The 72089-nt window shown below is 39.3% G+C and overlaps 1 protein-coding gene across 1 annotated transcript; it reads left to right on the forward strand.

The window, feature by feature from the left end:
• The first annotated feature begins 10323 nt into the window (after positions 1–10323).
• LOC309388540 (cryptic protein-like) lies at positions 10324–26810 on the forward strand. The gene is made up of 7 exons (XM_081945951.1): positions 10324–10465; positions 20580–20714; positions 21253–21302; positions 21392–21571; positions 23048–23162; positions 23255–23361; positions 25621–26810. The coding sequence occupies exons 2-7, from the start codon at positions 20692–20694 to the stop codon at positions 25752–25754; spliced, it is 609 nt and encodes a 202-aa protein (XP_081802077.1). The 5' UTR covers positions 10324–10465; positions 20580–20691; the 3' UTR covers positions 25755–26810.
• The last annotated feature ends 45279 nt before the right edge of the window (positions 26811–72089 follow it).

Raw genomic sequence — 72089 nt, forward strand, 5'->3', positions numbered from 1 at the left:
AGATAAAAGGGTACCATCTCCCCTCACCAGGGAGGCATTTGTAAACATGGTGCATTGCAGAAACAGACGTATAAACTGCAAGGCAAGTCCTAGGACAATTGTGCCCAATTAGGACAATATCTATATAGCGCTTCTGCACAAGTCCTCGGGTAATAAATAGAACAAAAACAGTAAAAAAAAATTAATGTAAGGTCCCTTGTTGCAGAATGCATCCAAAACTATAAGCTTTAACCTGGCTTAAACTGACTTTCTGAAAGACAGATACACTTTCAAACGACCAATAAACCCATATTTATAGTAAGCCCAAATAAGATCTGATAAGTATTATGGAAAATACTGATTAGGCATTACAGCATGTGGACAGATGGCCCTGTAAAAACCTAGGTTTCCACTATCTCATGCAGCCTCGGAGAAAATATTCACAGACAGAATCGCCCAGAAATTGGGGAAGGGTAGGTGGGATGTACAGTGATCTTATGGACTTCTGACAAAAATCTGAGGTTTATCCACACTGCAACTCATTTCGTGAATTGAGCAGAATAGGTTGAACCTGAAAGCAATTAGAAAAGGAAGAAGATGCGATAAATTTAGAGGATGTGGGGGGTGGGTCAAAGGGATGGATTTGGCTCTTTCAAATGCAGAATCTTTTTGAACTTCATACTTTGTTAATGGCCCCACTAGATTTACCCTCTCTTACTGATCTTGAGAAGATTAGCAAGGCTAAAAACTAATAAAGGATGCTACCACTTCTTCAATCACTCTATTTTGGAAACTTCACACTTGCTATACTTCTAAGAATTGCCATAATGTATCCAGGTTTTTCTTCTTTGCTGTAAAACCACAGTTAATCCATATTTTTCCTCTTGCTAGCGCTTCTTACCTTTGCATTTCAATATTTAAAATACATTTCAAAACCATCCTATAGTTCTCAAACAGTCTGAATGGGGTCATCAAAAACGAGAGACAGCTATAAACAAAATTCTGGAGTGGGGGAACTATGATGTCAACACATTTTGGAGGGGAAAAATCATGTAACTTTGTATACATCTCTTTTTCAAAATGAAGATAGGAACACAAACAGATGTCTCAGAATGCATTTCCCTGCCTAAAAAAAAGTTTGTATTTTAAAAAATTACCTTTTTCTAAATGGCAAGTTCATTCTTTGTTAATGTTAAAGAAAGGACATGGTTTGAGGTTTATTTCCTCTTAGACAGCTGCAATATTTCCTTTAGGGGTTTGTTTCTGTTCTATAGCCAAAGAAGAAACTCTAGCAATATTTTTTACTAGAAACACTGAACTAGTTTAGCAAAACATCTGCTAGTTCCTTTCATAGGATAATAAGAAGACGCTTATTAGATTAGACAAAAGGCCTCACTAACTAATCAAGAATTTCTGTATCTCAATGCCAAACTGATAAATCTAGAAAACTCACAAAGCAAAAGAAGAAACAACTTCCACTATTGTTTCTCTGTTATAAGGCCATCAAGATTTATAGTCATGAAGTTGTCCAGTTCTTTCTTTTTAAAATTATGAATATAAATTGATAATTACAACTTATGGTAGTGAATTCTACAACATAATTAACACTCAGTAAGAGATGTTATTTCTAACTACTTTCTGGCACTCAAAATGCCCATTCTTCCTCAACTAAATAAAATTAAATTGCCCTAAATCAGTAATAAGGATACTAACATTGAACAAAGAGTTCCAGGTAGGATTGTGGGAGGATATGTGAATATCACACAGAAGTCGGGATATGCCACAAAGGATTCTAGGGAATATCAGTGAGTATTTGGGGACTGTAGGAAGGCCGGCAAGGCATATAGACAGATTCTAGGGAGTATGGACTGGTAAACTGAGTGCAATGAACTAGCATCTCATACTCTGAAATGGAGTCCTAAGGAGAATAATGGGTGGAAGCGACTGAAGGAGGCAACTTCCCTGCAGGTTTCCTTATTGATTTTGTTTATGAGAAGCCAGCAGGAAAGGTCACAAATGTCAATCATGTGACCACAAGATGCTGCAACTATTATGTGAGCCAGTTTATGTGACGTGACCATGGGGTGCTTCATTAGCCAGAATTTTGAGGAGCACTTGTACTGTAAGTACCACTTGTAACTTTGAACATTGGCTAACAGGTGGTCCTAACTTGAGGACTTCTGTTTGATCTTGCTCCAGGATGTATCTCAGCTCAGCATAGATTAAAAACTGGGGATTAAATGATCTATATCAATCCAGATCATATATAATTTGTTTCCTCAATGGGGATTTTGCTAGTACTTGTTTTGACGTTAAGCAACATATGCCTATGAATTTATGGAAGCTGAAATGTGGGAAATGAATAAATAAATTTTTAGCTTACAATAAGTTTGTAAACTAAAAAAAAAAGTCCAAAATCACTGCATAATTGAATTGGACCCTTCAGATTCATTGCTGGGTGGACACAAACATCATTTTCATTCTTCCATCCATTTGAAAGGCAATGCCCTGTAAAATATGACCTGGAAATTGTATCCTTAAAACTGCCTTGTTGCCAGCCTTAAGCTGTCTCTTGCCTGCTTCTGTGAAATAATGTGACCTACCCCTGGGAGCCACTGATTATCTGCCAAGGGCTGGATCCTCTAAGCAGGAGAACTTGCATGAAACAGTTCTGTTATTAAGTGGAAAGCTGAATTTACTGCCTAGCATTTCTTCCTTGAAGAAAACTATTGACACAAAGTTGATTCCAAACAGCACAGGTTTAGGAAAGCTGATTAATTAAGGGTTGCAATGTAATTGCTTATAGCACTAGACATGAAGAGTCAAGATACTACTACCATAATCTGCATAGATTTTATTTACATCTACTTTTCATTTAGGTTTTTTAAAGCATTTGTATATCCATCTAGTCCAAAAGACTCTGGATAGGTTACAACAAATCAAAATGATAATACAACAGTAAATAGATCAGCAATAAATAACATCTTCTTGGAAGATAGGGTTAGCTTAGCTAAGGTTGAAAGTCTGATAAAATGAAACTGTTTTAAAGATTGCCAAGGTACTGAGGATTTAATAGCTGCCAGCTGATGAAAGGTTGTAAGCTGTAATCAGTAAACTGATGCAATGTAAGGCAAGGCTGATGCAAAGAGGCTGATTCATTGCATCTATGGTATCATCTCTTTTAAGACTCTGATGGGAGGTACACAGAAGTCTATATATGGCAATTAGAGGGTATTTCTCTCTCTCAGCATGTATTCTCTCCTTGTGCTGTAGTGAATGGTAGGGGATTTTTTTATCTCTGCATGTTTATTTCTGTATATATATATATATATAAACCACTGTTAATTGTCTTAAGGCTCTGTGTGCTGTGTTATTGCTCCTGGGTTTATCACATTGTAGAAAATTATCACCCAGCTCTCTCCCAGAAAAATGAAATATCCTAGGAAATACAGAAAAGGCAGAATATTACATTTCACTTAACTCTTGCGAAATCAGAAAGGAATAAGACAAGGATGGCCTTTGTCTCCTTTGCTGTTTATTCTAGTGTTGGAAGTTTTGAATAGAAATATCAGGCAAGATGAGAAAATAAGAGGTATAAATATTAAAAAGGAAGTTTAGCTGAGGGTTTTTTGCTGATGACTTGGTGATATTTCTGCAAACAATATATAATATTTGAACAGGAAATTAAACGGTCCTTAGCAGGTTTTAAAATAAATAAACAGAAAAACATCAATGCTGATTAAGAATATGATCACACATGATGGGGATATATTGAGTAAAAAGTCTGATTTTAGAATTGAGAAAAAGGTGAAATAATTGAGGCTTACGTTAACAAACACAAATACAAAAATGTTCCAAAACAATTATGTACCTCTATGGAATGACATCAAAAAAGACTTACTAAGATGGGATAAATTGCAGTTATCACTATTGGATAGAATCTCTGTAATTAAAATGAATGTCTTACCAAAGATGCTTTTTTTGTTTCAGACACTACCAATACTTGCAATTGATATTCCATTTGAACCAGTGGTGGGTTCCTAACCAGTTTACTATCGGTTGGCTCTGGGGGGGCAAAAATCAGCCCTACGGACAAACCAGAAGCCACCATTCCTGAACTTCCGGGCTCCCCGTAGGTCCATTTTTCACCCTCTGGAGGCTTCAGTGAAGCTCTTGAGGCCTCTAGAGGGTGCCAGTGGGGGAGGCAGGGAGGCTGTTTTCACCCTCCCCAGGCTCCTAGAAAGCCTCTGGAGCCTGGGGAGGGTGAAAAAACCTCACCAAAAGCGGGGGTCACTGGTCGCGCATGCATGCGCAGGGGGGGCATGCATAACATTATGGGTATGGCACTTATTGTCTGTTTAAATTATTTTACCTGTTCATTTCTTTCCTGAAGTATGTGAATCCAGACCCCATTTCTCATCTGTGATATCCCCATAATGTTACCAGTTTATCTGTTTAGTAAATGGTTTTATTTTTCAAACTCTGCCTGCAAGATGTCTACCCCCCCACACCCCTCCCTTACCTCTAATCCTCCAACAATGTCTTTTCTGTGGGGGAGGAGACCTTGTTCTCATGTCTTTCAGCCCTGCACAGATGAGCAGAGCACATGGATCCAGATGCCTCTAGAGAAGACCCTCCATCCATTTGAGCCAGGAATAGGGTTTGGATCTAGTCCCCCACTGAATGTCCAGCAACCAGAGTGAAGCCTAACTCACCAGCCTTACCACCAAACCGAGCATGCCACCCTAGCAGACATGAAAGAACCCTGAAGGAGATGAAGAAGAAAAGACCAAAAGACTCTCCAATTCCAGGAAGACAGCAGTAAAGACTATGGGGGAGGGTGAAAATTGATTGTAAAGTTTTCTTTCTTTGCCTCCTTCACAAAAAAATCATTGTAAGGTTTTCTTTCCTGTCTCATTTATATTGTAATCAGTTTAATGTATTCATATAAGAATTGTATTTGAGAGTGGCTGGCACAGCAAGATCTGAACACCTTAGGAGGGAAATTTATCCAAAATATCTGTATTTTCTGTATTGTAGAAGCAGCTACACACACACACGAGAGAGAGAGAGAGAGAGAGAGAGACAGAGAGACAGAGAGAGAGAGGGGGGGGCTTTCAGAATGAGATTGAAACTATCTCCTTGACTTAACTCCACACAAAGCTTTTCCTAGGTTGATTTTTGCCCTTGCACAAAAGCCTACGCAGTGATGTCTCCCCTTTAATCCCATGGGGGAGGGTCAATTCCCCTCAGGCAATTCCCCCACTTGAAGAGTAGCAGAAAGGATCTTCAAAACTCAAACCCTGACTGTGACTCAAAGAAAATGATGCTGCCCAGTAAAGCAGGACATGTTGTACTGGTGGTCTTTGATAGGAGTCCCTGGGCTCATTGTGTGTAATTTTTTTTAAAAAAATAGTAAATAGCTTGTATTGCACACTAGCTAAACTCAATTCGGCCTCACTAAAATAAGAGCTAGGACAGGTTCAAGAACCATCCCTTTGAAATGGGCAGCCTGTAACTTAAAGGAAAAGCATGGCTGTGAAGAATTTTGGAGTTTCTGCTTGCTTGTAACCTGTCTGGAAGCTCACAGAAAGTGATATCAAACATCTGAAAATAATTGGCATGGGAAATTGGATATTGTAAATTTCTTTCCAGAAATTGTGCCCTGGTTGCTAGACCATCATGGTTGAAAGCTCTCTGGGAGCCACTGAAGGGATCCTTCTGCTGTCTCTTTCAATGCCTTTCCATCAGAAAAATTAAGTTTCCCTGATATGACCAATTTTTATCTTTTGTCAAGAACATGTGTGTTCCACTCACATGTTTTGGAAAAAAAAAAGGAGGGATTGTAGGAAGTTATCACCTAGCCGTCTCCCAGAAAAATAAAACATCCTAGGAAATATTGAAAAGGCAGAATATTATATTTTCCTGGATGTGAAAAAGGGAGAAACACATTTTAAACACAAAGTAATTTCCTGCAGCTTCCTGCCCATCCCCACTTTGTCAATGGGCCATTAAGAAGGCCAAGCTAGTCCACTTTACATAATAAAGAGTTCTCCCCTTCAGCTCCAGGGGGATGGGATTAAGGCAGAGTGATGGGATTTACTCAATTGATCACATGGCATCTGAGAACTCAACCAAACCTGGATTCAAAACTCAGCCTAGAGGGTTGCCCTTGCACGGGCCCATGGGAGTCTGGCAACCAATCAGAATACATTTCTTACACAGGAACAGGAAACAGATAGGTGGGGCCGAACAGATTATAAAAAGCCCTGCAAGCTCTTCTCCTCCACTCTGCTCTTCTCTTCCCTTCTCTTCTCTTCTCCATCAACATTGAAGCATGTGATCACCTTTTCTGTTCAGGACTCAAGCCATGTGGTCCTGTCCACCATTAAAACCATCTTTCCAAGCAGCCTCCATGTCTTCAGTGTCTTTTTCCCCACTTGGAGCCAAACCCAGAAGGACATTCTTCCAACAGCACACCCACATATGATTCCCCTGTGCTCCCCCCGCTTTTGGCACAGGAGCCAAAAAAAGGTTCACCATCACTGTCCTATATCTTAGGAATGAAATCTTGTATGGTGTATTTGTTTGTGTGCATGTATGTATATTATTTAATAATAATAATATAATTTAACATTTAATGATTGCTCCATATATACATTGTATATGTGTGCGTGTGTGCGCACATGCGTATCAAAGTAGATGGGCTATCATTAAATGGAATGATAATAAAAATAAAAAATGAATAAATAAAAATTTGACATGATAGTAAGCAATTCTTTTCTAGGTCAATGCAGAAAAAGTGAATAAAAATGATGTTACAAACCAAGGCTGATATGCACTTGATATCTTGGGAGCTGTGAATGTAAAGAATTTAAAATTGAAATTCTCCAAATTGAAGTCCTTTAAATTTGTTTGTTTAAAATAGAGGTGTGGAATTTCTAGAGTGAATGAGACTCTTGTCATACTCTCTTTGTTTAATCCTTAGAACCAACTGAGAAGTTCCATAGGGGCCTTCTTCCTAAAGAGTCAACCCTTCAGCCTTTACCCAATGTGAAGACTTATTATTTTTTTAATATTCTTCTTCCTTCTGCCTATGGAAGAAAAAGGAGCCACCTTCCTCCTCTCAAAAGAAGGCTGGGACCTTTAAAAGGAAAGGGTAGACATACACATTTGTAAGGGCATATTGCTAATATATAGCACCAAAGGCAGAAAAAGCTTGTTGCATGTTAGGCAAGCTGTTGAAGGAAATTCCCTGCTTTGAGTGTTGTTTGCCTGAAAAGTTATCTGTCCAAATCAGCTTAAAGAAAAAAATACCACAAAGAGGAAGAGTGGGAAATTTGGTGAAATATTTCCTACTTCTGCTAATGAATAAATGACTACCCTAAATAGATCACTTGGAAAACTCTAATGCAGGGGTGTCCAAACTTGGGAACTTTAAGACTTGTGGACTTCAACTCCCAGAATTCCCCAGCCAGCCATGCTGGCTGGGAAATTCTGGGAGTTGAAGTCCACAAGCCTTAAAGTTCCCAAGTTTGGACACCCCTGCTCTAATGTTCCATAGGTTGCCAGATATAATTTAGTCCAGCCTGATTCAGTTTACTGTTTTTCCAAATGTATCTGAATTGCAGTTCTCAGAATTTTTAGCCCAGGTGGCCAAAAAGAGAACTAGAAGGTACCAGTTGTGGAGTGGTAATTTGGACTATCACACGGGCAATGCAGTAGCCAATCTTCACAATCCACTAGATTGTGTAGGTACACGATTAGAAGTTTAGAGAGGAAGTCTTCAGCTTAAAGCCTCATGTTTTAGAAACATCCTTGGCAATATGACTTTCGGTAGCAGCAAGGTTATATTTCACATGCGTGCTGGATATTGTTGTCTTGTCTGTCTAGCCTCTACAGTAAGAAACAGGAGCTTTAATTTAATTTTTGACATTTTCATTAAATTAAATTTTCATTAAATTCATAAACATATACAAATAGCATAAACACCTAACTGAAAATGATAAGTAATGACATTTCTGGGGTTTGTTTTTCTTTTTTAAAGTGGGGGGAAACCATGTTAGAAAAGCAATTTTGCAACAACAATGAAAACTATGTTTTAATTCATAAAACCCTACTGTGAAAGAGACAGATGACACTCCCATTTCATAACTAATATTTTTTTAAACATCACCTCTCTGCTTTCTCACAGCAACTTTCAGCTTCTATTGTTTGTCTTCCAAAGCAAGTTGAAAGGGCTTTTATTCTCTAGAATGATGTTTCCAAAAATATCCTGAGAAACCTGAACAATTCACATTACTGGTTTCTGTTTCTATTCCTATTCTGCCTCAGAATTTACAGTGGGAACATAAGTCCTCACTTCCCAGAATTATAGGACTGTGGAGACACATGGTCTTATTTTAAAAGCCTATAGGTCATCATCAGGTACCTACAGTTAGTAATACAGGGGGAAAGGTTTAGACATATCCCTGTAGGGTTAAGCAGGCTATCTATATGCACCAGAAGAGTATTTGCTTGTTAAAAGTTAATAGCATTTTTAAAAGCAGAGAGAAAGGGGGACAAGTCAGGAATGTTATGACCCTCAGCATGGGGAAAAAAGTTAGCTGCAGAATCCCAAATACAGTTTAATACAACATTATTTTCTTTGGCAGAGCATAGCAGAATTAACACAAACACATCAAACATGTTGGACATTCCTGAAGAAAGCAATCTTATATGCTTAATATATTAGATTATAAATGTGATTGTGATAGGAGGCTGAAGCAGAAGTCAAAAATAATCTCAAAGACTTTGAAAATGGGATTCTATTGTGGCTGTGAGTAGGTATCTACCTATGTGTGTGTGTGGGGGGGGGGGGTGCTCCTAGCATTGCAGATCACAATGCAGATCATTAAAGGTAATGCTTCCACTAGCTTGTGACCCTTAAAAAAAAACTAGGTGCAGATTAGATTGGGTGCTGTAGAACAGAATACGTCAGTTCCTGCTTAATGATCTTAACTGGGATTGGATTTGCCAAGTTAATCCAATTAACTTTGAAACATTGCATACCCATTTAGCAATTTTGTATGAGTTGCAGTTGTTAGGCAAGGACTTCACACTTTTCCTGGTCTGCCAAGTCCACCTCTACTTCAACAACCCCCCCCCCCCAATATTCATCTGTCTTCTCCCCCACACCTGGCATCTTTGCTGTTTTGGCTGCTCTGTGCTCCACAGCCACTGCCTATCTCTCCCACCCACTCCATCTGACCTTCCTCATCTTCTTCCTGCTGGTGACATGGTGTGCCCAACTGAGACACAAGGGGCAGGGGCAGCAGACTAGCAGGGCAGCGTCCCAGGAGGGAGTACAAGACAGCCAAACTGGCAGAGATGAGGGCAATTAGCAGGTGGAGAAAGTTGGAGCATATATTGTAATCATAAATGTGGACACACTATCAAGTGCTCAAATTTTGATCATGTGACTATGGGGCAGTGCAATGGTTGAAATTTGAAGGCAAATAATATTAGTTATTATTTTGAATGAACTTCCATTCATTCAGGGCTTTCATAACTTCAGCCATTGAACAAACACAGGGCTGGTGCTATCTTTATATCAGTGTTTCTCAACCTTAGCGACTTTAAGATGTGTGGACTTCAATTCCCAGAATTCCCCTGCAGAGAGAGAGAGAGAGAGAGAGAGAGAGAGAGGGAGGGAGGGAGGGAGGGAGGGAGGGAGGGAGAGAGAGAGAGAGAGAGAGAGAGAGAGAGAGAGAGAGAGAGAGAGAGAGAGAGAGAGAGAGAGAGAGAGAGAGAGAGAGAGAGAGAGAGAGAGAAATATACAGTTTGATGTTGGCTGAGAGAAGACAGCAAAATGTTCCTGATAAACACTTTGTTTCTGTCACTCTGAAAACAGCCGCAGGGGAAAAAATCATTTTCTTACAAAAATCCCCTTTTCTTTTCTACTCCTAGAAAAAAAAGGAAAGGTTGCTTTTTAAAGGGATCGCTCCTCCCCTCCCCCAAGGACTGGCTTTGGCTGTAGGGCTTTACTGAACAATGTAGAAATCCTGTGAATGTCTGCCTGTTGGCAAATATGCTGATAATTTGCAAATAACTTTACAAACTTTCCCTGTTTAAGATGGAAGTGAGAGTGGAGAGGGTGGAATGGAATCTCAAAGTTATTGTACACAATAGCTTGTCTTGGTTGTTTCTTGCAAACATATGTTAAGTTAAATGCCTTAAAACCTGGACAGCTTTGGCCTTGTGAATTGAAGGGACCGCAAAAGTTGGAATAAAAAAGCCCATTATCTGAAAACTCCACCCTAGTTAAAAATCAGAGGCAGCATAGTTTGTGGTCAAGTTATTGAATTAACATGAGGTAGACCCAGATTCAAGTCCCCTATTAGGCATGGGAATTCAATGTTGCTTTTTCACAATCCAATCTTTCTTACAGGACACTGTTGTTTTTGTTATGAGGATCAAAGGAAGACAATCACAACACCTGTAAAAGGTACTTTGAACTCTTGGGGGGAAAGTTAGATATGAGTTAGATATCACATGGCTTGACCTCCTGAACAGAAGAGGGGGATCACATGCTTCCAAATGTTGGGTGAAGAAGAAAAGAGAAAGAAGGGCTTGCTGAGAGTTCCTGAATTTTTTATACTCTCTATTCGGCCCCGCCTCTATGTTTCCTGTTCCTGTGTAAGAAATGTATTCTGATTGGTTTGACTCCCAGGGGCAGCAGGGAGGGGAGGGGGTCTTAGCTAACTTTGCTGTGTGCCTTTTGAGTCCCAAGCTTGGTTGAGTTCCCAGATGCCATGTGATGAGTTTATGTAGAAGACTAATCCTACCTTTGTTATGTAGACTAGCTCAGGGTTTTTTAATGGCCTATTGACAAAGGTGGGGGCTATTAAGAGTGGTCTGTTTCCAGCCTAAAGCATGTTTCTCCATTTCTTATCCAGGGAAATATAATATTCTGCATTTTCAATATTTCCCAGGATTTTTCATTTTTCTAGGAGAGGGGTGGGTGCTAACTTACTACGGTAAAATGTGTGGACTTCAACTCCCAGAATTCCCAAGTCATTTCCAGTCCTGGATTGTTAAAACTATAGTTCCTGCCATTTGGCACCCAAGGATGGTGATATCAACATGATCAGTCAGAGAATGCTGGGAGTGGTAGTTCAAGGCATCTGGAGGATATCAGTCTTAGGAAGATTAAGATTCTATTACTTTCCGGTAAATTTATTTACCTATATTACCTGAAGCTATTATCTTTGCCCATGATGAAAGGCAATCAATAACCTGGTGGGTTCAAGGTTGATATAGAACAAGAGAAACACATTTTCTGTAAGATCAGTATTAGAAATCACTCTGGTATTTACTTTGACTAATACAGTAGCTGAGGCCCAAGGCCAACCAAAAGATAATGGAGGAAGTTCATGAGCGATATCTCTTGTGTTATGATGTAATTATGAGATTGTCCTGACTCGATAACTACACTGATATTGCCAATCTGGAGAAATGGGGATTTAATCCTTCTATGATATTTTCTTTCTTGTTTAATCTTATCTGATTAATGGTTTGGGGAATTCTTCAAATTAGTGACAGGAGAATATCAGCAGAAGGAAAGTTGCTGGGTGGGTATGCTACCATGAATGTCCATTGCAACTGTAGATCTCATCAAGATGATAATACATGCATCATAATTCATTTCCATCCTCCAGTCACAATCATTGCACCATCATTTAAAGACAGTTCAATAATAAATTTGCATGAAATCAAAATGCAAACATTGTTGGTTAATTGAATTCTTGAACCTGTGTTTTTCTTTGACAGCAGTATCCACCTTCTTTCCAGCTGGCTATGTTTCCCAAATCCAGCTGATGTGGTCATTAAAATAAACTCCTTTGCTATCATTTAATAAGTACAATTAAAATCTGGTAAGGTGATACCAATCACTTTCTCTTAAGGGCACTAGCCTTCAGGCAGTTCCTTTATTCTGAAAGACGAAAAGCAATTTTAAGAGCTAATTCTCAAGTAAACTTTAACTTGTTCTTTAGCAGTTTTCTCTGGTTCTTTTTGAATAGACTCTTACCAAATTCTTTTGTTGCTCCTGTATATATCACCTCTAATCTTGTTTTCAAATTTACAACTTTCATCAAACTGAAAAGACTTAGGCTGGCTGAAACAATTCCATTTATCTGCAGCCTTCATCCTTATTTGAGTGCAGTAAATAGCTAAATAGGCTTTTTTTTTTAAGGTTTTGATTTAGTTTCCTTCCCTTGCCTCCTTTCTTGCCCTTCATTCATCCCACTGGGAAAATTAACATTCTTAGGCTCTGTTTAAGGCCCATTGAAATCATGGAATCTTCCATGGCATGTTATTTTATTGGTGAAAAACAACAACAAGGAATTTCAAACCACACCAAATTTTAAAATATTTATTCTACTTGTAATTTTTTTGAAGCTTCTGAATTCTATAGTCCTGTACCATATAATGGTATTGTGACTTATGACCACAATTGAACCCAATTTTGCAACATCACAAGCCCTCATCACTGATTATGCTGGGTAGGACTACTGACAATTATTATGTCTGGAGGATCATCATTTTCCTATGCCTGATGAAAGCCCAGACAAGCTGACATGGGAGATTTCTTTTAGGTAATAATTGAACTACAGATCAACATTAATGGTCTTCAAAGATTAATTCAACAAATATAAATTCTACCTTTAAATATTTTCATCTATTAATTTATTGCCAAAGGAGAATGACATTTTCCCTTGTTAAGTGTTGCCATGGTCTTCTGTTGAAAGCAGAATGACATTTCTAGGGTCAGTTCTGAGTTGAGATTCCAATCTTATCTTGTTTAGGAGGACTGATAAAAGTGAAGGATGAGGAAGGGGCATATCATTACTCTGCCGGGCAGCTTTGGGTCCTGTAGAATTGTTTCCTGATGGACTTTTCTTGACATCAAACATGTCAAGGCTGTTCAATATTTCTAATGACAAAACTCCTTCCAGGTCAGAGAAAGAAAATAGAAGTTTAACAGATCTGTAGCCATATTGCCTATTCCTTCTTCCGGGCAGAAGCAGAGGAAGATACATGACAAGAGGGTGAGAAATATTTCTCAGTTGATTTACAGTGGCTTGAACCATTAGATCTTTCACTTAAGGCAAACTTCTGATCTTAAGCAAATGGCATGAGGTGTGATATGTCATTCTTATTTCTAATATTGCCTCTTGCTGCTGCTGCTGACATAGAACTGAGGTCTGCATTAGAAATATATCCATTTCAGAAATGGCATTTAAAGAAAGATTACATTTTCTGAAAACGAATAAGTATTCTGACTCGGCATTTGCTTTGCCTCTTCAATTTTATGATGAAGGGCAAATGCATATCTTGAATGTTGAAGAGAGTTCGGTTCTTATATTTCTTAAGATGATAGGTAGCAAAATAACAGAAACTGTCTACAGGCATTAAGAAGCAGGGATACATGGACCTAGCCAAACTTCCCTCAACAATCCTCAGATTATATTCTTCTTAAACTTTCAGAATCTGTGTAATTGCCTCTCAATGAGATACGTTGATTATCCTCCTTTCAAATGATCAGTGATGGAAAAGGATGATCAACATACCTCAATGAGCGGCAATTACACCGATTGTGAAAATTTAAGCAGACTGTAATCTTAGAATTGTGCACTAATCGTATACATGTTTATTCATGAATTTATTTTTCTACTTTATATAAATTATACATGCCAACCCTATGAATGCCTTAGATACTTGACCCACAATTTAAAAGGATTCATTCCCAAAATAATGTACATTAGAATATATTAATTCTTTTCTTAAATCCCTTTTAATAACTTCCACAGTATTGTATTCTATAAGCGATGTCAACAGACATGGTGGAAAACAGAATGCATTTGTAATTATTTAAAGAAATGTGCTATTACGATTTTGTTATTATTACATCCCTACATTATAAGGAAAACATATTGCGGAATAGAATGCAGAAAAATAGAGTTGGAAGGGACCTAGGAGGCCTAGAACTCCTATCCAATTTCAGACAAGTGACTTCCAATCTCTTCTTAAACGCTTCCAGTGATGAAGCACCCACAACTTCTGAAAGCAAGTTATTCCACTGATTAATTGTTCTCACTGTTAGGAAGTTTCCCCTTAGTTGTCTTAGTGCGTCTTGCCTTCTGGTGCTTTGGAAAATATTACTAATATATAGTTATTTCAAAGTCAGTTCACTTAGGCTCAGTAGGCTTTCTTACAGGTAGAATTACATAAACTGCCTTTCTATAAAACTTCTAACAATTTAAAAAATACCTGCCTTTTGACCTTCAAAGATTAAAATAAAAATATAATTGCATATTTTTTAAAAGGGTAAGCAATGATGTCAAATTCAGTCCATGACTCCTCAACATTTAAAAAATAGTCCTTTGTCAGTTATATACTGTTTATCTAACTAATGGTCATAATGATATCATCATGTATCTTGCAAGATTTGACAGTTTAAAAACATGTTGGTCATTTTTAATATTCTTAGTTTGTTTTTGTGTTTTTTAAACTAATATTGTGGTCTTGTAATTGACAACTGAGGAGTTGTCAAATACTGTACCTCGGGGTGTCAAACTCAACTTCATTGAAGGCCGCATCAAGGTTGTGTTTGACCTTGGGGTGGGGGGACCAAGGTGAGCATGGCCAGATTGACATCACTCATGTCAGGGCACCTGTGGTGGCCCAAGAGCTCTGCCAGCAAAAAATAGACTCCTGAGCTCCATTTTCAGCTGCAACAACCTCTTGCACTCCGTTTTTGTTAGCAAAGGGCTGTAGAGCACCATCACAGCCAAAAATGGGCCCTGGGAGGGTTCTGCGCGCCCTTCCCAAGCTCTGTTTTCACTGACAGAGGCATCGCGGACCAGCCCTTCGCTGTTCCTGTGTAGTCCCCAGGCCAGATCTAAGCACCCCGTGGGCCAGATCCAGCCCACGGGCCTTGAGTTATTTTTTTTTTGAACAAAATTTTATTGTTTTTTTAAAAAAAATAAAAAGGAAAGGGGTGGTGGAATGAGTTACAAATTTTGGCAGTTACAATATGTAGAAGGTGTCCCCACCCCTCGTACTCATAGTATTCATTTAAATATAAAATTTGATACTAAATAACAATATTTTGTCAGCATGTAAATTCAAATAATAATTTCAATCAATTTATAACAAGCAGGTTTTCTTGTTCATTTTTGTGATCTGAGTTTTCTTGGTATTGCCCCTTCTCCCCCCGCCATCAGAGCTCTGGCCCCTCCCGTGTCCTGTAGATCTGGTGTAGAATCGTTGGATTTATCTAGGAGTACTTTATTTTTTTCCATAAAGGCCTGAGCCTCTGTGGTTGTGTTAATTCTAACTCTTGTGTCCTCCCAGAATATTAAGATGCCTTCAGGCGTCAGCCATCTGAACCACACCCCCTTCTGGTATAACTTCTTCGCTAATTGCGAATAGTTTTTTCTTTTCTCTCTCACTTTCTTAGGGATCTGTTTCAGAATCGTTATTTCTCTATCTTGGTATTTAAAAGCTTGCCCCCTTTGTGCACTCAGAATCTCATCTCTTGTAGTCTTTCTGAGAAATTTAATGTGTACCTCCCTGGGAACATTGTGTGTTCTAGCATATGCTGAGTTTACTCTATAAACCAGGTCCAGTTCCCACCCCATCTGTTGTTTTTCTTTTTGAATGTATTCAGCCAAGATGTTTGTCATGATGTCCCTTAAATCCTCATCATCTGCCTCAACCACATTTTGGAACCTAAGGAAAAAGGACATTCTTTCAAATTCTGTTTTCATCTGGTGGGTCTCAAGCTCTTGGTTCCCCTTCTGCACCCCTTTCACCTCCCCCCTCATCTCAGTCGTCCCCTCCTCCAAAAGATCCAGTCTCTGTGAGTTTTTACTCATCTGGTCTTGGTTCTCTTTAAACTGCTCTTTCATCTCCTTTAGTTCACTTTTAATATCCTCCTGTCCCTTTAAAATTTGTTGAAACATCTGTTGAAAATCCGTCTCTGAAGGCTTAGGCTGCATCAGGGAGGTTAAAGTCTGTTGTCCACTGGGACTGGATACTGTAGATGTCGGGGCGGAGACAGCAAAGCCCGGCTTCCCCGGGGGTGGTCTTTTAGGTGGCATTATATTGAGCAGAAAAAGTTCAAAGTCAATACAGAGAGGAAACAATTAGGGAGGGAAACTGCCAAGAGAGATCAGGAGGCAAGGAGTCCAAGCAGAAGGGAATTTTTTGTGATTACAGCTCCTGGCAATAGAATGGTAAAATCCTTTGTTCCAAGGGAGTCCAATACAACAAGAGATTTATCTGAGTGTCACGGAGACAAAGACAGGAAGCCTGAAGTTCTATGGGTGGAGTCAAATTTCAATGTTTATAAAGACAACGGAAGCATGCCATCTTGCCCTGCCAGCTTCGGAGTTAAGGGGCATAACAGAAAGTTTTCAAAGTTTCCAAAGTTTTCATATCATCACCTCATTTGTAGAATTACAATCCAAAATCTGCCTTCGTTATGAGCGTGAGATCATTGCATGGCTCTCTCCCTTCCTCCTCCTCTAGGGCCGAGAGCAAAACCGTTTATAGCCGCCTGTCCGAGGGGGGAGGAATCCCCCTTCCTCCAGTCACGCTTCTCCGAGCCGAGTTGAAAGCAACTCTAAAAGCAGCTGGCAGTTTTTCTTTTTTTTTTAAAACAAGCAAGGGAACGGGGGGAAGTTTCCACCTCACCACACAGCAACCGTGTCCTTCAGATAGTGTGTTCTTCCAGCTGCCTCCTCACGAAGACGCCGTAGCGCCTCCCCATCATGCCTCCCAGTGCCTAGGGCGATGCGGGGCCCGCCCGGCTGCCGCCGACTCAGGGGATCCCCCGCTACGCTGCCCCTTCGGCAGGAGCCTCTATGGGGTGTCCTGTGCCCCCCAAGCGGTGAGGGACCCACCAGAAGAGCGCGGGGCGAGCAGAGCCTGCCCGTCGCGATCAGCAGCCGGAACCGGAAGCCACGGGCCTTGAGTTATGATGCTGTACATCATAACAGCACTTCTAAACTCCAAATTAACATCAACTGGTTTATGTGGTGCTCCTCACAAGTTTTCAGTAACATTAGAGTGGTCCTTGAAATGGAAAAAGCTAGGAATCATTAGACTATAGCCCGTTTCATTAGTTCATGATTTGGCTGATTAACTGGCAGATGCATGTAGCTAGGAAAATATGGACATTCAAATGATCATTATTTCCAAAATGTTAGTACTGTCTCCTAGATACAATAGGCTACTTTATGCATTCCATTGCCATCTGATCCCACTAGTGATTGTTATTCCACTTACTGCATAGTTAGTTGCCAATTGAGCATAAAATTCTTCTGGAAAATGAGAAAACTCATGGGAATACACAGTATGTCATATTCATTAACCTTCAAACTGATTTTGTTGTTTTGTTGCAAAAGGCTTACATGATTAACTCTCTAAAAATGAAATTGTACTAATTATCTTATCCGATCCTCACAAATTCGAAATAAAGTGATTCAATCATATTTTGGAGACAAGATATCTGAGGCTAGAATGGTTTATTAAATAAAACTGAAATAGATTTAAACTTTATCTTATCACAGCAACCAAAACCTGAGATCCTCAAAGAACTGAACAAATGTTTACCTATATTTACATTACCAAATTACAGAAACAAATGTAAAATATCTGAACTAATGAGATCTGTATCTTTCCTTAAGTATCCAATTTGCATTCATACAATAAAAAATTATTGTAAGGTAAAATGCATTAAAAATAACTGCCTCCCACCCCCCAAACTGACAGTACCTCTTTACATTTAAGGCTTTTAAAAATAGTAGCTATGTTGGGATGCACCTTTTTATAGCTTGCAGGGGGTTTTGTCCCCTTTAGCAATGACTTTTGTTCCTTTTATTGTTTCTTTTTGTAGGTGTATTACAATCTGAATTGTTTTGCTATGAAAAATACTTGGTTATTTTCTTTGAATACAGAAGTATGTAACTGTACACTCTGGGTGAATCAATTCCATGTTTTCTGTCTCTTAATCATTGCTATACTCTAAATGTTGGAGACTAAACTCCCGATTGTGAGATGACATATAAATTTAATTTTTTAAAAAATATGTGGGCTGTTCTCATGGAGTTCTTTATCCCCGAATTCATTGGGTCTAACCAGTAACTGTTTAGGTGACCTAGCCAGAATGGAATCTTTCAGCTGGTGACTATTTTAGGAATTTGAGGATCGAGCTATGCCGGGTATACAGGTAGTCCTCAACCTATGACCGCAATTGAGCCCAACTTTTATGTTGCTAATCGACACATTTGTTAAGTGAATTTTGCCTCATTTTAGGACCTTTCTTGTCACAGTTGTTAAGTGAATCACTGCAGTTGTTAAGTTAGTAACACAATTGTTAAATGAATCTGTCTTTCTCAGAAACTCACAAAAAGTGATCACGTGACCCTGGGACACTGCAACAATCATAAATAGGAGTCAGTTGCCAAACCTCCTAATTTAGATAATGTGACCACAGGGATGCTGCAACAGTCATGTGGGAAATGGTCATAAGTCATTTTTTTCAGTACCATTGCAACTTTGAATAGTCACTAAACAAACTGTTGTAAGTCGAGGATTAAGTCGAGGATCAAGTATAATTCATCAGACAGAACTCCCCTATGGGAAAATTGTTCCTATTGAAATGATGCCCAGATTCTCAGTCCCAGTTTTCCCAAGTTAAACTGAGGATACGTTGAATTTTAAAACTACTGAGATACAGAGGGTGAGCTAAGTCTGCATCTTGTTTCTTATATGGTAGTTTGAGCATTTCCATGCCTGTAGCTACCCACAGCACAAACATGCTCTGCTGTTTTCCCATGACATGTGTTAAATTTTAACCCAACACTTTCTCTAGGAGTTTGAGATAGTTTATATGGGTATCAGGATAATATTGTAACATAAATGGATATGAAGAATGGGAAAAACACACTTTAAATGTCTGTACTACGAAATATGTATGAAAATATGAAAAACAGTGGACGGTTAGAATTTAATTGGTGATTATATGTGTGTGTGTGTATATATATATATATGTATAAATAATATGGAACAATGGAAATGAAATGTAATATTTAGGAATAATAAGACTATGTTTATGTGTATTGAAATGTATGTAACCCAGTTACCACACCATTTACGCATTGATATGCATAAAGAATATAAAAAATAAAAATTTGATTGGAAAAAAAAGAAAACCTACAAGGTAGTTCTTGAGTGGTGGTTGGCTCAAAGTCATCCAGTAAGCTTCCATAGCTGAGGGACAACTTGAACTTCAGACTCTCCACTCCTAATCCCTCCTTGTCTGCATATCTTCTTAAATCTTCTTTAGCTGTTTCTCCCTTATTCTGGCATGGTCCAAGGGAAATCTCAAGATGTCCAAGGACTCAGTGATCTGAAATAGAAACAAAAGAGGAAGGGCAATAAATGTCATGTCCATTTTTCTACAGGATCAGTTCAATTTCTGGTGTGTTTTTCTTAAATGCAGAAAAAATTGTGAGTGCATACTTTATATTTTATACAACTCCTTTTAAAAGACAAGCCACAAGTGCTTTTAACACACTTTGTATTAATTTTAAAAAATGATGGGTAAATAATCAAGTTTTGAGCCATCCTTTGATGAAAAGCATCTCTCCTTTTTCAGAACTATGACCAAACAATGGCCATCTTTTATTATCATATCTGGAATAAATTTCTGGAGTAACTTCCTGAATCTCTATCATAACCAGTTGCAAAGAGGTTTTTTACAAGGACATAGAAAAGGACATATTCTTCTCTGTTGCGTAGTAAGCTTCACCTGCTGTGGACTATTCCATAATTTAAAAGTGCAGAGAGCCCTTGTCTTCCTTTGTACTTGACCTTCATCTCCTGCTCTTAAAAACTCAATGCAAGCAAGAATAAAATATTATTGGCATAGATAGTGGCCCATTCTTCTTTTTTTTACTGTAAAATAGGAACAATGAGAAGACTAATAGTAATAGTAAGGCTGCATTACTATTACTATTAGTCTTCTCATGTTCCTATCACCCATCTCCTCCCACTTATGACTGCATGACTGTAACTTTGTTGCTTGTATCCTTACGATTTATATTGATATTGATATTGTTCCCTGATTGCTTATTTGTACCCCATGGCTATCATTGAGTGTTGTACCTTATAATTCTTGATGAATGTATCTTGTCTTTTTATATACACTGACAGCATATGCACCAAAGACAAATACCTTGTGTGTCCAATCACACTTGGCCAATAAAGAATTCTATTCTATTCTATTCTACTCTAAAATAGGGCAATTTATCAGTACCAACCTACTAGTTGAAGACCAATGCTAGAAGACTCCTTGGGAAGGAGAAGCTCAACCTCCTGCTGTGTGTGTGAAAGATTGCTCCTCCCCCAGCAAGATATGTTTATGGAGGGGAGGGATAGGAACTAACTCACTTTAGAATGGACTATTCCTCTCTGAAAATCTAACCACAGAAGAGCTTCTAGATTTAGAAGGCATGTGCCCCTGGAGCTTGTTCTGCTTTTATTAGTCCATCTAATCACGGGAAACAGCCCTTTTTGGGGTGAACACTCTGGACCCTACTTACTTTGAAACAGCATTAGAACTGAAGTTGGCTTGAAGGACAAAAACATCTTAAGAAAATGTATTGGAGGCAAAATACCAGGTAAGTTTGCATTTTTATACCCTGATAATCGAGTTGTATTCAGTCATGCATCTTCTATTGTTTATATACAAAGGCAAAATTATAATCCATGTAGAAGCAAGAGATATAACATATATTGCTCATTTTGGCTCTAGTGAAAGTAAAATATAATTTCCAGAACTATTGTCTTTTTACAATACAGTGCTTTGCTTTGGTAACAGGGCTACAAAAGTGATTTTGAAGCAATTAACTCAGTAACAAAGAAAAGAATAGAACTATTTAGCTGGGATATTATAACTATGTATAATAATGTTTCGTGCTGTAGAGGCTTATCCATACCCTAGGATTGTGTTAAATTTGACTTTACTCTACTTTGTCCTAAGCATATTTAGCCTCGGATTGCTTTGTCTGTAATTAAGTCTGCCTTCCTAAATATAATTATCCAGTAGTAAAATTCAATGAATTTTTATAGTACTGGTTTTTGGGTGGACTGAATGCCCTTTTCTCACATTACTTTCTTCATGCTGAACTAATGCCTGTGCATACTTTGCCTCTCCAGGTTTATTTTAACAATCACTCTGGTTTTGCAGAATATTAATTTTGGAGAAGGTGAGTAGTTTTCCCATAATTTGGTTCCAATTTTGCTTTCTGTAAAATGCTGTACTCTCTTGTGTTCTTCTTTCTTTGCATCCCGCCAGGCCTTAAAAAAGAAGATGACACTCCTCACTCTGAAGGAAATGTGGATGACATTATTCAAAAGCACAGTGCAAAAGAGAGAGCCACCACATTAAAAGTCTTCAGTGTTATGAATCACAGCTCCGAGTATAAAAAGCAGATCCACTCGAGACCAATTTTACCTTTCATTGGGCTAACAGAGAGTAAGTTACTTTCTTTATGCTTACATGCTCCCTAAATCTTGATATCTGAATTTATTATAGCAACAGATTTCTCCAATCTAGTGCCTATAACACCAGTCAGCTGACATAGGTAGTATTAACATGAATTTAGCAGAGAGGCCTGGGTTCAAATTCTTGTTCTGCCATGAAATGTATTAGCCAGTCCTATCCATAGTCATTTTGTACTACCTTTCATTCTAGGCATGAGGTCTTTAGAGCAAGCATTCAGTTTTACTTTTGCCCACCTCTGAGTAATGTGTTAAGGATAAAATATACATTTTACAATAAAAATGCAACAAATGCACATGAACAAATGGGCATGCAGTATGTCCATTGGAAAATCTGTTTCTCCAAAATAACTTCTTATCTGCCCTGGACAATAGGCAAGGTAGAATGAGATTATTTTAAAATTGTTTTTTATTCAATTTATGCATTGCCCTGCTCCCAATAAGATGAGATTCTCCACTGTATTTTGGTTAGTAGAATTTCTACAGAATTCAACTGCAATCCAGTATAGCCTGTCTTTACACTGCATTGGGCCATAATGCTATGAAACCTTGTGCTATAAGTTACAATCCTTTGTAGGACCCAGCAAAGGAAGTTTTGGAGCAGTCCAACATTTTATATATTCTAAATTATATTCCACTGAGCCACTGGTGTATTTTTTAAAAATGAACACCCAGAAGCTGCTCTGTAGGCAGTTAATCCTCTGTATGTTTAGAGACCATAAGACTTTTGGATGTTTAGGATTATAATTCATATGTTTCTTTACTTGGAAATCTAATGGAGGGTGACAAATTATGGTACTTTTCTGGCACTGTTTCTGTAATGAGCTGTGACAACAAGTAATATCCAGTTGCTTACTTCTGGAAAATGTTGATCTCCATGTATCCAGGACAGACCTTTTTAAAAAATACTCATCAGCTCTACAGTTCCATTTGCAATAACTCTTTCTGCCAAGCAAATTAGGAGATAGGCATATTGCAGCATAATGTTTTTATTATAGTTAAAACATGAATAGATATAGAATAGGTATATACATTGTATATGATTTTACTTGAAAGTACAGTTTAGCTAAAATAAGATAAATCTTTGCAGATTTGCCAAAGGACAATGTTTGTTTTCTTTCCTCTCAATCCCACTATTTTCAAAAGCAAGTATGATTAATAACCTCCTGCTAGAAGTGAAATCTGCAGTTTGACATGGAGCTTCTGCAGTAGAACAAGTCATGGGGTGGTGTTTGGCCATGCAGTAATCTCTAGCAGTTTGCTTTTAATCCTTATCTAAACAATCTGGGTTTAGCTGAACAAACAGACTTAACAGGCAGCTAATTTTATGGTCCCCTTAAGGCCAATAGAACCAGGCCTTTGGCAGCTAGGAAGACTTGGCAAAAGCAAGTGAAAAAGAAGGTTCAAAGAAGTCTGTTTCTTTGTCAACTAAGGGCTATTTATTTTTCAGGTCAGACCCTTAACCGGCACTGTTGTAAAAATGGAGGAACTTGCATCCTGGGCAGTTTCTGTGCATGCCCCAAATACTTTGTTGGCAGATACTGCGAGCATGATGAACGGAAAAGGTAAAGAAGGTATACATATATTTGAGGGGGGGGATTGTGGCTTGTCAATGAACTTGGAAATAAGGTTGCATCTTCTGATTTGTCATTGGCAGCAACTGTGGCCCATTAGTGCATGGAGAATGGATATGGAAGGGTTGCCAGTTGTGTCGATGTGCTTATGGTGTTTTCCAGTGTTTATCTGAACAAAGACAAAATTGTGGTAAGAAGATACATCACTGGGGGTGGGGAATAAAAATACACCTATAGTTAATGCAAAAAAAAAAGGAATCAAGAGTCCTAAATCTGAAACATGATCACATTTATAAATTATTCTGCAGTAAAGTTTAGCTTATTTAATTGTCGGGCTTTAAGATGTCAATAGTTTTGTACTTCCCATTGCAAAAGACTAAAGGAGAAGCTATATATGAATTATTGTGGGCTACTCTAAATTGAATTTATCTCACTGAGTTAAAACCAAATAAGATTTATGTGAGCTTGCTGAGGTGGTGCTTTGTTCTATATATCCACTTTATATGAAACACTTTCCAAAATGTCACAGCATTTGTCTATATCAATGGTTTTCTTTTTCTTCACAGAGGGTTTAGCATAGCCTTCTAGATCAGGCCTTCTAGATCAGGTTTAGACAAGAAAGGGCCTTCTCAGATGTGGTGGACCAGGGCTCTTAAACTCCTGGCCCACGAGCCGGATGTTTCACGTGCTGCCCACGCCCAGTTTAACAAAGGGGAAAAAAGCCCAGATACATCACATGAGGCTACCATGACGACACCCCTGTTGTAGACATTGATTCATAGTTGGTGACCTAGGACTGAATTTTTAGAGCCACCCCTCCCGGGCCAACTGCTTTACATGAATATGGGTAGTTCTTGACTTACGACTACAAGTGAGCCCAAAATTTATGTTGCTAAGTGAAACATTTGTTAAGTGAGTTTTGCCCCATTTTATGACCTTTCTTGCCACAGTTGTTAAGCGAATCAAAGCAGTTGTTAAAGTCAGTTGGACATGTTTCTTAAGTGAATCTGGTTTACCCAATGACTTTGCTTGTCAGAAGGTCATAAAAAGTGATCACATAACCCCAGGACACTGCAACCGTCATAAATGTGAGTCAGCTGCCAACTATCTGAATTTTGATCATGTGACCATAGGGATGTTGAGATGGTATGAAAAATGGTCATAAGTGAGGTAACTTCAAACAGTCACTAAATGAATTGTTGTAAGTCAAAGACTGTAGTTGGGAGAAGCAATTATCATAATGATTCCTTCAGGTCTTGAGTACTCATTGTTTTCTAGAAGTAGTTATACAGTATATGTCCCATATTTAAATACTTTATTGTCTTTTCACTATACATTGGTCAATTTGGTTTGAAAAGGAACTAGATTTACTCATGCCTACCTTCTATTTATATGCAAAAAGGACAAGATAGATCTTTACATAAGAATTTGTCTCGTGTACCACATTTACTCTATTGCTATTTTAGAGATCAATAAAGGAGAATATTTGTAGGTCAGGGATGAAACGAAGGGACCTTGGTGCTCTCTGGGCTTGATTGTTTTCTTGTAGATGTTTCATTATTTCATTACCCAAAATAGTTAACATCAGTGTACTCATAAATGAAATCATTTAATTTTGTATTAGCATCATATGGTCTGTTTGGGGAGTTATTAAGTCAAGCAGTATACCTCTTTTTTGTGCCTTCAAATCATTGTTTACTCTCTCTTAACCAGTCCTTGTAGTTTTGTTGGCAAGATTTTTTGGAAATGGTTTGCTATGGCTTCCTTCCAAGAGTTGAGAGAGAGAAAGATTGGCCCAAGGTCATCCAATTAGCTTCATACCTAAAGCAGGATTAGAACCAACTTTCTTTCCAACTTGATAACTTAACCACAACACCAAACTGGCTGTCTCAAATCACCTTATATGAAACAAAATATGTTGGAATGTCTAGTCAACAGTGATAACATTGTTAAAGAAAAGCAAAAAGTACTATCATGATGTAACATTATTGTAAACCATTTATTTAGCCCCACTTTTCTTAATCTTGCTTCCAGTAATCGTGTTAGGAATGTGTATGATTGCTGGTAACTTCCAGTACAATATTTGATGGAGCCTTGTCAACAAGTTATAAGTGTTAATCTCATCTTGTTTTCTGTTTTCCTTACCTGGGACCAAAGGGCCAAGAAGTACAATCCTCTTTATTAGCAATGCTTCTTAACTAGTGATTTGTATTTACTTTTGATCGTGATGTGATTAATGCTGATAAGTTACCATTAATTGGTTTCAAAGGCTCCTATGGGTCCTATTTGCACCTCTCCTGTGAGAATTCAACAGCCATTGACTTCTGCACTGTCTTACTTAATATTTTACTTAAGTACTTCCAGAAGAGCTTAGAGGAAATTACTAAGTATTGTTGAAAGAATTTGTATGCAGATTTCTTTAACTAGCCCTTCCCCCTTTTTTTCTCAGCTTTAAATGAAGAAGAGAAATTCATCTATTTCACTTCAAATTGCCCAAGATTACCGCAAACAATATGCTTTCTTATTCCTCTACTAGGCTTCTACTTCACTTGGTACAGCACAAAGCTTTTCTATCTACTTTGAAGGTCTCATTTATTTGGACTGGAAATGCAAATGGATCTGCAGAATGCCAGAAGGCTAGAAACAAAGACTGCTGTTGCATTTCTACTATTTATTTACCTGTTTAACAGGAATGCTTTAGGATATTTACTTTTCATAAAATTCCAGTTAGCATTTATATGGTGAAATTGCTCTTAATTACCTCATTCAAATAGTGTTTACTATATAATGTCAAGGAGAAAAGATGCAGATGTTTTACTATTAAGGATTTGTATAAGACCTCATTCAACCTTGCCATTTATGCTGCCCCTCAAATAGTTGAATTTCAACTCCCATATTAAAATTGCAGTCCAAGATATTTCAAGAGCACCATAGTGAGAATGCTTCTGTGCCTAGTTGTAAACAAATCTGCATCAATGAAAAGTAAAACCAAAATCTTTACGTGAGCTCAGTTTCTACTGACCTGAAAAATATACTCTTTTTTTGTGGTATTATGAAAATAATTTCCAATTGACATCTTGATATTTTCCCCACCAACTTCCCATGTTAGCCTCCCTACCACCTGAAGATTTCCTAGTATTCTCCCATCCAATTATTAACCAAAAACACCAGTGGTGTTTCACATTTTAGCTCCATGTTAAACCAAAGGTTAAGTTATTGTTAATCAAAACTAGTATTCAGTAATGTTGCACAAATACTACTACTGTTTGAATCAGATTTAAGCAGTATAAAACTTTGTCTGTTGCAATATTGACTCTTTCAGTGGAAGAAAACTTAGCTATTCTATGACATTAAAATATTTTCAAATAGTGTGTCTAACTTTTTTGATGATGTATATTCAAACTGCAAATGCAACAATTTATTAGAGGTTCCTCTTTTTCAACTTCATCATAATGTTTCTTACTAGAAGACTATTCCTTCAGTTACATTACATCTCTATTACATTGTTAGGAATGTGTAAATTGGTCTGCTTTTGATTCAGGTAACTTTTATATGTGTTCATTGATACATCAGCTCTATTTTCCGCTTTAATCTGTAACATTAAAGACAAGCTATTTATTTCTTTTCAAAATATCTGAGTGGAAGGAGACATTTAATATAATTTACACATTTATATTAATATAAATTACTCATTTCTAATTGTTTTCCCTAAGCATGTATTTTAAATTAAATGTATTTTAATGCACCTTTGAAGTTAAGAATTGGTATATTTGGCAAATATAAAGGTTTGCAAATCAATATTAATATATTGTGATATGTTAGCTTTACATCAGAATTCATAAAAGACAAATGTTTCAGTTCTACCTGAGGTAAAATCTCAGATTCGGGAAGTTTGTTTCAATCCATTCTATTCCAAACCACCATCTGGATGGTCAGGTTCACACATATTTGACTGTTTGGTTTTCGTATCTAAATGCTAAAAGCAATCCAGAGAACCAACTAAGATCCTTGTGGACCATGAAGCCTGAATAACGTATTGGAGCTTTAACTGCCTCTTGTAAAACCTGTCTCTAGAGGCCTGCAAAAATGAGGCTTAACAAATATATTTTCTAATGGTGAAAAAAAGGAAGAAAAAATGACAGTCTCCTACCTGTTATTGTAAAAAAAAAAGGTCTCCTAATTGATTTGAGGGTACCAGAGATCACATGTTGCCAGCACAGGAGGAGAGCTTGTTAACTTTGGGGGTGGTGAAAATATGGAAATTGCATGTAACAATCCAGTTGACTGCATTGATTTCTTCGTGTGTCAGAAATCTTTGGTGAAAGTTAATTTGAAACTTATTTGATATATGGCTCCATTAAATATAGTGTTAGCCTCTATTACATGAGAAATGTCGAAGTTAACAGATCAATATGGCATACATTCAGTTCCTCATGCATGTCTTTTTAAAAAAAAAAATAATGCCTCCAAGTTGAAAAATTGGAACAATGTTATACTTGCTTTGTTTCCATAGCCCTGTAATGTTTCTTACATGCATCTGATTCTTCCTGGAACTGTAACACTGTATACACCCCCAAAGAAAATGTTTAGCCACTGTATTCATCAAACTTACAGTGACTTTGGTGCATTTGGATAAACATGAACAGGCCAGTGGAATCTTCAATAAGCACTGTGTATTAAACTTCCCTACATGACTGGAGGAACCAAGTTCAGGATTTTTAAATATGCCATTGCACACACACCCCTGGTCTGAGATTTGATTTAAAAAGTAGAAGACTTGAATTGCAGGCAGGGGAGACAAATTGAGGAGTTAAAAAAAAGGAGCACTGATTTTTCAGAAAGATTTTCATAAAACTTCCCTATATGGATACAGTCAGGCAGAATGTACCTGCCTGGAAATAAGTCTTGAGTGATTTCTGCTCATGCTTAGATGAGAAATTTCTTCAACAGCAAGGCAATGATACATCAAATCAATAACTAGTTGCCTGGGTGTTCAAATGTTGTTTTGATACTGAAATACATAGATGAAATGTATGTACTGAATCTTAAGAACAATTTTTGTCTCTTTCCTGAATAAATATCTTGGTCTGTTTCATAAAAGGCATATATACGTTACAAATGTACAAAAGTTTGCTAACAAATGATTCTGTGGTAGAGCAATACCAATCACTGGGACTTACTTGCCACCTAAAACATGTCTTAAAATGTAACTGTTACATATAACAAATGCACACAGACCAAGCATGGTTTTGTTTCCTTGTTTCTTACTGAGAAAATGAGGAATGGCTGAAGTTAAAAACAACAGGAAAATGTCCCTGTGATGGTGATTGATTTCTGCTTATTCTTTATCTACTTTCCAGCAGTGCATGCGGATAAAATGAATGGGGTTTTTTGTTTTGCAAAAACAGAGCAATAGTTTCCACAGATGCAGAGCAACAGTCTCTGAATTTTATTTTATTTTACTCCTTAAATTTCTACACCACCCATGTCTCCTAAGTGATTTTTAATTTCCTCTAAATATAAGCAGGAGATACTGCTGTATTCATGACTTTTAACAGGCATCTGGTTAGTCATGACTAGGAGGGGAGAGGTAGTTTTTAGCTGGTTCACCAGAGCTTTCCACCAATGCTTCTCAATCTCAGCAGCTTTAAGCTGTGTAGATTTCGTCTCCCAGAATTCCCCATTCTGGCTGAAGTTCCCACATCTAAAGTTGCTGAGCTGGAGAAATATTGCTCTAGAGCCTGGGTAAAATGAATGACAATGAAGAGAAACATAGCTAAATAAAGACTGCCCTTGACTTCCTTACTTTTAAAGATTACAATATGATTATTCTGTATAAATTCAAATGATCTGATCTTTATTTATCTAATAAATCTATCATTAATTCAAGACAGAAATATAAAGACTACAGTTAAACTGTAATTATTCCTTTTTAATATTCTCTAGGCTTCCTTTGATTGGAATCCTCTTTTCCTCTGTCATGAAATGACACAGACTTTGGGCAGCCAACATTTAGTTTTGGTGTTTCTGTTGTGCACTGAGTGACCCTGTTTAACATCACTTTGTGAAATTCAGTGTTTATAAATGAGCCCTTCCCAAAGTAGAAAAAAGTCAATGTAAAATGAGGTCTGCCTGCATATAATGGAAATCAAAGCCCTTATTTAGCAGTGACTTGAAATAAATCCTGACCTTTTTTTTCTTTTTCTGCCTCAGTTCTCTTTTTAAAACTAGATAGACAGAGACATGGGCCAATGACATGCACAGAATGTTTTGCCCAAACTGCTACAGTTTGAAACACAGACACCCTCCCCCCCAAAAAAATCCTATCTCGTTGATCGGTCATGGAATTTATTATTTGAGATTTGTCTCAGGATAGGATTTTTTTTTTTTTTTTTTTGCTCCAGGATAGCAGCCAGACCCATTGATATAATCTTCCCTCATGAAATTTGCCAGATTAGACTACCTACTTTTGTAGAAACCAATCTTCACCCACCCCCAACTCTCCATCCTGTGTCACTGTTTACAGAGAAGCAGACATGTTGACTCCAATGCCCCCAGCAGGGACCTAATTATTCAGGCCTCTGTTGAGGAATTTACAGTATATTCCAGGGTTATGAATGCATGGCTGGTATCTACAGGAGAGGACAGAGATTACATTTTGAGCCAATTAAATTAATTCCTGCCTAACCCTGAAGCTTCTCCTTAAGAGCACAATGGTAGTGGAATGATTATTTTTCGACATGATGACCGTACATTTATTTTTTGCATAAAATCTTCCAAGGTGGCCTTTTTGCTGTTCAGACATTTCTCTTTATGGACACAATAAATGCACAATTTATTTTGTAACTGGGAAAATGCAATCCTAGTCCAATCAGTATCTGAGTAAGAAATAATGCCCTATGCAATGAAGCATCTTTGCTTTATCTACAGAATTTAAAATAACCCTTTTAAAAGAAATCTTACCATCTTTCCAAGCTCACTTAGGAGGGATAGCCCCAAGTGAGTAAAATTGGAATATAAATTGCAAAGATTGTGCTATTAGTCTGTTATTATTCAGTTGTGGCAGATTCAATAAGAAGATCTGGTCTACAGGCATGCACACAGATAATTTGCACAGGTAAAATCTGAACAATAATAACATTTACCATGTACAGATCATAGCTTGTTAAATAAAAATTGAATTGCAGATTAGCTACATAGAGCATACAAATCCAGAATGGAAATTTCCCAAAACAAGCAACAGAATATAAATAGCTGTCATAGCTTAAATAAATTTTAAATTCTAAGTTTAGCTAATGATGGAGAATTGAATCAAGTTAGAGGTCATTTCCTATTGTACTGAGCAAATTAAATACAAAGAAATATGATTTAAGAAATCATATAGTTATGTGTCCAGGAAGTTATTAATGCCCTACCAATCACATGCCACTCAAGAAAATGCCAGAAAAAAATCACCCTTTAGACTCCAATGTTCAACTACATCTGTATACAAAGATAATAGATGCTCACTATAAGCTCCTTTGAAAATTATCTGGCTTATGTATGTAACAAGGGTTTATTGAAAGCTTTTTATGGGTTAAAGTGTTTCTGTTTACATTTAAACTAATAGAATGACAAATATACAGGTATTTACTCAAGTAAATATGCAAATGTTTAAATGTATATCTCTATCATCTTCTTTCCCATAGGGATAAAATATTTGACCACTAGCAGGTGCAACATGACATCTGTCAGAGATAGTCATTATAAATCAGCTATTTGATAGATATATATGTATGAATGTAGTATATATGTACTGTATGTATGTGTGTATGTGTGTGTATGTACACACACACATATATATACATACATACATACGTATGTATGTATGTATATATATGTGTGTGTGTGTGTGTGTGTGTGTGTACATACACACACATACACACATACATACAGTACATATATATATATACTACATTGTACAAAAACCAACCTGCTCTGGGGTCAAATCCATACCAATTCAATTTCATTTTTTTTTAAAAAAAATAGCTATGCAGTTTAATAGAAGTGAGGACACAAGTTGAAGAAAACTACACCAGCTCTTCAAAAATGTCTCTCTTTATGCATCCAATTGGAAAGCCGCAAAGTCAAAGGAATTCTAGCAGACTGACTTGGTTGGCATGTCTCCACTCTTATCTCTTTCCAGCTGTTCTGGAGTGTAGATAAAAGGAAAGACTTTTTTACTCCAGAGCCCAAGCCCGCTTCTCCTCACAAAGCAAATTGCAAGCACTTGAGTGAGGGTTGTTTAAAGCAAACAGGAACGTTTGCTCTACAGCTCTGAACAACCTTACTTAGCTCATTTAAATGAGGGTTGCAGCCAGCCTGGCCTCAGTTTTCTCACATTCATCATATCCACTTCCTTGCCATGTAACTGCGCTTTGTGGGAGGGGATGGCAAAGAGAAATATTTATCAAGTACTTCACAGGTCCTTGAACGATTTGCTCTTTCACTCCTCACACGTTACTACAGAGCTTAAACAAATGGCATATCATGTGATCAGCCTTCTAATTTGGAGCCACCCATTAATAGTCTTCAATTTCCATTCATACATTATTGCCATATAGTTATTCCTTCTGCTAGATGCATGCAGCTATTCCTATAAAACATTAAGTCCATGAAGAACAGGATAATTTGGTTAGCAGAAGAAAAGATATCCATTCTAAATGTGGCTGTTGGATGTACAATACAATACAATAGCAGAGTTGGAAGGGACCTTCGAGGTCTTCTAGTCCAGCCCCCTGCTTAGGCAGGAAACCCTATACCGTTTCAGACAAATGGCTCTCCAACATCTTCTTAAAGACTTCCAGTGTTGGGGCATTCACAACCTCTGGAGGCAAGCTGTTCCACTGATTAATTGTTCTGTTAGGAAATTTCTCCTCAGTTCTAAGTTGCTTCTCTGGTATCTGTGTCTAAACTGTATATCTGATTCACAAAAGGGGTTCTTCCAATGCTATTAATTTACTATATGTGTACACAATGTAAACATTGTGAATTTTGCTTCAGAGTTTCGGTGATGGCATACTGTTTCTTTTTAACCTACAATTAAAGTAGGTAAGTATCTTTAAGTGGGGAAAGTATCTTTTCTTATCAAAGGTACTGCCATAAATACTCACCTGACCTCATTTTTCTATACTATTACATGATTCCATTGCTGTTTTCCTGTTTTAATGTTCAGAGATAGAAAAGTACTCTAGGTACCTAACATGATAAATACTTACAAGCCCTATTGTTGGGTTCTGATTATCATAGATAATATTATATATATGAAAGTAGGGAATAAAAATCTAAGTTGCTGGAGTTAATTATGGACAAAATTAACATATGAATGATGGGACAGAGTTGACACTCAACATATATTGAAAAACTTTTTATATGAGGTCACCATGGAAAATTTAAACATCTCCAAATATGTGGCATTTTCTTTCTTAAATTTTTCGATGTGATCCAAACAATCTTTATGGGAAAGACAAAATGGAAGTTGCTCATATTTATAAAATATGGTACAAAGGTGCACTTCTTTTTAGGATAGGCTTTTAAGAGCAGACTATTAAAAGCTATTAAGAGTACACAACATATAGCCCTGTCTATATTATTATGAAAGTTTTCTTGCGTTAATGTCTGTTATATATATTCACCATTAGAAAGATTCTTCTGATCAGAGCTTCTCAATTTGTCCACCCTCAGGGAAATTTTTTCACACTGACATCTGCTGAGGGAACAGCTTCTGTGGCAGAATTCCTAGAATTATGCTTTAAAGGAGGAAGACTGATAGCGCTTTGAAGAAACTTTGTCCACTATCACTTATCTTTCTCTGAGATACCTCACATGCAGTTCTTAAGGAGCCCCAAGCTTACTGCTACTGAGAAAGGAATTAAATCTATCAAATAAAATTCCAGTCTCCAGGAAAGATTGCTCATTCCTCCCATCCTTTTGCAAAAAGGAAATAGCTTTTGCAGATAATATGGAAATCAGAAACTGAGTTCATAGCTGTTACTGTACTATAGGTCTTGTTAGTTGAGGGTTAAAACAAAACTACTACAATATAAAATATTATATTAATATGATCTGGGAATCACCTATTTCTGTACTTACGTAGTTGCATTTCATTTCTAAAATCTGTTCTCATTAATGACAGTCCCCCTGTATTATTACCAGACTGAAGCTCCAAAGTAGCTTAATTTCCTTATATGGAATGCTAAATGCAGGAACTGATTTATATCATAAAGACTGAAATAAATTGAGAAAGTGATACGAGGCCATTGACTGAGAGCACATACATTTTTTCTATTTCAAGTTCATGTGGGATGTTCACGCCTCACATCAACACTTAGGGAAAATATTTGTTGATACCCAACTCTGTTTTCCATTTGTGATAGGTCCCTGAGGGGTTTCTTCTCAGTATTCTTGATACAGTTGATCCAGCTGATGAAATCATAGGAAATCATCCACGTGGCCTGAAATGACCTTCCAATGACACTCCATGAAAGACAAAGGTTTTTTTTTAAAGATTACTTTAAAAATTAATGTCCACAGAAATGATATTTTAGTGCTTTAGATAACCCTTATTAAAGTCTCAATGAAGTCTGGTTATATAATTTATTCAAAGATAGTGAGTGAAGAAAGAGAATTTTAAGCATTTGAATAGGTCCTGGGGCTGTAACAAGGAAGGAAAACAGGAAGGCCCATGAAACTGGCAGTAGGTACAAAGATGGAGTATAAGACCTTATGGCATCTAACTATTTTAAATATAGGATAACGATTATCCAGAATGCTGTATTAAGTGCCAGTAGCTACACCCATAAAAACTGGTTGGAATAAAATGAATTGCCTAGATAATAAAGATGTACAAAGCTTTGAAGTGGTAATTTGTTTCAATGATGCTTCAAGCAAAATAATTGCCTTGAAATGTAAGGCACAGATGTACATCCTTTTATAGAGCAAAAGGAAGCCCCCACATTGCTTCACTTTGAGACTTTCCATATTTATATTTATCTGTGGTACAAACATGTGCCTGCAACTTTTTTTTTTTTTTTTTGCCACAGCTTCATAACACTGACTTAAGTCATCCTTAGTTGTAGTTATGTTCAAACTGTGTTTTGCCCTTTGGTTGTGCAGTGGTTAGAATACAGTATTGCAGGCTAATTCTGTGGACTGCCGACTGCCAGCAGTTCTGTCACCGGCTCAAGGTTGACTCGGCCTTCCATACTTCTGAGGTCAATAAAATGAGGACCCAGATTGTTGGATGCTGACTCTGTAAACCACTTAGAGTGGGCTGTAAATCACTGTTAAAAAGTATATAAGTCTAAGTGCTGTTGCTATTGTTTATCCCAATAAAGATTTTGTTGTGAATACAAGCTAACATGCTTCAGCAAGCATTCTATAGCTACCTCCTAGAAAATGACATCGGCCAACACTTGTGGTCACTTTAGACAGGTGTGCCATCATCCTCTTCCTTCTGCTTCCTGGACATTGTCTTTCTGCTTTGGAGCATGGTCCTTTAAAATCTAGCTCTGCTGCGGTGCAGAGCAGAGGAATAAGAGGAAGTGTGATAGATTCCATGAATGCCTGCTTGAATGAGGAGGAAGAGCCAGCTCCAGGAACCAGGAGGGTGCAGAAGAGTGCTGGGAAGTTGCTGAGGCCCCCAAGTCAGGAATGGTGAGGTCAGGTATATTAGAAGGGAGCTGTAACAGTGACTGGACAAATACCTGACTGGAAAGAAAAAAGGAGATGTGCAGCTGCAGCCAGAGAGTTCAGAGGCCTCTGTGGAAGCATACAGCTGTAGCCAGTCAACAGAAATAAGGAGGAATTGCCTCCTCCACCAGATCCACAGATGCATAAGGCAGAACAGTGGCAGGCACAATGGATGTTGGCGAGGCTACTTGCAAGGAGGCAGCTTCACTCCTTCTGATGAGGCCTGGTGGCACAGTGGTTAGGATGCAGTACTTCAGGCTACTTCTACTGACTGCTGACTACTGACTACCAGCAGCTCGGCAGTTCGATTCTCACCAGCTCAAGATTGACTCAGTCTTTCCGAGATCGGTAAAATGAGGCCCCAAATTATTGAGGGCAACATGCTGGCACTGTAAACTGCTTAGAGAGGGCTATAAAGCATTGTGCAACGGTATGTAAGTCTGTTGCTATTGCTACACCAGCACCTATTTAGTCTGATGAGTGGAAAAGGGGGTTGTTGGAAACCACTGACTCTTCTGCTGCGTGGATACTTTGGCTTTGTGACTTTGGTTTCCTTGACTCTGAGCTCGTGCTGTGTTGGATCATGTATTTGGACCTCAGACATGTTTGTTTCTTTCTGGACTCATGCCTTGGTTAGTTACCACATGTGGATGTTGTTAGCTTTTGCCTTTGCTATCGGTCTTGGTAACTCTATGCCTAGACTCAGCAATGCTGAACTCAATAGGATTGTGCACTGGGTGAGAGTAGGGACCTGGGGAGTAATATTAAGGGACTGCCAATAAAGTCCTGAAAGTTTCCATGTATGTCTTGCCTGTGGACTGAAACAGGACAGGAAGAGCTGCAACCAAGGCAACAGGTTTCCAAGCTAGTCTCCATCTTGGAGACCCTGATCAGCCTCAATGGTAGTTGAGCAGTGGAAAGAAATGCTGCACAATGAAGCAAAGGAGAAAGAACATCTCTCTGTTGCTTCATAGTACAATTCACCCCACAACCTTTAGCTGTTTTTCAGACTGCTTTCTGAACACCGGTTTAGTGTTCTTATGGAAGAATCAATATTAGTTTAGAGCTGGATTGACATCCTTGGATTTGGACTTTTAACTTTCTTTCCCTAATTTTAAAAGAAGCTAACTTCCTAGAAGTTATTCTCTCTCTCCCTCCCCCACCCCTCTCATATCTTTGTAAAAGATCAATCTGTTCTCATATCTGCCTTGAAAGATGCATAAATACCCAAATACCCTTGTAAAAAGATGCCCAGTAAGAAACAAAATGTGAAATAGCATATATAAAAACATCAGTGGTACATACATCTTCTTCTTTCGGTTTCCCAGGCACTATCTTTCAGGCCATTCTGTTTCCCCAGGGTTTCCCTTTGAGTATATCCCCTCACTTAAGATTTTCAATTCAGATAAAAAATATGCACCATATATACCATTCTTTCTGCTCTCCCTTCCTCCAGGTTTAGCATATAGAATTTCAGCTCCACCCAATATCTGCTATTAGTAATTCACATTTTACCATAACTTTATATATTGCCCTGATTACTAATGTGTCTAAGTGCATGAGCACATGAATAAATTACATGCAAAAAAGAAAAAAAATGGTATGATCAATTATATCACTGCACTGCAGTACAAGATTCTTGCTTGGCCTTCAAGAATTTTGGATAATAAAAAGCAGTATCGATTTTCATGGTTCTAGCAAACATTCTTAGCTCACATCACAAAACTGCAGCTTCCACAATTCCCACATTATGCCTGGCTAAATTTATAACACGTATAACTGAAGTAAGTACATTTAATGCACACACAGCTGTCCTTGATGAAACCTCACAAGGCACTTTTAGTTTAGTTTAGTTAGCTCCTCCCCTTTGTGTTAATGCAGGTAGTACAATTGAGCACAAATTTGCTGTTGTGAAGTGAGACATTGGTGAAGAGAGTTTTGCCCCATTTTACGACATTTCGTGCCACAGTTGTTAAGTGAATCACTGCAGTTATGAAGTTAATAACACGGTTGTTAAGAGAATCTGGCTTCCCCATTGGCTTTGCTTATCAGAAGGTCAAAAAAGGGGATCACATGACCTCAGGCTACTGCAACAGTCGTAAATATGAGTCAAATGCCAGGCGTCTGAATTGTGACTATGGAGATACTGCAACGGTCGTAAGTGTGGAAAATGGTGATACATTACATTTTTCAGTTCCATTGTAGCTTTGATTGGACACTAAATGATTGGCTGTAAGTTGAGAAGTATCCGTAGTGTTACACACGTACAGATGATCGTGCAGAGGAATAATATACTGTATACTAGAGGCAGTATACAGATTCCACTTTTGTCATGGGAAAAAAAGTCAACAATAAATAGCATAATAAGCACATAAAAGTATTTTCCGCTATAAAATACCTGTTTGGGGAAAAATAGGTGAAAGGAGTAAAATATACATGAATTGAGGTCCCAGAAGAAAGATAAGATATACAGTAAATATAAATAAATGGAGAAAAGGGCGAGGGGTTCAGATCTATTCAGAAAATAGATACAATAGCTCACCAAATGGAGACCTCTGTAATTCATGTAATTGCATACTTAAGTTGCTGTTCATCAAAGTTCATCTGATGAACACTCCGCCTTAAAATTAACAATAATGAAAGGTCTACCAGTACCTGTTGTTAGCAAACGTGGGCATTTGTGCATCAATCTAATAGTTAAGACTTCAGCTTTTTAGTAAAGATGATGTTCTTATATGTTACATTTCACATCTGGTTTTCTATTCCAAGGGCAGTTAACATCAAAGACATTTTAACAAAGACTTCTAAGGCTTGATATCCCCTTGTTTACCAAAAAAAAAGAAAAAAAAACCCTTGCTGGCAAAGGTCCGTTTCATGCCATCTCTCTTTCATCTTCAAGCAAGCACAGTCCAGGGTTTCAACTACATTCATCAGTTCCTAAATTAGCATACACTGATTTAAAGGAAAGCTTATTAATATCTTATGCCGACTGAACTTTATAATGTTGGAGAAAATATTAAAGAGATCTCATTAATCTAAGTTATTGAGTTAAAGCAAAGGCACAAATGTGCTTTCTCTGTGAAATTCAGTGCCATTCTAGAAGGTCTTGAGGGATCATGTTGTAAATAACTATGGGTCTAATCACTGATACCAGGGAAAGCCTGTCTTTAGTATCTGTTCAGTATCATTTTGTTATTTTAATAAAATCTGATGAAAAGAATTCTTTTGACTTTGCTGTAATGTTTTGATTCTGCCAACCCATCAATACTTCAATTCGTAACCCATCAAAATTTACAGCAGCAAAACACTATAATATAGGATACTGCAGCTTTAACTGTGATGTGACATTAAGATAACACAACTGTGATTTTTGAGTGCTGTCACAGGAAAACATCACAAATTTATGAATAGTCTGCAAACACATTTGGGGACAACTAGGTAAATAGTAATATACATTAGAACATGGATTCCTCCCTCCCTTTCCTGAGGCCGCCAGGGGTGGGCTGCTGGGGGTTCCCAGGTTTTGGGAGAACTTCTAGCTAAGATTCAGTGCTGTTTGGGGAACCCCTAAATCCCACTACTGGCTGGCCCCACCCACCCTGCCCCTCCCCTCCCCTCCCAGGAGTCCCCAGGCGGCCCGTTTTGGATGCAGGTAAGTGCAGGGCATGCCCAGAGGTTCGGGGAGAGAGAGAAAAACAGGCCTATTGGAAGTTTGGGAAGGCTGGAAACATGGAGGGCCTCTGGAGCTTGGGGAGGCCATTTTCGCCCTTCCGGAGGCTCAAAAAAAGTCTTTGTAGCCTGGGGAGGACAAAAATGACACCCCCATATGGTGCAGAAGGCAACTAGGCCATGCCCACCATGGCCACGCCCACCCAGCAACCAGGCAGAGAACCCCTTGCTAAAATTTTGGAATCCCATTCCTGCTTTCCTCCCTCCTTCCCTTCCTGACTCCTTCCAATTAGCTCTGGAAGAAAGCTAAACCTATTTAATACAGGCAAAGAAAAACCTTTATTATGCAGTCTACATGAGGGTTCCCTTGAAGAATTTTAGAACTGTCAATGGATCTCAAATGGAGTATTTATGATGCTACCTGGTGTACAATACTGGGTAATATTATTCTCATGTGAAAGGGTTGCATTGCTACCAGTTGGCTGACTGAAGAAGCTCTGTCTTCCTATAACTGGAACTATCAACAGCAGCAACAGAGGTCCTCTAAAAATCAGCAATCTCCAACCCAGACTGGCAGCAGTGGCAGTGGGGAGCAGAGTAGAGATGGTTTTGCATGCTTGCATGCTACTTGCGTGGCCCGCTTCCCAATAGGCCATGGTCTGGTACTGGGCCGCGGACCAGGGGTTGGAGACCCTTGCTCTAAGCAAAGTGTCCCATTTCAATTGTTTTCTTGCCTTTTCTTGTATTGCTCCATCCAGGGATCTTCCTTTCTTTTCTTTTTTTATTTGTTTTAACAAGTTAATTTTTGTATACCACCCTTCACACTCAGTACCCCATGTGGATTAAAATATATTACAACTTAAATAATGAAAATGTGTGATAAAATAAACACATTATTTGAATGATACAGTCACACAAACAATAAAAGCAGTAGTCCCATTTCAATGCATTTAAAATTAATACATGAATATATTGAGAGAATAATATGTCTTTATTAAGTTGAAAATTCAGTAACTTTGATGCCAACACTTTGCTGGGCAGAATGTTTCAAATTCTGGGAGTGGTATGACCATTTCTTAAATGTCTACATGGTGGAGAAGAGAAAATAAAACAATGGAGAAATCTGTTATCTTTATCCTTCTTTATTCTGATGTGCTTTCAATTTTCTAAAGTACAATATGTGGGCATTTTTCTATGTATGGATTTTTGCCAATCAAAGAAAATGTGCAGATGACATCACTTTGAGATTGCAGCATGAATAATTGCAGTTGCACAGATTTTCAGAAAACTGGCTGGGGGGAGGGGAAATGACACCTTAACATCTAGCCCAGGAGTGTCCAACCTTTGTACCTTTAAGACCTGTGGACTTGAACTCCCAGAATTCTTTCTCATTAGTTCAAGACCCAAGTGCAGCAACACCATCTAGAATGAATATCAGAAGGAGAATATCAAGAAGACAGTGTCGGCTAGCGACCCCCAGGGGGAGAGCCTTCTCTGTGGGAGCGCCTTCCCTCTGGAATGAGCTGCCCCCGGAGCTTCGCATAATCCCCAACCTCCGGTCCTTCCGATGCGCCCTAAAAAGTTGGCTTTTCCAGAAAGCCGGCCTGGCCTGAACAAAATAAAATAAATGATTGATTTAATTGTTAATTTTAATCTAATTTTTAAAATGTTATTGTTAATATTAATTGGGTTTGTTTTTGGATACTCTATGTAATTTCCTTTTTAACTTTTGTAACATGTGTCTTTTTTAATGTTGTATGCCGCCCTGAGTCCTTTGGGAGAAGGGCAGCATATAAATCCAATAAACAAACAAACATACAAACAAACAAGAAGACATTGAAGAACATCTTATGTCATTTCATTACTCCTAGTTATGCAGAAAGGCTCTTCGTTCTTCTTCTCCTGCATATCTACTTTAAAAAAAATGCTCTGGAGAATTCCCCAATCCCTTTGAGACAAATGTGTGGCAGGTATGTAGCTTGCAGTGAGGAGGAAGATTTAGTTTCAGCAATAGTGTCCAGTCTGCTCCCTGTAATTTAGTCTTTGTCCTCCTCAATGGCCAAGCAATGAATACTAGATTGTTGTGGTTCAGTTACCAAGTTGTGCCTCACTCTCCACAATCCCATGAACCACAGAATGCCAGGCCCCCACCCAACAGTGTTTCCCAGAGACTACCCAAAATCAAGCCCACTGCATCAATGACTTCTTTTGCAGAAGTCACATATGTTCTTGTGTAAGGTGTAATTCTTATGTAAACATACATACATGCATACACCCTCCAGGCCTATCCATTTAAATAGCTTTTGTTTTTAATCTGCAGTTGAATCATTTGGATTACAGGAGAATAAAACAAAAGAAAATACTTAGAGCATCCTCTCAGCCCAATGTCAGCACATTGCAAATTCTAATTTTGTGCTTAATTTTGAACAACAGACCTGGCACAAAAGGCAAAAGAAATTATATAGAATATATGCTGTGAAAAGATGAGCAAATATATAGCTTGGTCATTTGAGATTTCAGTTAAACAATCCAGCTACAATCTATGAACAAATGTTTCCTAAATAATAGGACCCAAAACTGCCAGCAGATTATACAGGATAAACAAGATAACATTTATTCTATTGACCTTCAGATCTGTATTATCAGCCAGGATCACAAGAGCATATTTGAAGCCCTACTTCATTGGAAATCTCACTGAGGAGTATCTACAAAATCCTTCAACCTGGAAAGTTGGCAATCAGTCATCTTTCCTTGGAGGAAGAGAACAAAGAGAGAGAAAAAGAAAGTGGATGGAGGCAAAGTAGTATATAGCACTATGCTGAACAATTAAGAATTGGTTTTGAGCAGGAATCATATTATCAGAGAGTACAGCCAAGAAATATGTCCGTTTCTTTCAGCTGTTGTTCTCAGGCATTGAATCACAGCCAAGCTGGCAGTGTATCTATTTTGCATCTGTGGGAAGTGTAAATTAGGAACAGGTTTCAGAGAAAGAGAGGCTAAGTTGTATAGTATGACCTCTTGACTCTAAATAAAGATTTAAAATATGAACAGTTTTCCATGCAAACTTTCCCGTATGTCCAGAATCTTCAGTAAATATGAGCTCTGCTCATCACACCTCATTTGATCTATAGGGCACACCCAAATTGCATTTGACTGATTTTATTTGTTGAAATTGAGGAAAGACAAGATGAAGAAGAGAGATCTGAGAAATTAGAACAGCACAAATTCCTTTTATCTTCATTTTCTATATGATCAGTTGCTTTTTGGAGAGGTATGGAGTAGCTTGAGGTTTTGGTTTTTTTTTTGTTGTTGTTAATACCACTTGATTTTGCAATGGAAAGAAAAGGGCAGGGTACATTCCTCCTTTAACAAAAACTTCTTTCTGTAAATATGATCAAGAAGCAGAATTGGGGGCATTTTCCATCATACCATTTTGTTCCTGGGATCTATTGAGGACAGTCTTCCAATTTAAGAGTTACAGCCCCAAAAGGTATCTGATCTTTACTTTCTATATCCTCTTTAGTTCCTCCTTCATAATTTCCCCTGATTGTCATACTTCCTGTTGTTGCTATCATTTGGCCCTGTTACATCTATCACAACCACTGTCTTTGTCTACTATCACAAGGTCTGATTGATTAGCTGCCTGTCTATCTAAACCTAGAAGTCCTATAGTACTTCTTATTCTCCACAATTTTCTATGGAATCTCCCATCTGGATTCTATTACATATAACATGTAATCATATATACACTTAATACATTTACATAGTTATATTTAAAGTAATAAACAGAATGTGCTTGTTTTGACAACTGCCATTTTTTCCTAAGGTGCATAATTTGTGCCTTCTTTCCCATTTTTGGGAGGACACCATTCCTATACAGGGCTCTTTAATTCCAACGGTTGCAGGGAGGGGCAGATACGAGGACAGCTTAAGAACCTACAGTCGGTTGGGAGACCGTGGTTGCTGGTTACACCCGGTCGCTTGTACCAACCCCCGCGTTCTAGGTGGTCAAGAGTTACAGACCCAAGGCCTGAGGCTGCTGTTATGCAATGCGAGGTCCGTTGTTAACAAGGCCCCCCTCATTCACGATCTAATTATAGAGGGGGAGCCGGACCTCGCGGGAATAACGGAGACCTGGTTGGGCCACGAGGGAGGTCTTCCCCTCGTCGAAATGTGCCCACCAGGCTACCGAGCATTTCACCAGCCCCGGGCCCAGGGAAGGGGCGGTGGGGTGGCAGCAATTATTCGGAAGGACTTAGAGCCGAGGGAGTCTACTGTGCCACAGACGTCCGGATGTGAATCCCTTGTTGTGAAATGGGGGCCTGGGAGACAGTTGGGCCTGCTGATAGTATACCTGGCTCCTCGCTATACATCAGCGGCCCTGCCCGAACTCCTCGAGCTGATCGCATCGGTGGCGGTTGAGACCCCCAAACTTTTAGTGATGGGGGATTTTAACCTGCCATCGATGGGAGAAGCATCAGAGGGGGTTCAGGAGTTCATGGCTTCCATGACAGCCATGGACCTGACTCAAATGATTCAGGGCCCGACACATGAGGGAGGACACACTCTGGACCTTGTTTTTGTCTCTGGCCAGTGGCTGAGTGATCTGGGAGGAGGGGACTTAACCATCACTCCCCTGTCATGGTCAGATCACTCACTCCTCCGTCTTGACTTCCCTGGTGCTACCTCCCACTGCGGGGAGGCGGAACCGGAAAGTTCCAGATGGTTCCGCCCCAGGCGCCTGATGGAACCTGATAGGTTCCAGACGGAGCTTGGGCCACCTCCTGTAACCTTGACCCGCCCCCGGGTAGAGGACCTGGTAGTTGCGTGGAATAATGCAACTACCGGGGCCTTGAACCGGGTGGCGCCTTTGCGGCCTCTCTGGCGGCAACGATCCACCCTAGCCCCTTGGTTTACCGAGGAGCTAAGGGTGATGAAGTGCCGCAAGAGACGTCTAGAGAGTCGTTGGAGATCCTCTCGCTCCGAATTTGATCGAACACAGGCACGAGCCCATTTAAGGACGTACCTTGTGGCATTGAGAGTGGCCAAACGCCAATATTGTGCCACTCTCATTGCATCCGCGGAGAACCGCCCTGCCGCCCTGTTTCGGGTGTCCCGCTCCCTCTTGTTTCAGAGGCCGCGGGAGGCCCCCCTACAGGGCAGGGCAGAGGAATTTGGTAAATATCTGCAGGATAAAATCGCTCAAATCTGGAGAGATTGGGTTCCTGTCAGTGATCCAATGGAGACGTCCATGGCGAGTCTTGAGGTATCGATCTGGGAGGAGTTTGACTTGGTTGCCATCGAGGATTTGGACAGATTGCGTGGACGACTGCGACCCACCACATGTTTATTGGACCCATGCCCCTCCTGGCTTGTACTGGCATCCTGGGAGGTTACACGAGACTGGCTCCTGGGCCTAGTGAATGCTTCGCTGAGCGAGGGGTCTCTCCCGGCCGCCTTGAAAGAGGCGGTGGTGAGACCCTTGCTCAAGAAGCCTTCCCTGGACCCTTTGGAGCTGGCCAATTATTGTCCTGTCTCCAACCTTCCCTTTTTGGCGAAGGTTGTAGAGAGTGTGGTGGCCTACCAGTTTCCATGACATCTGGAGGAAAATGATTATCTAGATCCGCGCCAGTCCGGCTTCCGCCCCGGTCACAGCACGGAGACGGCCTTGGTCGCGTTGGTGGATGATCTCTGGAGGGCCAGAGACAGAGGTTGTTCCTCTATCCTGGTCCTATTAGACCTCTCGGCGGCTTTTGATACCATCAACCATGGTATCCTGCTGCGCCGACTGGAGGGGCTGGGGGTCCGGGGCACCGTTTTGCGGTGGTTCGGCTCCTACCTTTCTGACCGGACGCAGCGTGTGTTGGCAGGAGAAGAGAGGTCGACCCTACGCCCCCTTACTTGTGGGGTGCCACAGGGGTCGGTCCTCTCGCCACTCCTCTTCAACACATATATGAAGCCGCTGGGTGAGATCATCCGTGGTTTCGGGGTGGGATACCATCTGTACGCTGATGATACTCAGCTGTACTTTTCCACCCCGAACCACCCCAACGAGGCCATCGAAGTGATGTCCCGGTGTGTGGAAGCCGTACGGATCTGGATGGATGACAACCGACTCAAGCTCAACCCCTCCAAGACGGAGTGGCTGTGGGTACCAGCTCCCCGGTTCAGCCAATTAATTCCATCATTGGCCATTGGGGGCATTCAACTTGCCCCCGTGGAGCGGGCGCGCAATTTGGGCGTCCTCCTGGATGCCCGGCTGTCCATGGATGACCATGTGACAGCCGTGGCAAGGGGGGCGTTCCACCAGGTTCGCCTGGTGCGTCAATTGCGCCCCCTACTGGACCGGGACGCCTTACGCACAGTCACTCATGCGCTGGTGACGTCTCGCTTGGACTACTGTAACGCTCTCTACATGGGGCTTCCCTTGAAATGCACCCGGAGGCTACAGTTGGTCCAGAACGCAGCCGCGCGGGTAATTATGGGGAGTACTAGGTACTCCCATGTGACACCGTTCCTGCGCGAGCTGCACTGGCTTCCTGTGGTCTATCGGGTGCGTTTCAAGGTTTTGATAATAATCTTTAAAGCGCTCCATGGCTCAGGACCTAGTTACTTGCGGGATCGTATTCTGCCCCATACATCCCTGCGACCAATCCGCTCGCACAGAGAGGGCCTCCTCCAGGTGCCGTCCACAAGACAGTGTCGGGGGGCGGCGCCTAGGAGTAGAGCCTTCTCTGTGGCGGGCCCAGCCCTGTGGAATGACCTCCCTCCGGATATTAGGAATACCTCTGACCTCCGCTCCTTTCGTATTAAGCTTAAGACCCACCTATTCCAAGCAGCTGGCCTGGCTCAACTTTGATCTAACCATATCGCTCCTGACGGGCTTTTACTGGGTATTTTAATTATATTTAATTATCTAGGGGTTTTTAAATACTGTATTTTAATTGTTTTATTTATCAGCCGACCTCCTCCTTGTGTAAGTCTCGGTATATGTCTCTGTTATATGTTTGTTTTGTCCATATTTATTTCATATGTTTCATTGTACGCCGCCCCGAGTCCTTCGGGAGAGGGTGCGGCTAAGAAATAAATATTTATTATTATTATTATTATTATTATTATTATTATTATTATTATTATTATTATTATTATTATTATTATTATTATTTTTAATGGTATTAACTGCACAGCAGAACAAGGGGCTGCTGTTGGATACAGATTTAAGAAGCCATTTGATATATTTTCCCTGATTGTCAGAAATGGCAAGTACATTGTCATTTAAATTCAGCCAATCTACCCGCACAGATCTGAACATGAAAAGATAATATGATGGCTACACATCCACACTGGCAAAGGTTAATGCTGCATGGTTGGACAGTATATTAATATTACAGAAGTTGATGTGAATAGTATTATATAGGCACTTATGGTATTGGACTTGGTGACAGCAAACCAGTTGCATGCTGATTCATTTACAGACTCCATGTAGCTGTTATATCCATATTCTGTGGATGTCGCTGTTTCAGAATTATGTTTTGTTTGACATTTCACCTCTTGTTTTAATGTTCAACCTCATAAGATGATAACAAGGGTTTCTCTTAGCCTAATCAACATCTAAGATCAGGAGTGACTAAACTTGGCAATTTTAAGACTTTTGGATTTCAATTCCCAGAATTTCCCAGCCAGCCATAGATCTTAAAGTTGGCAAGATTGGACATCCTTGGCTTAGATAATTCAACACTTTGTTCCCATGAAAGCTTCCAGGGGCCCTTTAAGAAATGTAGAAATGGGATGGACATGAACATAGCATCACTCCCTCTATGCATGTTTAGAAACTCAGGTATTTCCATAAAGTAGTATTTCCAGAACTGTTCTAAGATAGTACAGCACCATAAAGTCTTTTAATCCCCCTTTTATGTGCTTCTTCAATACATTGGTTACCATATTTATTTTCCCCCACTGGTTTTCCCAACTTGTGTTTAACCACAGCACAAGCAGGGCCTGGCATCATCTTTGTTCTGTCATCTTCCCATGACATTGCCTTCTTCTGATCCAGCTCACCTGTGAAATGTCTTTTGCTATTCAGATGTTAAAGAAGTAGAGGTTGTTATATCCCAGTGTGACGGGACTTACATACTGAGGCGAGACATTTGGTAAAAGCTAACAGTCTTTATTGCTAACATTGGAGGCTAACAGTAAGCACTAGTTGGATAGCTAGTGCGGCTGATCGGCTAACAGGAGCAGCAGCTGCCAGGCTTTTGACAGCTCCTTATATAGTGGCACCAGTTTCTTCTCAGCCAATCAGGGCTCAGCAGCTTCTGTGTCAGGCACGGACCAGAGAGAAGACTGGACATAGCAGAGGTGGTTGGGTTAACCCACTAGATGTTATCAAAGTTGTTATTGTTAATGGTTTCAAACTGCACCATGGTTTTGCACTGCAGACTGACTCTGCTGACTGCCATCTCTTTTACCCTGACCATCTCAAGGTTGACCCAGCCCTTCCATCCTTCCTAGATTGGTAAAATGAAGACTCAGATTGTTGGGGCCATACACTAACTTTATAAATAGGGCTGTGAAGCACTGCGGGGTGGTATATAAGTCTAAGTGCTATTACTAGTTCTAAATCCAAAGCAACAAAAGCAAATTAAAGATTGGAATGGGAACATTAAATGTCACGTCCCTAGAGTTTTCTGCTGACTTAGCCTTTAGAGGATAGCTGATTTAGCCCCCAGAAAAAGCTCTAAATATCTTTCCTTCTCCATGAACACTATGTCAATTATTTTAAAAACTATTACAATGTCTTTTAGACATCTGCCTCGGTTTTTATAAATATCAATCCAGCTAACATTTGGAATGGGTTTCTCTGCTTTGTTTTCCTTTAATTAAACTGTTGTGTCGATTTATTGTATTGCATTTTTATCACTGTGTTCTAGTTCTTTGAGTCATAGACATGGGTATCCAGTACAAGCAGTAATGACAAAAAATGACCACATTTAGACACAACCACAGCCTTTCATACTTGCATTCTGATGGCTGATGCTAGTATGAAAGTCATAGGATTTGAACTGTGATGTCAGGACATCCATTTTTGTCATCCCCTCCTTCTCCTAAGGACGCTTATTCAGATGCTACATGAGAATAAAAGGATAGATAATAAGGGCAGTAGGTCTCTAGGCAGCACATACATAGAAAGGGGAGACTCAAGGTGCTATTACTGATCTTAATATTTTGGATTAAGAGATGGTGTATGTATGAAGTTCTCAAGAAGCCATAAAGTTACAGTGGTACAAATTTAATAGGTCCATTGGGATTTGCCTGCCACAACTGAAACAAGCCTTGACTTGTTGAATATCAAATTTATGACAAGAATGCCATGAGAAAATGACATTCAAGAGCACAGCATTAATGTAAGTAGGCAGCTTTTTAGTTCTTCTTTGGTGTGCCCTTGTTTATAGTCTAATGAGTGCTCAATTACACCTGACACAGGAAGTCTGTGATTAGGTTTTTTTTACATTTCTTTTGATAGACACCTGTTGTCCAGCACATTTGGAAGGAACCGGGCTCAGGAAGACAGAGCAGTTAAAATGTAATGGCAACTGAGATTATGATTGACATTTGGCCTTCATAAACATACTGAATTTTTTCAGTAGCAACTCAACTTTTCTTTTTTTCTTTCTTTCTCTCTCTCTCTCTCTCACACACACACACCTTCTGAAATTTGACATTAAAGCATAAATTAATATCAGTGCAAATGTTAATTTGCAATCAATCAAAAGCTGTCAAAAGAGACATGGGTATCTTTTTAAAAAATAGAATGCATCTCAGCCTCAGGACTAAGCCTTTTCTATAGGCCACATGAACAGCCCGCTGACAGCCAGAGCATTTTAAGTAGGGCAGATTTTAACAGTCAGACAGATTTGTAATGGGAGCAGCAGTCTTGCAGATAGTCAGGTTCTGAGCTATTACATAGCTATGTAAGAAGATGGAATTGAAGAAAATGTAATACATTTTAAAAGGTAGTTTGGAATAACTAAGTTTCTCAGAACTGTATTCGAGACTGGTCAGTTTCTCACTATGAGAACATTAGTTTAGAATGTGCAGAATTTGTACCTAATGTAAGAGAGTTCTTATTCAATCATTTATTTTGCAAACTTATACCTGATCACCCCTGAATATGTTAAAACTGCACAATCAGTACTATAGAATATATTTGCAAAAGACTTTATCCAGTAGGTAGGAGGAGGTGGATTTAAAATGTCAAGATAGAAATTACAACAGTGCAACCAAAACCTCACCCCTTTCTACTCATATGTGAAGTTGAAACACAAAATAGTTAGGACTCTATCTTGTAAGCATCATCTTAATCTTAAAATGTACGTCCAAAAATTCAATTTCTAGAGGACTGAATGTTGAAATGATCATGAATTTGTTCCCTGACTTCAGTGCTATGTTGACTTTTGTGAATAAACTTAATGCTGTGATTTATTAACCAGATAAATTTTGATCCAGGATTATTCTAATAATCTCTGCTAACTCACCCATGATAATGCATTAGTCATCTCAGATAAGTTATTGGAAAACAATTAGGTGAGTAAAAAGAGCAAAAGCTGGCAGAGGTGCAAATTGGTACTTCCTTAGATTTCACCCCAGGTAGTTCTTAAGAAGCAGATTGTTTGACAATTCAGTTAATGATAAACTAGTTTAGATGGTTAAAGTGAATCTCTGGAACAGAGACTGATGAGGTTTTGATCTTGCCAGTGGCATGGGGGATTTTAATTTCTCAGGTCACTGACAAATAAAGTCTATAGAGACCAATAGGCTTCATTTGTCAGTGATCTGAGAAATTAAAAAAAAATGAAAGTTGGGAGTTTTAGTGATGTTTGAAAATAGAATAATAAATACTCAGTATAATATAAGACAATGCAGAATGATCCTAAAAATGGTGTGTTTTCATCATCCATTCTAGAATTGAGCAGTCATATATTTCTAAAATAAATAGTCACGTGATCTTTTAAGGTTGACCTACCATCAGTAACAAAATGGAGCAAAGAGGTCTGTTTTCAAGATGGTTTATTAAAATGCTAGATTAAAAATAAGCATCTTGATTTTCCAAAATACTATGGATATTATAAATGCGTTATATTTATTTTCCTCCATGATTAGGCATTTCTGCCTTTTCTGGCACTTTATAAAGCTCTGAAAGTGGCTTATAAAATAAGATATTCACCATATAAGCAGAAGACAGAATTAATCTTTGTACATAAGCCTCCCCATGGACCTTAGTTGATGTCATGTCAGTCTGGCACAAACTTAATGGGAGACCTTCAAGGAATATGAGAGCCAGAGGTTAGGGTAGGAAAGAAAAGAGAGAGGGAGGGGGGAGGGAGGGAGGGAAAGGGTGGTGTTAAAAATCATTCTGAATCTGTTTATATTCCTTCCTTCCTTCCATCTATCCATCCATCCATACATCCATACTTTCAATATTCTTAAGAGGAGGAGCATTGTTCAAATTGTCCTTTTGATTTCCTGAGTTTGCAATGGACACTCTCCTCTCCCTGTGGAATCAGTTAATGTAGGAGGGATCACATTATTCAGGAAGGCTGTGTTTCCTAGTTATCTCAAGCAGGGGGCTGCAATGTTCAGGAAATGAGTTTGCTCTCCTAGTTATTCTAAAATAGCCTTCCCTTGATGAAGGATTTATGTCGTCCTCCCCCACCCTGACTTCAAATAAAAAGTACAGAGGTACGGTATGCATTTCACTGCTGTTCTCACACCTCTTGGTCTGAAGCAAGGTCCATTTTTATAATAATTGTCATCGGTCGAGGTCATACAGAATCCACCTAAAAAGTAAGTAAGACATTTTTGATTGCCCTGTGATCACATATGGCATTAATATATGGCAACCAAAGGTAAGATGCTGCTGGCCACATTAGAATAAAATCATTGATTCAAATCTTCTAAATACATTTAAGAACATAAGGAAAAGCCAGGGGGAAATTCTCAGCTTAACACCATTCTGAAATACTTAACACTGTTGATGTAGAGGAGATATTTTAAGACTATGTCCTTTACCACATCCAATGGACAATATACCTCCAAATGCTTTTGGGTAATATAAATTGAGCCACATTCTTAAGTGAAACACAATATTAACATACATGGAGTTTTTCCACTTTGTTTCTTAACACAGCTTATGATTTGGATATAGATGGGATCTTGAATCAAAGATTTGTGAACATTTGAGATTATAATATTGTTTAATTGTAATTGTCTATCAACAAACCAGGTCACTTCAATCATACTTTCTTTAAACAAAGAATGAGCAGTGATTTCTGTACAACATGTGTATTACTCATTCATTTGCAGCTGGTGGTATGATTAGCCTGGAGGTTGGACATAGAAAATGTCCATAAACAGCTGTTTCGTTCATGCAAACCAATATTTTATGGCTTGTGCCTACAGAGAAGCACCTATTGTGAACCTGAAATCACTCATTCTTTCAGAACGCTGGAGAATCTTATGAAGACAGATATAGATGGATGAATCAGACCAAAGTTTCATGCATTTCATTAGAACTTGGTTTTATCTTAGTGAATAAACGAACTATGAAGCACAAATGAACTATGTTTGTTTTTTTAACTAGGATCAATTAGGCTTGCTCCCAAATAGATTGCAGATAACAAGTTTCTTAAATAATCCAGGCTTCTTGTGGTTAGTATTAACTTTTTTAATTGAAGTATGTGTTTGTTTATTGTAAGTCTTTTCTTGTCTTGAAATCAGTAAAAAGTCTTCTATATGAACAGACTTCTAGTTTTAAACTTTGTGAAAATATGGCATGCCAAACTTGTTATTACAGCTAATTAATATTTCAAAGTCTGGTTCATGTGTTTCTGCAAATTGCTTGTATTAGTTTACAGCCTAATTACTATATTACTTATTATTGCAGTTTATGATCACACTATAACTACACTGAGCACATGCATTGTCTTTTAACTGCAGAATGTCCTTCATGATTTTGTAATGATTAATTTTACATATTATTATATGTTTAATTTAAAATAAATATGCTACTAAAATAGCTTAAACTGTTCAAAGTATAATATATGAAAGCATAAATAGAACAAAAATATATGCATCAATTTGGTATTTTAAAAAAATGAAAGGAAGCATATCTCATAGCCTAATGTATCTGACAAAATTTTTATAACATTAAAATGTGAGATGGGAAAGTTATACACATAATCTTAAACTCACAGGGAAAAGAAGAAGTAATTGGCATCCACAAACATCTCAGCTAGAACATAAAACACATTTCTGATTTCCATATCCTCGCTGGAATAAGATTTTCTTTGAATTCCTAAAAAACAACATTTCACAGAGAATTGTAACCGAAACGACTTTACATAATTAATTAACACTTCTATTTCTCCATTGAAGTGCCTTCCCATAATTGGGGAGCTCAATTAAGAAAACCAACCATGTATCAAATAAATGTCAGTTAATAACCAACATCACAGTATGTATCTCACATTGATATTGGAGGCAGAATAAAGTTATCCTTATTAGTTGATTAATTAATCCATGGTTTTGAAATCTTTATCTATCTAGCCATTAAATGTAGAATGCTAGTTAAATCTAAATGTTTTAGAGACTTTTATATTGGAATTCTCTTTTTCTTCTTCAAACTTTAGTGAAAGTCAAATGCTTGCTAATAGATTTGTCCTTGAGCGTTCCATGCTTATTATATCTAAATACTTAAATACACACACAAATATACATCAGTCATCTCAATGCTTCTTGTATTACTGGTAGTTCATGTTGATATTGGCTCAAAATGAGACACTGTTGTAGCACCACAGAGAATAGCTATCACACTTATTAAAAAAGTTACAATGCCAATGGAATCATGAAGCTATACATAGGAAGATAAGGAAAGATTACATTTAAAGAATATATTTCATGAAAAGGACAGTACAAACTCCTTTCAAAGAGAATACATTTAAAGTGTTGATAAGCAAATAGTCCATATTGGAACAGATTGGAACAGATCCCTGATTTTGTAAGTGATCCAGTGCTTCATCTTGTCATTATAAAGATTGCTGCTCATCAATCAAATAGACAATGCAAATCTTGAGAATATGAAAAAATGTGGAACTATTTTGAATTGGTGAAGGTGGATGACTTTTTTCTAATGGTAAAAAGATTAGATTGGAGAAGAACAATAGTCAATGTAAGTATCTTCAGTAAAATTAATATGTAATCTAAAAAGGAAAGAAGATCCATTACCAGATTTGATGGAGGTGGTTTGAAAACATTCTCCCTTTCCTGCTTATGCAGAAAATCCAACTCCAGTGGGTATCTTTGAGATTGACCTAAAGAAGTTTCCAAGTTTCTCTTTCTTTAGCCATTTGGCAAATGCCTTAAAGACATGAATAAACTTAGAGGAAAACAGCAAGTTTAACAATGAAGATTATATTTGGTAAATAGATTCACCCATCCCACTAAATTCTGATATGTTTTGTTTGGCTTGAAGTTAGGAAATTGGCAAATCCAGTCATTGTGCTTTATAGAGAATATTGTAAAGTTTAGCGTACAGTGTCAACCAGCCAATGTAAGTTCAGAATAGACCAATCATACTGGTAATGTTTGTTTATTGATTGTCTCAGTTAGTGACCATTTGAAATTACAATAATGTAAAAAAGCAACTTTGCAACCAATCCTTACATTACTGACACTGTGTCCTACAGTCATATAATTGCCCTCCATGTACCAACCAACTTGTGACAAAGAGTTAATGGAGAATGTACTGTAGAAGTAAATCACAAGTTGTGGTCATTTGCTGTTTCACTTAAAAACTATGGTGATTTGCTTAACGACCAAATGGGAATGAAGATGATAAACTTGTCACAGTCACATGATTTTCTCCTTAGCTACTATGGATGCTAAGCATGCTTAGCATGGAGTTGTCAACCCAACTGTGATCACTAAGGAAGGATTGTCTGTATGGGGATGCAGGAACAATGCAAACATATTGGAGGATAAAGCTGAATGTGCCCGCACAAGCCCACAGACCAATCTGTTGTCTTTACATAAAATGCATGGTACTGGTCCATTACTAGTAAAGGTCTAAGATGGTGTGTCCAACCTTGGCAACTTCAACTCCCCATGGCTGGCTGGGGAATTCTGGGAGTTGAGGTCAACGGATTTTAAAATTGCCAAGGTTGGACACTCCTAGTTTAAGATTTTCCCATTTGGTCAGAGAACTGGGAGGAAAGGAGAAACTTATTTCCTTGTTTCAGTTTTGGATTGTCTTTACAGCACAGGCAAAATTTAAACCAAGGCTCCTTGTGTCTTAATTCAGCTTTTGCCAGCAGCATTCCATGACAGTTTTGATGGATAAACAGATTACCCATTTGCCATTGAAAAAGAAAAAAAAACAGAAAATGAGTGCCTAACCAAAGTATAAGGGAGAAGTAAAAAAAAAAACCTAATTCATCTTTTAAGTTCCACATAAACATGTCTAAGATAAGATGGGGAAAGTTGCATTCATACTGTGAATCTCCCAAGGAATATTTCAACTAGCATTAAACATATAACACTGTTTGCAGAATCATGCAACAATTGCTTGCTCTTATCTGTTTGAGAGACAGAATGGAAAAAAGCCAAATTGTCAGTTCCTCTTGAAAAATACAAGGGATAAAGAGACACTGGAGCAAACCTTCCATAACTTCCTATCAATGTGGTGCTGCCTAGTTGAATCTCAGGATTAACCAAAACAGTATTGCTGAACTTGTTTGAGCAGAATGCAGCTATCAGAAGCACTTTCCCTTTCTCGTGTAAGCCTTCTGTTATGTCATGGAGGGAGGCCTCTTCAATCCCAGGATGTCAAATCCTCACATGTTGGGGCTTGCAATGCTACATTATGTCTTTAGAGAGGCTTTGCATTCTGCTCTGATGCAACATAAATCATAATTATGCTCCCCATAGGAAAGCACAACAATGCAGTGCTAATAAATATCTTACTAAAAGCCCTTCAAAAATCAGACTTTGGGATGCCTTTTTAAAGCACTACAATCAGTAGTTTCCTGACCCTGCATCCCAGGCCAAAATATGAGACACTTTGTGGTAACAATTAAAGTAATAAAATCATCCATCTACCAGAGTAATATGCACTGATACGTTTTGTTTATTGGTTTTCCAATATATCTCCTCATTTGCTCCATCACAGATTCTTCTTCCTTACACTCTGGGTTGGATACATCTTCAGGAATCTTGTACATTGGCCTTTTGATCCAACTTGCCTGTACTAGACTCTGAAGTTTCCTTGGCACATTTTTCTCAATTGGTTTGCCCCTAGAGTGGGACTAAATCTTACAACTTCCCGGTTTCTATCTTAGTGTCTTAAACACTGCACCTGTCATGACACAACGTTGTTCCCCTAAAGCCTTGTTTTTAATAGATAGAAACTAGTTACTACCTGTATTGTTCAACCAAAGTTTATTAAGAAGGTAGATTGGCCAGTGGATAAATTTACTGGCTAGCTAGACCTTTGTTATCAGGAAAGGATATTTTTCTTGACTAGCAAACAACAATCAATCTCCCTAAAAAGTCTAATTTTTAACCATTGTCTCCATTCTAACTCAATATTATGCTTAAGAGAAATCCATATTCAGGGAACCCAGATGCTTCTCCCTCATAGTTCATAACACCCCACTTCCAAGGTTTTGTAGTCAATCTCCTTACCATCATCCCATAAGTGTTCAGCATTCTAGAGTTCCGGTAATTTGTTGGTTGGTACTTAGAACTTCTCACAAACACTTCTACATTTCCCATTGGCTACAATAGCAATATCTTATCATGTTTACAACTTATTAAGGGGGGGGGGAGTCTCTTTATGTTGGATGAATAGAGAGAGACAGAGGCAAGAAACACACATGCACACAATGTTCCAAGAAACATAGCTGGATGTATTAGCACTTTATGTTACTATGCTATTGTCTGGAATGGAATTGGGCAGATTTTTATCATGTCAAATTCAGTGCAGGGTGACATTTGATTGGGTAACTTCTTTTTTAATTCTCCTGTTGGTCTGCTGGTAGGTGGCTTATGGCACTTCCAGCAAGCTATTTGTGTTGCAAGGACAACAAAAGTGAAGATGATTAGTGATTGGCTTCAGTGGAATGGAAATGATAGGAGTGGCCTGGCATTTGCCATTGTCTCCATCTGAAAACCCCAAGGTTCTTTTGGCTTTATAGCACAAAAATGAAACATGAACCTGAAGCTAGAAAGAAGCTCATATGTTCTAAAAATAGTTTTTTTCTATTTCAGGGATGACTTCCAAAATTGGATACTTTTTTTTCTACTTTCTCTAGACTTTAATAGGCTGGAACACACAATTATCCTGATTTTAAAAAATTACTTGCAACCATAGATTTTAGCAAAATCGCAAATCAATTACAAACTCTGGATTGACTTACATAAAGGTATGTTCCAGGGGTGGGTTCCGACAGGCACTACTGCCAGTTTGCTCGTGTGCGCACTTTGGGCGTGCAGACTTAATATGTGCTTATGCGCACATGTGCAGTGCAATTAAAACTGTTCTGCACATGCGCAGAACTGAAAAACAAGATGGAGGAACCAATGGCACCGCCCAGGGAACCGGTTTGGGGTGTGGCAGGCCTGAGTCACTGCCGGTTCCAGCGACCCAGGCCATCAAACCAGTACCTGCTCGGCCGAACTGGTCCGAACCAGTAGGAACTCACCAGTGGTATGTTCCGTCCATTCTTCTCTGACTATTGATCTCTAAATGTGCTGAAGTTCAGTCCCCTAATTCCATTGTGCACATTCTTTTACTATATTAATAATCAACAGTGGAAGCTGAAATCCAAAACTTCTAGAGAGAACAACGCTGAGGGAGATTCACATATTGTGCCAAATTGGCCAGCATGTGAACCCATTTAGAAAGCCAGTTGCCTTTCCTGGTTAACCATTTGGGCTAGAGGAAGGTTAGTGTTAGATCTGGGCAACGAGAGAACAGGCTGCGGACACGAAGTTTATTAGTAGTAGTAGTGATCCAGCTTGCTCTGTGGTCGGAGGGTTCCCCTTTTATAGGGATCGGGTACGCCCCTCGACCAATCAGAACGATACCTGTTTCCCGCTGTAGCAGCGGACCAGAGAGGAGACTTGCCATGATATATGTTAATATCTAACACCCCTCCCCTCCTAGACAGAACGTTGCGGTTAGTAACATAGTCCTTTAGGTACGTTGGTGTTTGCCTTACTCGGGAGGAGCGTCGCAGTTTGGGATGGTTAGAAGTAGTTGCAGGATCGGGTGCTTTCTCTGCTTCGTGTTCGGGGGGTTTCGTGCTTTCGTTGCTTGGGCGTTCCGGGGTCTGCTCGCTTACGTTGCTTGGGGTTTGCTCTGCTTCGTGCTCAGTCTCTTGTTCTGACCTGGGCTCGCAGGTGTCGTAGTTCTCTGCGTTGGGGCTCTCGAGTGGCTGACTTTGCGTTGGTAGGTAGCTCTCGTCCTCGGTTCATAGGTCTGAGTGTGCTAGACGACCCCGAAGCTGATCGATGTGCCTTTTCCAATTCCGCCCATCTTCTAGTTCCAACAGATACGATCGTGGACCCGTGATGCCAATGACCTTTGCCGGCATCCACAATGTCCCCCCTGCATAGTTGTGGGCGTATACTGAATCCCCTATGCTAAAACTCCGAATTTTGCTTGTAGAGTCTGGGGGAGCTGTGGCAGAGTAATTTGGGTGAAGATGGTCCAGGTGAGACCGTAGACGGCGGCCCATGAGTAGTTCAGCGGGGCTCCTACCCGTCGTTGCGCTGGGGGTAATGTGTTGGATCAATAGGTAATGGTCAATGCGTGTTTGCCAATCACCTGGACCCATCCTAGCGAGGGCCTCTTTTGCGAATCGCACCATTCTCTCCGCCTGTCCGTTTGATGCCGGATGGAATGGCGCGACGAGGGCATGCCGAATTCCCTGACCTGCTAAGAATGTTTCGAATTGCATGGCCGTGAACTGGGGCCCGTTATCGGAGACCAGGAGGTCGGTCAGGCCATGAGTGGCGAAAAGTCGCCGTAGAACCTTAATGACTGCCTCTGCCGTGGTTGAAGTCATTAGGACTACTTCTAGCCATTTGGAGTATGCATCCACAACTATAAGGAACGTCTGACCTTGAACTGGCCCTGCGAAGTCAATGTGTATTCTCGACCAGGGTGCTTTCGGCTTTTCCCATTCTGTGGCGGGCGCTTCCGGGGTGCTGGTCTCGATTCTTGGCATGGATCGCACGTGGCCACCCACTCCTCTATCTCTTTATCCATGTTTGGCCACCAAACGTAACTTCTCGCTAACGCCTTCATCCTAACGATCCCCGGATGCCCAACATGTAATGCATCTAACACATTTCTACGCAATGCATAAGGAATAACAACTCGATCCCCCCATAATAAACAACCTTGTAACACTGAGAGTTCGTCCCGTTCTGACCAAAACACTTTGAATTCCGGGCCCACGTTTCCCTTCGGCCACCCCCTCCAAACCCAAGTTTGAACTTGCTTTATTAAATTGTCTTTAGAGGAGAACCTTGCAACGTCGCAGGAAGAAACCGGTCCAGAGTCCAAACAGTCAATGAGCAATACCGGTACTTCGGGAGTGGGGTCTGGCAGAAGGTCAGGTAATGGGCAACGGCTGAGTGCGTCTGCGTGTCCAAGAGTGGAGCCCGGTCGATGAATTAACTTGTAGGAGTACGCAGCCAGGAAAACAGTCCACCTGGTCATGCGCGGAGAAAGGGAGACCGGAGTGGGGCGGTTTCCCGCCAAAAGTCCCAACAGCGGTTTGTGATCTGTGATTAGTTCAAAATCGCGGCCGTAGAGGTATTCGTGGAAACGTTTTACTCCAGCTACAGCAGCTAATGCTTCCCTGTCCATCTGGCTGTAGTTCCTTTCGGCCGATGAAAGAGTCCTAGAGTAGAATGCGATGGGTGCTTCTTTTCCGTCTGGCATCCGGTGGCTAAGGACTGCGCCGACTCCAAAGGGTGATGCATCGCAGGTCAATACCAGCGGTAGGGTCTGGCTGTATTGGACTAACAGCGAGTCAGTGGTGAGCAGGCGCTTTACCCCGGCAAAAGCTGCTGCTTCGGATCGTCCCCATTTCCATGGTGTGTTCCTCTGGAGTAGACGGTGTAGTGGCTCAGCAACGGTTGCCTTCTGTCTCAGAAAAACGCTGTAGAAGTTAAGTAGTCCGAGGAAGGCCTGCAACTCGGTCTGATTTCGTGGTGTGGGGGCGTCCTGGATCGCATTAATTTTCTTTGAAGTGGGGTGTATTCCCTGACCATCGATTCTATAACCCAGGAATTCTACGCTAGGCACGTTAATTTGGCATTTTTCCTTTTTTAGGCGGAGACCCCTTTCTCTGATTCTGGCCAAAACAGTTCTGACTCTTTTATTTAATTGCTCCTCGTTTGCAGCGGACACCAAGATGTCGTCAAAATAAGGGATGACTCCCGGTATCCCTTGCAAAAGTCGTTCCATGATGCTCTGGAACAATCCTGGAGCGATACTCACACCGAATTGTAGTCGGTTGCATTTGAATGCTCCTCTATGCGTCACTATAGTTTGGGCCTCCGCTGTGGCGCTATCTACGGGTAACTGCTGGTAAGCTTGTGCCATGTCTAATTTAGCAAATATCTTTCCTGGCCCCAACGAGTGCAATAAGTGCTGTACTACAGGCACAGGATATGCGCTTTGTTGTAGCGCGACATTAATTGTGCATTTATAGTCCGCGCAGATGCGGACTGACCCATCTGGCTTGACTGGGGTCACAATGGGAGTTTCCCAACGCGCGTGATCCACCGGCTCAAGGACTCCTTGCTCTACTAATTTATCTATCTCCTTATCTATTTTTGGGCGGAGTGCAAAAGGCACTCGTCTCGGCTTAAGTCGGATTGGCGCCACCTTGGGGTCTAAATTAAATGATATTGGTTTACCCACATACTTACCAAGACCGGGGCTGAACACATCCTCGAACTCCTTAAATATCTGCTCAGCGCTGCTGTTCTCCACTGCGTTTATTCCGGTGACTTCTAACCCCAAGGCTTCAAACCAGTCTAGTCCCAGAAGGTTCTGTAACGGCGCGCTGGCGATGGTCACGGGCAGCTGGGCTATGATGTCCTTGAAACGGATTTGGAATGTGCCTTGGCCCACGATGGGGACTCGGTTCCCCTGGTAGTCTCGTAGCAGGATGTCTGGAACGCGTAGTTGGCTCTTTTTGAGGCTAGGGATAGCCTGTTTCATGGATGCCCATGAAATGATCGTCAGGGACGATCCCGTGTCAACTTCCAGCTCGCAAGGTGAGCCCTCCAAGAGGACTGTGACTTTCAGCTTTTTTGGCCGCTTGGTGCGGACCTGACTTATTGTGGTGAGATACATTCGCAACTCCTCTCTCTGGGTCAACTCTATCTCAGTATCTGTATCCTGAAAATACTCTCGTTGAGCGTCTTGATAGAACGCTCTTTCAGCTCTTTGTGTGTAATCTCTCTGGGGATACGCTCGCTCAGCTCTTTGGGAATTTTCTCTCTGGGTAAACACTTGTGGATTTCTCTCTGGGCGCCCTTTTTGATTTCGCCAAGCCCCTGGGTTGGGCTTCTGTTGGCGGTACATGGGTGGCTGCCGTGAGGCAGGGACTTCACTCCAGCACACTCGTGCGATGTGCCCAAGTTTGTTGCAGTGCGAACAAACAACGTTCCTGAACCTACAGGTAGACCTGGGGTGATTCCCTCCGCAGCTTGCTCAGGGCGGCAAACGGAATCCGGGTCTCCCCCCAGGCCTCAAGTGACTGCTCCGCATCAGGTGACTGTCCTCGAACTCGGAATCCTCGTAGTCGGGGCTTGTGTCCTCGTAGTGAACTCTGGTTTGCCTTGGTACTGGCTGGTTTACGCTGAAACCGCGTTGTATGGTTACCGATGATTTCTCCGCTGACTCTGACGCTCTTGCTTCGTTTAGAGCTATCTGTAGGGTTAAATTTGGGTTTGCCAACAGCTTCTTTTGTAGTGAAATGTCTCTTAACCCACAGATGAGCTGCGCTAAGATATGCTCGTCCAGATCCCTGAACTCGCAGTGAGTTGCTGCTTTACGCAGGGCTGCAACATATTGATTGATTGATTCTCCCGCTTTCTGGTTCCGCGTGTTGAATTCCTTGCGGCAAACATGGCGGGAAGGTTTTGGCGCGTAATGAGTCTGTAGAGCCTGTTGCAACGCCGTCCATGATACTGCCTGTATTGGAGTAGGCGCGGTGAGGTCTCTGGCCATGTTGAAGACTTCCTTTCCGCAGTAGCCGAGGAAGATGTTTTTCTTCCGGGCGTCGGTGATCCCCGTGTATTCGTTCGCTTCGAGAAAACACTTGAAACGAATCATGAAGGCTTCCCATTCGTCGTTCGCTGGGTCGAATGGAGCGGGGGGAGTGTGCATCGCCATCTTCTCTCGTTTGAATTTGCCGCGCTGTGGAGACCTGAGATGGCTGCCGGAATTTCTGCCGAATTCCTAGGCTGGATCAAATCCGGAGATTCTGGAGGTAGCGTTCTTCGTCCTATCTGTTTCTCGATCCCACCTTCGTCGCCAATGTTAGATCTGGGCAACGAGAGAACAGACTGAACAGCTCTTTATTAGTAGTAGTAGTGGTCCAGCTTGCTCTGTGGTCGGAGGATTCCCCTTTTATAGGGATCGGGTACGCCCCTCGACCAATCAGAACGATACCTGTTTCCCGCTGTAGCAGCGGACCAGAGAGGAGACTTGCCACGATATATGTTAATATCTAACAGTTAGTACCGAATGAGGTATTTTATGCATGAGTTATGAGGATTAGAAAAATTCATCCCGCAGACTCCATCAGTCTTATAAATTTCATATTAATATTTTCGGGGTGACTCTAAATGATGCTATGAGTGATTACTGGGGAAATTACCTATAGTAAATCAACTGCTTCTGGGAAATTGAAAACTATCCTGCCATAATCCTTATATACTGGACATGGTTGTAAATGCAAGACAGAAGCTCCTATTTTTTTCATATTTTCCTCTATTTTGTAGATACTGAAATACATTTGATCTATCTTGCTTTCCAGATAACAACATTAGTACTATTTCCGAATTTCATTTACCTCTTTGGTAACACAGTTGTCCAATCCCTTTGAGCCCTACCTCTGCAATTCAATCTAAAAATAATCAGTGCAATCTAATATGATTAAATCTAAAAAATAAGCTTTCCTGTAGTATCTCGTATAGTAAAAATGTTTTCTGAACTCTGCCTGATTGTTTCTTTCATCTGGCAGTCTGTTTACAACTAGTCCGATGTCAGAAATGATTGCCCGGGAGCAGGTTTCTCATTGTTGTCTTTTGGCAAGCTTGTCACCACAGGCTTAAATTAAATCTCATTCAGTCAGAACGTCTGCAGCAGTAACAGAATAGCTCAGGTCAGGAGTAACCCCAGATATTTACAGAAAGAGTACCTGAAACAGTTTCCATAGTTTTCAGAACATTACTATTTGCTCATCTGCCCCATACATCCCTGCAACCAATCCGCTCTCACAGAGAGGGACTCCTCCGGGTGCCGTCCACTAGGCAGTGCCAGAGGGCGGTGCCCAGGAGTAGGGCCTTCTCTGTGATGGACCCAGCCCTCTGGAACGACCTCCCCCCAGATATTAGGACAATGACTGATCTCCGCTCCTTCCGCACGAAACTCAAGACCCACCTGTTCCAACTAGCCGGCCTGGCTTAATTAGAACTCTCTAACCTCCCTGGCAATTTTAAACTGTAAATTTAAATTTTGGGGGTATTTTAACTGTTTTAATTGTTGTAATTTTACTGTTATTTATCTTAACTTTGTGGCTTTTATTTCTATTTGAATTGTTAAATGTTGATGTATTTACCTCCTCCACGCCACACGCCTATATATTTGATTGTACGTCGCCCCGAGTCCCTTTGTGGAGAGGGCGCGACTGATAAATCGAATAAAATAAAATAAATAAATAAATAAATAAATCTTCGAAGATTTAAAAATCCGGCATTTAAGTAGGCAAGGTGTAGTTCCTACTTAAAGCTACATTCTCTGTTTTTGAACTTGTTCCCCTCATTACCCTTGTCATGTAAAGAAGCAGTTCCCAATCCTTTTCTTTGTGTAAATCCATCTATTGTCAGTAAAGGTCTTTGAGGAACATCACCCAAGCAAAGGGTTGATAATACTACAATGCCTGTAGGCAGCACGCTATACAAGAGAATCCTGTTCTCCCACAATATCTCAAAATTCCGTTTTTTAAAAAAGGTGAATTATTTTGAAATTGTCAAACCTTACAAGAGGTTAGAGCAGAGCTGTTAAACTGGTAGCTGGATATATCACGCACAGGCCATGCCCACCCCAGCTCCGCGAATGGGAAAAATGTGTCAAAATGTCACATGACGGCAACGTGATGTGTTGAGTTTGACACCCGTGGGTTAGAGTCTTATTCTGAAGTCTCATGAGATATTGAATGAGAAATCAGTATTTTGCAAGAATTAACAATCTCACAAGATTTGGACCATTTACTTACATATTTGTTTGTTTTAGTATACCAAGAAAAATTGGTAGTATGCTGGTAGTGAGATTAGACATCTATATTATGATCTCCAAGTACAAATTGGGAACAATTGAGGTAGGGCAGTTATATAGAAGTACAGGATTGCATTACAAAAGTAGGCAGGGCCATAATCTGTTTAAGGCAGGGGTGTCCAAACTTGGAAACTTTAAGACTTGTGGACTTCAATTCCCAGAATTCCCCAGCCAGCCATGCTGGCTGGGGAATTCTGGGAGTTGAAGTCCACAAGTCTTAAAGTTCCCAAGTTTGGACACCCCTGGTTTAAGGGGTGAAATTGGTACAATAATTAAGGGGGGGGGATTTTTCCAGTCCCCAATCCAAAAACAACAGCAACTTTTTGGATCCATCCATGCTTTTGGTGACCCAAAAATTGGTGGGTTATGTGAAGCTAGTAAACTATTCAGTTTCCAAACCATTGTTTTTTTTTACTTCATAAGTGGAAACATATACAGGTAGTCCTCCACTTACAGCAGTTCATTTAGTGACCATTCAAAGTTACAGCCACAGTGAAAAAGTGACTTATGGCTGATTTTCATACTTACAACCATTGCAGCAACTCCATGGTCATGTGATCAAAATTTGGACACTTGGCAACTGATTCAATTTTATGACAGTTGCAAGTGTCCTGGGATCATGAGATCCCCTTGTGTGATCTTCTTACAAGCAAAGTCAATGGAGAAGCCAGATTCACTTAACAGTCACGTTACTAAACAACTGCATTTAACAACTCTCACAAGCGATAGTAGCAAAGCGACTGTCGCAAGAAAACGACAGTGGCAAAGTTTGTATAACTCTAATGTACAATTGCAAGATTAACAAATGACAAACCTGTTATGGCTTATATGTATGACTATAGTCATTTGCATACTGCACTAAGAGTTAAACTATGATCTGTTACATGTTAGTTATAGCAACCTAAAGTTATTTGTTAAATTTCTGTGCTATCCTTAAGAAACAGGTCCCAACATGTTTAGCTTCTGATAGACCCAGTTTATTTAATGTTGTGAAAGAGGGACTACTGAACAAGACTGAAATTGATTTGAACGTGCATTTAAAAATGATAGATGCATGTCTTGTCATAAAAATGACAAGATCAATGTGGAAAAAAAATGACATATTGGATATACAAATGAAACCAGCTGGTGTCTTGATGACTAAAAGAAACATACAAATAAAAAAACAAGAGGAGTGACTTAGACAACTTTCCTATGTTGGATTTACAAAAGAGACTTGTTAAGCTTCTGCAGGATTTCCAGAGCCACCTCTTAATGAGATGGACAGCACACAAACCTAAAAAATAAATAAATAAAAATTTGTGGAAAAGGGCAAACAAAAAAATTGAAAATAAATCAAGCTTGAAGTGATTCAAGACCAAGAGTGTCAAAAGTTGGTTTATTTTGATTAGGGTTACAATACACTTGTTGCTATCTCTGGTAATTCTGTATGGACTTTTGCTGACATCAGGATTGCAATGACAATGCTTTATGATTTGTCCATTGATAAAAGATAGAATATAAGATGACATCATTTGTTGTATATTAAGAGAGAGTGATATGAAAACCGATCACGCTCATTGCAATGGGAGGGGAAGTTATTTGTTTATATATATATTTTTCCCTTTACTATATTTTCCATTTTTCTTTCTTTTCTGCATTTTTTTTTGTATTTACTCTCTTTTTAGTTTGTATTAGTTTTTTTTTCTTTTTAACTGTAACCATTAATAAAATTATTATTAAAATAAGTCTACTAGTGGCAATTTTTTTTCTGTTGGGTATTTTGGTTCTTTGTTTTTTCCTGAAAAATCTGCAGTAGCTGAGAGGAGGACATTTTCTATCCTCAGCTGTTCCAGACAGTAGAAGAAAATCACAGATTCTCTTCACATTGCTTTTGAGAGTTTGGGAACCAAGAACTGTGCAGGTGTTAAAGGGCCCTTAGGCTCCATCATGCTTACCACTGAGAAATCCAATAATAGCGCTTCAGAGTTTTGCAGCAACCCCAGGAAGCAAGCCACTAATACAAAAACAAATCTTTCCTCAGACTTCAAGGATTAGAGCTAATACATAAGCAGTCCTATAGAAATGCACAAGAGAAAACCACAATATAAGACCCAATGCCCACAACCACAGAGGAGCTGAGGGATTTGGGCTACAGTGTTTCATCTAATTCTTGCCTAGTTATAATCTATTTTATTTTTCAGAAATGAGCAAAGCACGACAGGCAACCTACATCATGGCACAAGGCTGGTTTTTCAAAGAGAAAAAGCCAAAACACTGCAGGGCACACATTCAAGCAATTGCTTTGAAAACAACTGCCCGCTTCAAAGGGTTTATTTCTGCGCTTGACATACAAGATCTTTGAATTTCCAACCCAGTGATTTAATTTTATATGAAGATTAGTGGTTCTCAGCTTTGTGTTTCTTAGCCTGACTGAGAGGGACAGTAAGTCTTTGGGTGAATGCAGAGACTATGGGTGGTTGAACTATAAAAGTTAGTCTTCATATTTGCTCTAGGAAAAGAAATTCAGAAGACAGTGAAGTGAAAGGAAGCAAGCAGTGCCTAATTCGTGGCACAATCTGGGAGGCAACTAGAAACTGAAAAGGTGATCCATTTTATTTTCCCTGCAAGGTTGTTAGGTCACCTGCTGTAGATAGAATAGGAAATACCATTTCACCTCTATATTTCTTAGGAAATAACACCATTATACTCTATACAACATAGAATTCTTAAATAACAGAAATCATACTGATTGCCAAGGGAGATTGTAAATCCCCCCCCCCTTTTGGGAGGAGTGTGCATTGAAACTGAGACTGGAGAGCTCTCTGTAGGAGGTGATTTAATGGATTCCTGATAACGCAGGGTTTTGAAGTCAAAATCATTCTGATTTTATCATTCAGTTCTTTGAATTTAATCCCAAGTGCTGAACAGGAAGGGAGCATCTAAGGCAATGATGTCCAAACTTGGCAAATTTAAGACCTGTGGACTTCTACTCTCAGAATTCTCCAGCCAGCCATAGGGAAGCCATGGCCAAGGTTGGAGACCCCTGATCTGAGGCATTGACCTCCTGCTCACTACAGAAATCCAAATAAAAAAAAACCCAGACCAAAAGCGTGTTCAATTCACCTATCTTAAACATAACCACGGAAAGCAAGACCATCATATCTAGCTGAGTGGTTCCTCGGTTGAATTGCTTTTATAGGTGGGTAGTTTTTGTCTAACTTGGAATCAAAATCCACCTTTGTCCAATTTAAATCCACTCTTGTCTGTCCAGAGTTATGCTATAAGTTAGAACAATTCCTAATATTTCTTTTCCTTTATATCCTTTGATTACTAGAGGTGTTCCTTCTTTCTAGCTGCCTTTTCTCAAGCATTGCAGGCTCTGTGAATCACTCTTTCGTGCGCTTAATTTCTAGTTCCCTGATCATGCCCACTGCCTTTCTTGGAACAGGTTCCCATTTCTCTGGATCCCCTCTAAAGTGCCTTTTGGATTTTGTTTAGCAAACTAAGTTTGAATTTCATCCCTAACTTTGAAAGCATTAGCTACTCTATTCAATTGTGTCATGTGCCAACTGCATGCTTACTATAAAATATGAGAGATGCAATCCGATTCATCTTGGGGAAAAGCTGTTCTATATATACACAAATAAGCTGAGAACCATTGTGCAGCAAACAAGCTTTGTTATAACAAACTTCAGGATAATTTCTCAATTTTATTAATGGTTTGATTGCAGTGCCATTAAGCAATGTGGAGCAGGCAGGGGGAGAAGATATTGTGCTGATATGCACTCCTATGCATTCATTTTGTCCTGATATAAAATAATATTTGCCTAGAAGTGATTGCCAAAGAAATAAGATTAAAAAGTAGGCAACATATTGGATTATCGTTTCCAAGGAAATTATACTTTTTAAGGGAACACAATTCTGCACCCATGAGCAAATGTTAACCTCCTTCACTTTAATTTGAAACTAATCTATATACTGCAAAGATTAACTGAAAAATCAATACATTTTGTCATTCAGAACAAACCCTAATGAGCATTCAATAAGAATTATCGCCTAATAAAACAACCCGCCTCCTAAGATCTCACTTTCATGACCGGTGGTCCACAAGTGGCCTCTTTATTTCCTTCAAACTACAGTGCAATCAAATTAGCTCTCATGCTTGTATTATTCTAGCAATATTTCTTCATAAAAATAGTTATGCTAGATCATATATATAAAGAAGCAAGAAAATTATGCTGCCGGTTTTTTAAAGAACTAATCATCCGAAAATATTTGTGACAACTATAACATAATAGTAGTTTGTTACATAGGTTTTATTTTCTCACCGTCTGCAGTTTTCAACCTTTCTATTTATTAAGAAATAGCAGACTCCTAATTAGGATTAGAAGTAGGTGCTGTTTCCTTTCTGACCTTGACCATTACAGACATTCAGGCAGGCATCCATATGTAGACATTTTAAAACTTCCAATTGGCAGTCATTTTTTCTTCTTTTTATAAATTTTTACACATGGGAGATTTTAATTTTCCTTTGTCACATGCCAGGATGCTAACTCAGACCCTAACAGTAATTACAAAGTAGAGGGATATGCCACCTTCACGTTATACATGTAGTTTGTCCTTAAGACCTAAAACATTACAGAAGAATAGTCTGGAGAAAGTCATTAAATATAAGGCCAATTTCCAAGCTGACATCTCTACTAGTAGATTACCGATGTCCTACCATAGGTTGAAGACATCCTTTATCAATGAAGTTGGCATTCAACCATCCCCCGATTCAGCAAAACCATTTCAGTTCATTGACTGGGGTCACATATCACAGTAATATCCTTGCCATGCAAGAATGATGACAAAATAATCAGTACAATGCAATACACTTAACAAAGAATCCCCTGTTTTTGATGAAATGCATTTTATGATCAAAAGACACATATTTAGCATGATTTGACGTGCTATCCCCATTGACTTGTAAAACAGATTATTTGAACATTTTAGTTTTTTGTAAATTGCCATGTCTACCATCGTTAAGTTATCATGTGTACCATTATAAAATTCTGAAGATTTAAAATTACAAGATTTTTTTCCCCAATTAAAATAAGTTCCAGATACTGCTAATGCATCTGGCCCAAATTCTGTAATCAATTTAGCAGAATTTAATGCCATTCAGTAATTTCAGGAGTGCAAATATTTTAGAAGGCTGGTTAAAAATAAGATGACCTAAAGTTCTAGCAGGGGTGGGATTCTACTGGTTCGGACCAGTCAGGGTGAACTGGTAGCTCTGACGATCAGCTGGGAGCAAACCGGTTCGCTCTGATGATCAGCCGGGCCTACCCTCTTGCCCCTGCTCTATCCTGTCCTTTATTTCCTGCTTTCTAGCTCATCTCAATCACACAGCATAGCTGATTTCCCCCCCCCCCCCAGCTGTTTACTTACCGTTGCTGACTTGGAAGGTAAGCATCTGAGCTTCTAAAACACTCATGCACACGAAGCACACACTTACTAAACCAGTTGTTAAACTGGCAGCATCCCACCACTGAGTACTAGCATCATTTTTTGTCCGTTAATTTGATCAGAAAGCATTTACTTGTGATTCTCAGTTTCTCTGTGGTTGTTCTGGAGTATCAATTTCCCATGAGAATTTTTGTTCATTTAAAAACAAAATGAGGATGAGAATGAGGATAATAAGTGAAATGACTTCAAAGAAAAACAGAAAGTCCAATTTTAAACCAGAAAGTCCAACATGGTTGCCCCAAAAGTGCTTTAAAAAAGCACTTTTGGGACAACCATGACCTGGATGACTGAAAATCTCCATAGATATTTAAAAACAAGAAAAGAGAGTTTCTAACTTGCTTTTTCTTCCTTTCCTCTCTTATCTGACCATTTTGGGGTACAAAAATGGGAGAATATTCTCCAGAATCATAGGCTTTGAGCATTTAAATCTCTGCTATGAATTTATAATCTAGTTATAATTGGGCCAAATCACACGGAATCCTAATTATGTGATCTAATTTCTTTTCAGAATGTATTAAAATGTAATTGGATGATTGCAGAACGTGATGGCACATCTTTCTTATGCTTACGGTTATATGGAAGCTAAAGATGGAGGGTTTTGTTTTGCTTTGCTTTTTTAATCACATCCTCTATTAAATGAACAATTATAGATCACAATTCTTAGGAGCTTTAGGAATGAAAAACAACCTAATATGTTTCTGTGAAATTATGAGTTCCTCACACAATAGGCCATAACAGAGACATTATGGAAGAATGAAGCGGGGTTTTTTAATTTCTAATTTGGGGTGGGGAATTTTTTTTCTTTCCCCTTTATAGAAAATGAACAATCAATATTTTCGCTATGAAGTCCTTGCCTATGAGACGGGTGAGCTGAAAATCTTCTGGGAAAAGACCATTGAGAAGCAAACTCAACATTCAAAAGCCGAGAAAGACCGTTTACAGAGAAGTGCATTGACCAAGTGAGTGAGTACTTGGTTGCCCTTTTGTGATTGATTTGTTTGTTTGTAAATCTCACAAACATTATATGCAGTAGATGTGTGAGAATGGTATCAGAACAATTTCTGACTTTGAGAAAAGATAATACCCTATTCCCCAGAATGGCAATATGGCAGGACATTTTGGGCATAGCAGTGTTCTGTTCGCCAATGGAGAGGAAGATCTGGACTTATTTACTTCTTCCCTCCTTCCCTCCCTTCTTTTCTTTCACCTTTAAGTCACTTTTTGACTCCTGGCAACTACCTGGAGTAGTTCCTGCAATTTTCTTGAAAATGTTTTGGAAATAATTTGCTATTGCCTGCTTCCTAGGGCACAAAAAGAGTGGCTGGGGTGAAGAGGTCACCAAATCGACAGTGCCTAAGGTGGGACTAGAACTCACGGTCTCCCAGTTTCTTGCCCAATGCCTTAATCACTCCAACAAATTCCCTTATATTCTATCTAAGATGATCAAATCCAGTTGAGAGAAGCAAGAATTGCTTGGAAAAATGTAATCACGACAACAAACTGCCTTATATTCTATCTAAGATGATCATACCCAGTTGAGAGAAGCAAGAATTGCTTGGAAAAATGTAGGAGTAGACAAATTTTAAAATCTGTCAAACTTTTCCTGGTTATGGGAAATTAAAAAGAAAGATAGTGCATTCTCCATTGACTTGGCCATAGTAAGACTCCTGCTGGTTAAGCAATGTCTATTCTTTCTTCCAAACAGACTCAGAAACGAATGGAAAGCAATGCTGGAAAAAAGATTAAAAATGATAAAAGAACATGAAGGAAAGAAAGAAGTCCCGCAATAAAGAAAAACCACAGGTTTATGTACACTGATTGGAAAATGGCTTAAATTGAAAGAAGAAAATTTGCACTAGGGCAAAGCTGTAGTGTTTGGGTTGCATTTGCTTAAAGCAACTTTCCAGAACTGAATACTCTCCAGATATTTTGGACCACAACTCCCAGAATTCCCAGTCAACATAATAGTTCTAACATATCTGGAGGCCACCAGCCACGGGGAAGAATGATTTAAGAACATCCCTGAATTTATGTTAGAAATACATGTAATATTAAATAAGGTTTATTTCAAGAGGAGTTCAGTTTCTAATGATGTCATGAACATGTTCATGCAATTTTATTGGGAACAATACGGATGTTGTTTGTACTTTTCATAAGATTTTCTCCTGATTCCCCAGTCTAGGCAGCAGTCCTGGAATGCCCTGATATGAGACAGACAGACAGACTATATTACAGTTTGAGTTGCTCTTCAACTAAAACACTTCTCTGCTTTTTTTTCTTATTCACCACTTTTTTAGAATCTAGCGTACTGTTTTAACTTTCAGAATTATACATTTTTCTTATCAATTTATAATTTTGTATATTGCCGTAGGAGGCCTTCAGACTGAGAGGCAATTGATCAATATTATTGAAACATAATGTTTTCTTTTGGAACATTAAATATGTCAACCAAGCTATATGTAACTGCAAATGCATGAAAGCTGTCCTTGGGAGATGCCCCAAGGCCAGAAGGTCTGTCTTTTCTCCCAGTTCTTTATTCTTGGAAGGGAAGTATGTCCACACACCTCTTGCAAACATTACTATTTTGACATGGGGGATATCACCCTCTGAGTATCAAGAGGTGCCACAGTCTTTCTGGACTCTAGATATGCCAGCTATCCACAAAGACTAATAAATTCTTTAAATCAGTTTCAATGCAAAGCTATCTATAAAATAAAGCAAATTATCTCCAGAAGCAAAACAAAAAATGAGGAAATGCCATTCCTCTCTCTCTCCCATATTGCTAAATTCATGGTGGAAGGATTGGAGAGTCAAGAAGGTTCTGTAAAACTGCAACCTTTCACATAATTATCTTGGGAGAAGCCAGAAACATTATTTCCATGTAGAATTGCACTATCACTAAATAAAATCCCACACTTTCACATATTATCTTTTGCTGCAAAAGATAAGCTGGTGTCCTGTTCCATTCCATTCCATTTACAGAGTTCAGCGTTATTTTAACACTCACATGGGATGCAATTTTCCATTATTTCTACAAGTACAGATAGTCCTTGACTTACAACCATTTATTTAATGTGTGCTCAAAGTTATGATGACGTTGAAAAGGTGACTTACAACCAGTCCTTGTACTTATGTTGCAGCATTCCTATGGTAATATGATCAAAATTCAGCCTGATTTTATGATGGCTGCAACGTCCTGGAGTCATGGGATACCCAATTGTGCCCTTCCCAGCTGGCTTTTGACAAGCAAATGGAGAAAGCCCGATTCGCTTAATGACTGACTACATAGCATCTGCAGAGATTCACTTAACAACCATGGCAAAAAAGTTATAAAATCTGTTGTGACTCACTTAACAACTGCCCTACTTAGGTCCGATTTG

This window comes from Natrix helvetica (assembly GCF_964273705.1).
Source record: "Natrix helvetica genome assembly, chromosome: 2".
In the NCBI taxonomy this organism is placed as follows: domain Eukaryota; kingdom Metazoa; phylum Chordata; class Lepidosauria; order Squamata; family Natricidae; genus Natrix; species Natrix helvetica.

Bases quoted from the DNA above. Each gene is read 5' to 3' on its own strand.
- LOC309388540 (XM_081945951.1), top strand. From the start codon at position 20,692: ATGTATTGGAGGCAAAATACCAG. The intron at 21,303-21,391 runs GTGAGTAGTTTT...GCATCCCGCCAG, and splicing joins GAATATTAATTTTGGAGAAG to GCCTTAAAAAAGAAGATGAC. The intron at 23,362-25,620 runs GTAAGAAGATAC...TTTTTTTCTCAG, and splicing joins TGAACAAAGACAAAATTGTG to CTTTAAATGAAGAAGAGAAA.